The sequence below is a fragment of the Symphalangus syndactylus genome, chromosome 1 (genome assembly GCF_028878055.3).
Source record: "Symphalangus syndactylus isolate Jambi chromosome 1, NHGRI_mSymSyn1-v2.1_pri, whole genome shotgun sequence".
Taxonomy (NCBI): domain Eukaryota; kingdom Metazoa; phylum Chordata; class Mammalia; order Primates; family Hylobatidae; genus Symphalangus; species Symphalangus syndactylus.
The window spans coordinates 87760261-87832349 of NC_072423.2; the positions used below are offsets into that span (position 1 = coordinate 87760261).

The 72089-nt window shown below is 41.1% G+C and overlaps 1 protein-coding gene across 1 annotated transcript; it reads left to right on the top strand.

Moving 5' to 3' along the window:
- Positions 1-8426: 8426 nt before the first annotated feature.
- Positions 8427-21254, top strand: OR5AN1 (olfactory receptor family 5 subfamily AN member 1). The gene is made up of 2 exons (XM_055293929.2): positions 8427-8804; positions 13997-21254. The coding sequence occupies exon 2, from the start codon at positions 14010-14012 to the stop codon at positions 14943-14945; it is 936 nt and encodes a 311-aa protein (XP_055149904.2). The 5' UTR covers positions 8427-8804; positions 13997-14009; the 3' UTR covers positions 14946-21254.
- Positions 21255-72089: the final 50835 nt, after the last annotated feature.

Genomic DNA, 72089 nt, shown 5'->3' on the forward strand with positions numbered 1-72089 from the left:
ATTATAAAATCTTTGTAAGTCTTATGTGCAGAATAGTATTTTTTAGATTATCTTCCAAGGTTTTTATAATTTTAGGTTATAAGTTTAAGTCTTTAATCCATCATGAGTTGATTTTGGTACGTGGTGTAAGAAATGGGTCCAGTTTCAGTCTTCTGCTTATGGTTAGCCAGTTATTGCAGCACCATTTAGGGAGTCCCTTCCTCGTTGCTTGTTTTTGTCAACTTCGTGAAGATCAGATGGTTATAGGTTTGTAGCTTTATTTCTGGCTCTCTGTTCTGTTCCATTGGTCTACGTGTCTGTTTTTGTGTCAGTAACATGCTGTTTGGTTACTGTAGCCTTGTAGAGTAATCAAAGTCAGTTAACATGATGCCTCCAGCTTTGTTGTTTTTGCTTAGAATTTCCTTGGCTATTTGGGCTCTTTTTTTGTTCCATACAAATTTTAAAGTATTTTTTCTAATTCTGTTAAAAATGTTATTGGTAGTTTGATAGGAATAGCAATGAATCTGTGGATTTCTTTGGGAAGTATAACCATTTTAACAATACTGATTCTTCCTATCCATGAGCATGGAATGTTTTTCCATTTGTTTGTCTCAGATTTCTTTGAGCTGTGTTTTGTAATTCTTATCGTAGAGATCGTTCACCTCTCTGGTTAGCTGTATTTCTATGTTTTTATTCCTTTTGTGGCTATTGTGAATGGAACTGAATTTTTGATTTGGCTTTCAGCTTGGGTGTTGTTGGTGTATAGCAATGCTACTAATCTTCATACATTGATTTTGTATCCTAAAACTTTTCTGACATTGTTTATCAGATCTAAGAACTTTTGGGCAAAGACTAAGGAATTTTCTAGGTATAGAATCATATTGTCTGCAGACAGAGATAGTTTGACTTCCTCTCTTCCTATTTGGATAACTTTTGTTTTTCTTCTCTTGCCTGGTTGCTCTGGCCAGGACTTCCAATAATAGGAATGGTGTGAGTGAGCATTTTTTTCTACTTCCAGTTCTCAAGGGGAATGTTTCCAGATTTTGCTCATTCAGTATGATATTGGCTGTGGGTTTGTCACAGACGGCTCTTATAATTTGAGACATGTTCCTTCAATGCCTAGTTTGTTGAAGCCTTTTAAAAAGAACAAATGTTGAATTTTATCAAAAGCCTTTTCCAAATCTATTAAGATGATCAAGTGGTTTTGTCTTTAGTTCTGTTTATGTGAAGAGTCACATTTGTTGATTTGTCTGTGTTGAACCAATGTTGCATCTCAGTGATAAAGCCTACTTGACTATGGTAGATTAGCTTTTTGATGTGCTCAACTACATGGAAACTGAACAACCTGCTCCTGAATGACTACTGGGTACATAACAAAATGAAGGCAGAAATAAAGATGCTCTTTGAAACCAACAAGAACAAAGACACAACATACCAGAATCTCTGGGACACATTCAAAGCAGTGTGTAGAGGGAAATTTATAGCACTAAATGCCCACAAGAGAAAGCAGGAAAGATCTAAAATTGACACCCTAACATCACAATTTAAAGAACTAGAGAAACAAGAGCAAACACATTCAAAAGCTAGCAGAAGGCAAGAAATAACTAACATCAGAGCAGAACTGAAGGAAATAGAGACACAAAAAAAAAAATTTCAAAAAATCAATGAATCCAGGAGCTGGTTTTTTGAAAAGATCAACAAAATTGATAGACTGCTAGCAACACTAGAAGAAAAGAGAGAAGAATCAAATAGATGCAATAAAAAATGATAAAGGGGATATCACCACCGATCCCACAGAAATGTAAACTGACATCAGAGAATACTATAAACACCTCTATGAAAACAAACTACAAAATCTAGAAGAAATGGATAAATTCCTCGACACATACAACCTCCCAAGACTAAACAAGGAAGAAGTTGAATCTCTGAATAGACCAATAACAGGCTCTGAAATTGAGGCAATAATTAATAGCTTACCAACCAAAAAAAAGTCCAGGACCAGACGGATTCACAATCAAATTCTACCAGAGGTACAAGGAAGAGCTAGTACCATTCTTTCTGAAACTATTCCAATCAACAGAAAAAGAGGGAATCCTCCCTAACTCATTTTATGAGGCCAGCCTCATCCTGATACCAAAGCCTGGCACAGACACAACAAAAAAAGAGAATTTTGGACCAATATCCCTGATGAACATCGATGCAAAAATCCTCAATAAAATACTGGCAAACTGAATCCAGCAGCACATCAAAAAGCTTATCTACCATGATCAAGTGGGCTTCATCCCTGGGATGCAAGGCTGGTTCAACATATGAAAATCAATAAACGTAATCCAGCATATAAACAGAACCAAAGACAAAAACCATAAGATTATCTCAATAGATGCAGAAAAGGCCTCTGACAAAATTCAACAACACTTCATGCTGAAAACTCTCAATAAATTAGGTATTGATGGGACATATCTCAAAATAATAAGAGCTATCTATGACAAACCCACAGCCAATATCATACTGAATGTGCAAAAACTGGAAGCATTCCCTTTGAAAATTGGCACAAGACAGGGATGCCTTCTCTCACCACTCCTACTCAACATAGTGTTGGAAGTTCTGGCCTGGGCAATCAGGCAGGAGAAGGAAATGAAGGGTATTTAATCAGGAAAAGAGGAAGTCAAATTGTCCCTGTTTGCAGATGACATGACTGTATAACTAGAAAACCCCATCGTCTCAGCCCAAAATCTCCTTAAACTGATAGGCAACTTCAGCAAAGTCTCAGGATACAAAATCAATGTGCAAAAATCACAAGCATTCTTATACACCAATAACAGACAAACAAAGAGTCAAATCATGAGTGAACTTCCATTCACAATTGCTTCAAAGAGAATAAAATACCTAGGAATCCAACCTACAAGGAACATGACGGACCTCTTCAAGGAGAACTACAAACCACTGCTCAATGAAATAAAAGAGAATACAAACAAATGGAAGAACATTCCATGCCCATGGGTAGGAAGAATCAATATCGTGAAAATGGCCATACTGCCCAAGGTCATTTATAGATTCAATGCCATCCCCATCAAGCTACCAATGACTTTCTTCACAGAATTGGAAAAAACTAGTTTAAAGTTCATATCTAACCAAAAAAGAGCCCACATTCCCAAGTCAATCCTAAGCCAAAAGAACAAAGCTGGAGGCATCACGCTACCTGACTTCAAACTATACTACAAGGCTACAGTAATCAAAACAGCATGGTACTGGTACCACAACAGAGACATAGACCAATGGAATAGAACAGAGCCCTCAGAAATAATGCTGCATATCTACAACTATCTGATCTTTGACAAACCCGACAAGAACAAGAAATGGGGAAAGGATTCCCTATTTAATAAATAGTGCTGGGAAAACTGACTAGCCATATACGGAAAGCTAAAACTGGATCCCTTCCTTACACCTTATACAAAAATGAATTCAAGATGGATTAAAGACTTAAGTGAGACCTAAAACCATAAAAACCCTAGAAGAACACCTAGGCAATACCATTCAGGACATAAGCATGGGCAAGGTCTTCATGTCTAAAACACCAAAAACAATGGCAACAAAAGCCAAAATTGACAAATGGGACCTAATTCAACTAAAGAGCTTCTGCACAGCAAAAGAAACTACCGTCAGAGTGAACAGGCAACCTACAAAATGGGAGAAAATTTTTGCAACCTACTCATCTGACAAAGGGCTAATATCCAGAATCTACAATGAACTCAAACAAATTTACAAGAAAAAAACAACCCCATCAACAAGTGGGCGAAGGATATGAATAGACCCTTCTCAAAAGAAGACATTTATGCAGCCAAAGACATGTGAAAAAATGCTCATCATCACTGGCCATCAGAGAAATGCAAATCAAAACCACAATGAGATACCATCTCACACCAGTTAGAATGGCCATCATTAAAAAGTCAGGAAACAACAGGTGCTGGAGAGGATGTGGAGAAATAGGAACACTTTTACACTGTTGGTGGGACTGTAAACTAGTTCAACCATTGTGGAAGTCAGTGTGGCAATTCCTCAGGGATCTTGAACTAGAAATACCATTTGACCCAGCAATCCTATTACTGGGTATATACCCAAAGGATTATAAAACATGCTGCTATAAAGACACATGCACACATATGTTTATTGCAGCACCATTTACAATAGCAAAGACTTGGAACCAACCCAAATATCCAACAATGATAGACTGGATTAGAAAATGTGGCACATGTACACCATGGAATACTATGCAGCCATAAAAAATGATGAGTTCATGTCCTTTGTAGGGATGTGGCTGAAGCTGGAAACCATCATTCTCAGCAAACTATCACAAGGACAAAAAACCAAACACCGCATGTTCTCACTTGTAGGTGGGAACTGAACAATGAGAACACATGGACGCAGGAAGGGGAACATCACACACCGGGGCCTGTTGCGGGGTAGGGGGAGGGGGGAGGGATAGCATTAGGAGCTATACCTAATGTTAAATGACGAGTTAATGGGTGCATCACACCAACATGGCACATGTATACATATGTAACTAACCTGCACGTTGTACACATGTACCCTAAAACTTGAAGCATAGTTAAAAAAAAAAAAAATATCTTTTTCATTCTTTCATTTTCTGCCTATGTGTGTCCTTAAGCTAAAATGGCAAGTTTTCAACACTTATGATATTAATAAGACCTCTGTGACTTTTTCTCTTCTCTTTACAGACCTTCCATAATAAAAAAAAAAAAAGTTTACTTAATGATATTCCATAAGTCCTGTAGCCTGTCTTCACTTTTTTTGTTTGTTTGTTTGCTTTTTTCCCCCATGATTGGGTTATTTCAAAAGAACTGTCTTCAACTTCACATATTTGTTTTTCTTTGGCCATATATTCTGTTGAAGTCCTGAATTGTATTTTTAATTGTATTCATTCAATTTTTCAACCCCAAGATTTTCGTGTGTTTTTTTCTTAATGATATCTATCTCTTCATTGAATTTCTCATTTAGATCATAAATTGTGTTCCTGATTGTACTGAATTATATATCTATATTCCCCTGTACCTTGCTAACTTTCCTTAAGATCTCTATTTTAAATTTATTTTCCGCCAATTCATATGTTTTTATTTCTCTGGAGTCAGTTGCCAACACTTTACCATGTTACTTTGGTGGTGTTTTGTTTCTTGCTTTCTCATGTTTCCTAATTCCCTCCATTGTTGTCTAAGCATCTGGTGGAACAGTCACTTATTCCAAATTTATAGTTTATGTAGAGTTTCACGTGAAGACGGGTCCTAGGGTGTCACTTGGGAGGGTGTGTTGGCTCTGGTTCTGGATAGGCCCAGTAGTGTAGTCTGTGTACAGCTTCTTCAACTATAGTTAACATCAGTAATGACTGCAGGTGACTCAGTGGCCTAGGGCGCAGGTGTTTTGAGCAATGGTTTTGGCAGTGAAGATTATTAAAGTTCTTGGTGGCAAAGGTGTTAGGGGTCCTCCTGTTCTTACTTTCCCCATGGTGAAGAACCTTAGCTGAGAGAATCACTCATGGTGTTGGGTCTGACATGGATCACAAGCAGACTCAGTGAAACTGTGTTCCAGGGCTCAGAATGATTTTGAAACGGCTGAGGTCTTGGGATTCTGTGCTCAGTGTCTTGCTGAACTACTGTGGCACCTGTAATGTGGGCTCAGGTTCCCTCTCTGGAACATAAGTAAACACAGCTCTCCAACAAATCTGGGGACTGTGACTCGGAGGCATTCCCCAATAGCCTAGTCCCAAAAAGCAGGGATGTAGCTGTGACTCTGATCCTGGGAATCAGTGTACAGCACTGACACAGCTCTAAGGAAGAAGGGGTGTTCCAGAGACTCAAGCCATGGCTAGTGGGGCATAACTGTCAGTCCCCACACTAATGAGGCACAGTATCAACTTGGGCATCAGGGGAGTGGGTATCTTGTAATGATGACTCTGGAAGTAGGAAAAGGCAGTAGCCTAGGCTCCATAAGTCTCGGTGCAGCAGCAGCAAGAATGCAGGAATGATGGGGTAGAGCTCTGGTTTGTTCTCTGGGGCTTGGGGAGCAGGGCAACAATGGTCCTACTCCCTAGGGAGGCAGGGAGCCTCAGCATGGCAGATTCTACAAGGGAATCCAGATTCAGGGAGGTGGGGATCTGTGGCTGTTTGACCCAGAGAGCAGGAGTCACAGCTCAGCCAAGGCTCTGTTTCCCTGGAGATCGGGACAGCACATCAGCTCAGGTGCCTGGGAGGTGGCTGCTTCACTGGGCCCTAGGCCTGGGGCCCCATGGGGCTGGGTGTGTGACTAATCCACAGGGCCAGGATTGCTGGTCCCCAAAGGACAGGATTCTGTCTTGACTCAGGCAGGGTGGCTCTGCTATACTGGACTCTGAGTCCCCAAGGGACAGGCACCACATGGGCTTAGTTGCTGGGGTATAGCTGCTCTGCTATAGGGGCAGAAGGTCAGGTTCCTGAAGGAGCAGGAGCCACTAGGCAGAGGTGCAAATCTGTGACTGCTCCACTGGGCCTGAACTTTTGGTTTCTGGCAGGCAACATGCCACATCAGCTTAAGCACCTAGGGCATGTGGCTTCTCTGCTGGGCACAGGCTTTGAGTAGGCAAGGGATGAGATGCAGCAGCAAATGGGATGGGGGAGACTGTCAGCTTGTTCCCAGACAGTGTGAAGCTGCAGCAGCTTGTTCCTAAGGCACAGGAAGATTAAACAGCTTGTTCTTAGGTGACAGGTAGCTGCAGCAGCTCAGCTGGTAAATGGTGCACTGTCGCTGTGTGAGTGTGATGCAATAATGGCAGAGCCTGAGGGACGAAGGGGTGCAGTGGCTATGGGCCCTTGGAACAGTAGCTCCACTTTCAAGATTGCATAGTGGCAGCTTGGACCACAGAGAGAGCATATGAGATGGGCTCCATCTCTGGAGTCGTGCAGCCTTTGGAACCCCAGGCAGCCTCCTAAGCTGGGCACAGGGCCTATGAGGACCACAGGACTCATAAGTAGTGAAAACTGTAGGTGTCCATGACAGTGATGGGGGCTGCTGTGGCCTCCTGCTTACCTTTTCCTCACAGGGAGAAACCCATTCCTGGTTCCAAGCTGATCCCCACTGGAGGGAATGGGTGGCAGAAGCAAGGTGGTTTCTTCCTGCTCTAGGTGGCCATCCTGAGTTACTGTGCACCGCAAAATTTCCACCGCTCCCTTGCTGTACTCCAGCATTCTCCCTTAGCTACTCAGGTCAAGTTGTGGCTGCTTGTTGTTTTGGTACTTTTTTATGGGGGTAATGAACAGTAGCCACCTGTAATTGACCATTTTGCTAACATTACTCTGAATCTGTTCATTTATTTTATTTCTAATTGTTAAGCATTTATTTATATTCCAATAAAAATAAAATAACACAATGTATAAAATAAAATATTTACATCCAAGCACAGACAGAAAGAGAGTAAGTGAATGAAAGAGAGAAATAGAGAAGAGAAGAGCACATGAAAAGGGAGCAGAGAAGAGAGGAGAGGAGAGAGGAGGGGAGAGAGGAGAGAAGAGAGGAGCAGAAGGAAAGGGAGGGGAGGGGAGCATGGTGCAGGAGGGCAATATTTGTTTGGATTTATTCCCAAATAACCCTGTTCCTTCCACCTTACCCTTTGAGCCTAGAGAAGGAGGTAAATTTTTAAAAAAAGAAGTAGGGGAGAAAAATATATAGGTGGAAAGGACCACTGTTAAGGTGAAGAGTTGGGGAGATTCCTAGAGGTGCAAGGAAGTCAAAGCCAGCAATTTATTGGCATAGGTGCACCTAGAGCATGCTTCATGGTAGCCTCCCAGAGACTGTGCAAGACCTCAGAAATCATGGCTATCGTGGCATGTCTAGGGAGACTGGACCCAAGTACCTGAGGCCTGAGCCTCCCAGGGATTCCAGGGCATTAACTTTGACCAGGAAACAGCAGAGGCACCAGACCTAGAGATATCATGGAGGCTCGGAGACAGACCAAGGTGATTTTTTTAAATGTGTAAGAGATATTTCTCTAGTCTAGAGTTTATGTGCTAAATGTCATTTATATTACATTAGCATTTATACAACATTTTACACTTCGTGTAGTTACATCACGTAGATTTGATTTTTCCTATACCCATGTGAGATTGGCAGGTGAGTTTTGGACTAGATGATCCCTATCTTCTTTCCAGCTCCAATGACTTCAAGTTTTGTAAAAAGTTGCAATCCTGACATCATGATAGGACGATAGGGAAATAGGGAATTGACCCACATAGCAAAGCGGGGCATGAGATCAGCAGGGACAAAAACTCCATGACAACCATGGCACCAGAGAGCAAGTACCTGGCATGCTTTCTCTCTCTAATTGGGCTTTCTCTCTCTAATTGGTTTTTCTCCTTTCATCTCTGCTCTCAGAGGCACATTTAAAAGGATCCCCACTTGAGGCCATCTCCCTTGCTGTGAGTGGACAGCCAATTTTGTAGTCAAACATGCTCATCTTGGAGTGTGATATGCCCACCTGAAAAATTTTGTTGGAAAAGAAATAAGCAATTTCAACCTTTGGCAATAACTTTGTCTTCTTGGGGGACCTGGGTCAAGGTCACAGGACAAGACTTAGAACAGTGGATTCTGTACCGTCTCAATATCCATGTAATTCTTCCAGTAAGGACACACATGGAACAGAGTTTATGGTCCTCAGTCTCTCTCATTCCTCAACTCTTCCCTCTTCCTCACTTCCACATTCTGTACCTAAAGTTCTTTGCTGGATTGTCTTTCTCCTTACTCAACCTTCTGTAAAAACAAAAACCTCAAACATAAAATTTCAGGTATTATTCTGGAGTGAGGGATGGGTATTGAATTCTTATTTTCTTTTTTTCACCTGTAAAATGGGGATGTTGGAATAATCTATAGTCAAATATAAGTTGTCTATAAAGCCTGAAAGATGAATCAAAAATAATAATTTACTGAGTTTCAGAGGAATTTCCTAAGATCAAAAACTGCTTGGGTATGTTTCCCAGTTTTCTCCACCCCAAGGATCCTTTTAATTTAATATTTACCTTTCAGGATTCTGTTTTCAAAATGCTAATAATTAACTTGATTCTGTTTAAATACATAGCTTTGATTTATGATCTCTGAATAGCAAGAGACACACTGAGTCTTAATGATATGACGGAGTACCCCTATATAGGGCTATTAGAACTTCTGAAATCTTCAAATTGCTCTCTGTTGTAATTTTTGGAGACCCTGGAATCTGAAGACACCATCCTGGGCAACACAGAGATACCCACTCCAAGCACAAGAAGCGTTGGTTTAAATATTCCTTGTAACCTTCTTGTACGTATATCGTTTTTATTCAGCAACGTTTCTGGCTTTACCTGATTTTGTACCCTGCACAACTTCGCAAACTGACCATGTCCTTATTAGATTAGCACTGGATAGGATTTTGATCACCTACATTCATCTAGTAAAATCTTTAACCAATATTTACATCAATTATCTTTTCCTCTGCGAATTGTCTCGGGAGATGGTGAACATATGCAAGGAATTAATCAAAGAGAGTGAATATATCCAGAGTTTTTCTTTTTCTCTAGCTTATCAAATGTCAACAAGGTAAGTTTTCAGGATAAATTTTATCATGAATAAGAAAAGCAATCCACAACTCCTTGTTCTTTACTGGAAATGGTAGATTACATAGAGTACATTTAATTATGTCTGCCTGTGTCATCAGAATGTAATAAAAAAGTAAGGAGTTTCAGTGCAACCAATTGATCAACAATTTGACTTATTTTCACTGAATTGACCAGTTATATTCGTGTTTGGGGGAGGTTATCTGTGAGAGCTTATATTTTAAAAATATTTCCATTAAATCTAACTCACCTTGGATAACATACCTGAGATATGGTATTAGAGGGTTTTCTTATTTTTAAATCTTTTTTTCATTTTTATTTTTATTTTTATTTTAAGTTCCGGGGTACATGTGCACGATGTTCAGATTTGCTACATAGGTAAATGTACGTCATCGTGGTTTTCTGAGCCTATCAACCCATCACCTAAGTATTAAGCCCAGCATGCATTAGCTATTTCTCCTAATGCTCTCCCTCCCCGCACTCCGCCCGCTGACAGGCCCCATTGTGTGTTATTCCTCTGGCTGTATCCATGTGTTCTCATAGTTCAGCTCCCACTTATAAGTGTGAAGATATGGTGTTTGGTTTTCTGTTCCTGCACTAATTTGCTGAGGATAATGACTCTGTATTCGTTTGCTGAGGATAATGGCTTCCAGCTCCATCCATATCCCTGCAAAGGACATGATCTCATTCCTTTTTAGGACTATTCTAACAGTAAACAGAAAGATTTCCAAGTTAACAAAACCATAATGGAAATAAAACAAAAATAAGATTTTCTAGTTTGACATCCAAGCTTGAGTGAAAGAACCATTTATTAATGTGTTAAACACAAACTTGTTGAGTTCTGCAAATATTAGTATATACAATGCTTAGCATTAAGTGACCAAACGTCTCTACTTATCGGTGTGCTCTATACAGTCAGCGTTCTCAGCTTGACGGTACTTGGTGGTGCTGGAACAAAAAGCGGCATCGGGAATTGACAATTCAGCTATGTGGGAGATAACACAATGCTACAAGATAGAAAGAAATACAATCATTTGTCAACAATATTCTTCAGTCTGGTTTAGAAATCATAAATAATTGTATTAAGAGCTCCTTGATACTTCAGTACTAGTTCTTCCTTTATTCCCCTTTAAGAGAGAAGTGATGATGGGAATGATCATTGCTAACATTTTTTGAGGCATTATTGTTTTTGTTTTTTGTTTTGAGATGGAGTCTCACTCTGTTGCCCAGGCTGGAGTGCAGTGGCACAATCTAGGTTCACTGCAACCTCCGCCTCCCGGGTTCAAGCAATCACCCTTCTCAGCCTGGCGAGGAGCTGGGACTACAGGCATGCGCCACAACGCCTGGCTAATTTTTGTATTTTTCGTAGAGGCGGAGCTTTACCATGTTAGCCAGACTGGTCTCAAACTCCTGACCTCAGGCAATCCACCTGCCTCAGCCTCTCATAGTGCTGGGATTACAGGTCTGAGCCACCGCGTCTGGCCGAGGCCTTATTGTTTTAAGCCCTTTATGTCATTCCATCCTTGCAACAACCCTTTGAGGTTTAATGATTATCAGCTTCACTTATAGATGAAGCAACTGAGGTACAGAGAGGTTAATCATGTGCTAAACATCACACAGCCAGCAAGTAAGATTCAGGAAAGTCTACTCTCTCACATTCTATCTCTTTCTCCCCCTTTTTCTCTGTCCTTTCCCTCTTCCTTCCTCCTCCCCCTTTCTCCACCCTATTAATGATTTTTACATTTAATAATATTTTTATCATAAATGTAGAAGCTGTAGGAAAACAAGAGAATGCAGATAAGTATAAAGAAGAAAATCAAAATGATACCATTCATTACTTTTAATGTTTGACATTATAAATGGTTTGTAAGGGGTGTGTGTGTGTGTGTGTGTGAGAGAGAGAGAGAGACAGAGAGAGAGAAGAGAGTGGGGGAAGGAGAGAGAGCTCACGCATGCAAAAGAGTTTATAAAAAGCAAATGACTTTTCTCCAGAAAAGTAGAACTACCTTGTGCACTCATCAGTGGTCATATGAGTGCCCATTCCTTACTGATTTATACAATATCTTATATATTAAGATAATAATATTAAGATATATTATTAAGATATAATATTAAGATATATTATTAAGATAATAATTATATTGTCTTTTTCTGTTTTATCACTATTTTCCCCCATTCATCAATTGTCTTTCGAACATGCTTTATATAAGGGTTTTTTCTGCCGTAACCAAGTTTTAAATTGCTTTGCCATATTTTTTCTCTTGTAATTTCTGTTTTATTGTTATTTAATATCACTTCCATCCCAAGATTATATAAATGCACATCTATTTATTCCTCAAATACTCTTTTACTCATAGTGAGGCAGGCCTCACCGACCATTTATAGAAGAGTTTGCTCTTTCACTATCAATTGAAAATACTTTTTCATATATAAAATTCTTACCAACACGTATTTATTTATGAAATTTTTATTTGTTCTTTTGGCACATGTCTATTATTATAAGAATAATGAATTATCAATGTTAATAATACTTTTTCATATATGAAAGTTAAAATCCTTTCTAATTATCCATCTTTTTCAAAATCTTCTTGGCTATTATCATTGATTTCCCTTTGATCTCAAGAAAGGACAGCCTGAGTATGGAGCAGAGTGAATGTACATTATCCACACATACCTTTGGTTGGTGCAATTACTTTTACACCAACCTAATACTATAAGTCTGTTGGTAAGCTCTAACTTGCTGATTGTATCTACCAAAAGATGAAAAGATATACCTCTGTATTATTAGAGAATTGAAATATTTACTTTGACCTTTTCTCTAATTAAGATCCATCATAATTTGATGCTGGTTTTCCATCAACCTAGTGTACTCAAAGGCAAGCAAACTGAAGAAAAAATGGCTTATGTGGCTTATATCATCATGGCTTTAGGTGGTTTAACCGGCATGGACACTACGTCTGAATCTACACCTGCCTAGAGGCAATGATGCCTGGCTGTCTATAGGGCTGATGCTGTCTCATGAATTTCCTCAAATTAACCCATGAAAATATTACTTTTCACATTCCTACCCACAGGTATACCTGCCACTCATGGTTATTTGTAAGCAATCCATGATAACAATAGCCAGTCTCTATTGAACAATTGCTGTATACCTAATTGTGTGCTAAGTTTTTGCATGAATTTTCACTTATAACCTTCCCAGTAACCTGGGAAGTTAGAAGCTTTTCTTGTCCTTACATTATTAGTAGTAAATTAAGCTTAACGTTTTTATGTCACTGGTACAAGTTAATAGAAGGAGAAGGTATTGGAAATAAACTCCAAAGTCCCAACCCTTAGCCACATTGCTATGCTGTTTCCCAGATACCCTAAAATTGAGACAATATTTGGGGCCAAGATTGAGCTGCACTAGCCTCCTTCTGGAATGCTTTGTATGAAGGCTTCCCTGAGAAGACTTATTCCAAAACTTTATTGGGCACCCATGCTCTGTCTGCCTCAAAATGTTATCCAAATTTATGATATTATTGTTAAGGCCAGTTTGGATATGTTATATTAAATACATTTTTATTAAAATAGGAGAAGTTATTATAAAAAGGGAAAGCAATTTTTCTAAAAGGTAAAATAAAAAGTATTTTAAATCTACTTAGATAACAATCCAAGACAGGACAGTTGTCCATCAAATATACTTTGGAAGGATGCCATTTAAGCTTTCATAATTTTTGTTGTTGTTGTTGAGACAGAGTCTCGCTCTGTCGCGTAGGTTGGAGAGCAGTGGCGAGATCTCACCTCACTGCAACCTCTGCCTCCTGGGTTCAAGCAATTCTCCTGCCTCAGCCTCCCAAGTAGCTGGGATTACAGGCCTGCGCAACCACGCCTGGCTAATTTTTGTATTTTTAGTAGAGATGGTGTTTTGCCATTTTGGCCAGGCTGGTCTCAAACTCCTAACTAAAGGTGATCCACCCACCTCAGCCTCCCAAGGTGCTAGGATTACAGGCATGAGCCAACATGCCCGGCCTAAGCTTTCATAATTTTAAAGCAACAGTTATATAATGAATCACCAGAGGTCTTTTTGAAGGAAAACTATTAATTAGTGATCTTTACCTTGTATGTAATACTCTCAGCATTTCCATAGCGTATTTTTTAAAAATTGCCAGTCAACTTTTAAAATATATTTTTTAATTCTCAGGATACTCCATGAATTAATCAAGAACCTGAAATATTGTGCAGGTACATGCTGACAATTCAAGAAAAGTTGGGATCTTTCCATCAGAAGAGTGAAACATTTCTCATTTTCCAGTGCTTGTTGGAAGAAAAGATGTACGCATAGGAAGATGGTAATGTTATCACTTCACCTGAGTTAGCAATCCATTCTCTTGTCTCCTTTCTGATATTAGGAGCACCAAGCCAATGACTGGGGGAGGAAATATTACAGAAATCACCTATTTCATCCTGCTGGGATTCTCAGATTTTCCCGGGATCATAACGGTGCTCTTCACTATATTCCTGGTGATCTACATTATATCTCTGGCCTGGAACCTGTCCCTCATTGTTTTAATAAGGATGGATTCCCACCTCCATACACCCATGTATTTCTTCCTCAGTAACCTGTCCTTCATAGATGTATGCTATATCAGCTCCACCGTCCCCAAGATGCTCTCCAACTTCTTACAGGAACAGCAAACTATCACTTTTGTTGGTTGTGTTATTCAGTATTTTATCTTTTCAACGATGGGACTGAGTGAGTCTTGTCTCATGACAGCCATGGCTTATGATCGTTATGCTGCCATTTGTAACCCCCTGCTCTATTCATCCATCATGTCACCCACCCTCTGTGTTTGGATGGTACTGGGAGCCTACATGACTGGCCTCACTGCTTCTTTATTCCAAATTGGTGCTTTGCTTCAATTCCACTTCTGTGGGTCTAATGTCATCAGACATTTCTTCTGTGACATGCCCCAACTGTTAATCTTATCGTGTACTGACACTTTCTTTGTACAGGTCATGACTGCTATATTAACCATGTTCTTTGGGATAGCAAGTGCCCTAGTTATCATGATATCCTATGGCTATATTGGCATCTCCATCATGAAGATCACTTCAGCTAAAGGCAGGTCCAAGGCATTCAACACCTGTGCTTCTCATCTAACAGCTGTTTCCCTCTTCTATACATCAGGAATCTTTGTCTATTTGAGTTCCAGCTCTGGAGGCTCTTCCAGCTTTGACAGATTTGCATCAGTTTTCTACACTGTGGTCATTCCCATGTTAAATCCCTTGATTTACAGTTTGAGGAACAAAGAAATTAAAGATGCCTTAAAGAGGTTGCAAAAGAGAAGGTGCTGCTGAGTTTACAGATTCTGAGATTTCTGCCAGATATGGCCCATCAGAATCCCCTTAACCCACAAAATATGATCATGAATGGACTATAACAAAATTCATGCTGCCTACTGCCTTTTTGACAAAGAAGGCTTGATTTGATGCAGAAAATATGCCAATATGGACCAACAGATGACTCAATGCCACAGACATCAGGATCTTTAGGTCCTGGAGGTTCATTATTTTTATCCTACATCAGGTGTGGCCTCATCATTTATTAATTTGTCCAAAAGTATTTGTGAAACAACAAGATTTAGAAATCTTTTGTTTCCTGTGGCTTCTCAGGTCAAAGATGGCTCAATGTTAAGAATTTGCCACTAGAGAAATGAGGCCTGGCACAGTCGCCCAGGAGTTTAGAAACGTCATCTCCCATATATGCTGATACAGCATAATAAAGACATGGTGGTAACCATTGATTATTCTGTGTTTCTGGACAGGAGAGAATAAACAGACAGAGGGGTTCTGCCATTGGAAAGGGAAAAAAGCAATGTATTGGCCTGGTTGTGTCTTTAAGAAAGAGCAACATGAGATACCTGCAGTTTGCCTAAGACCTCTCTCAGCACTAATCATCTGATACATATTTGGCAATTTCCTTGCCTACACTAGCTGTAGCATTAGAAAGAAGGAGGTGATTTTAATCATGAAGTGGGGTAGAAACAAGGATATGGTCCCTGCAATGACATTTACTTATGAGTCTGATGATTTGATTTCTTGTATCTAGAGCCTACTGGGAAATTATAATGGAGATGATATTCAAAGTTCACAGCCAATAGCAACATCTGATACTGTTGAACTCAAACTTTCTTTTTCTCCCCCACTAAATTTAGAAAATTTACTCTTGTTTGACTGGGTAACTATTGAATCCAGGAAAGGATGAAAGAAACATGGGTCAAAGGTATCTCAGTCAAGTGCAACCTAGACAAGCTAACCTGCAGTCATGTTCAGAAAAGTCATGCATTTAAGCCTACTCTACATCAGCCAGTCCCAGCTGATCTCCAGGTGATCTGAGGATACATGAGTGGCAATAAATAAATATTGCAGTCAGCACTGGATTTTGCGGTTTGTTATACAGCAGTAGTTAACCAATATACTTCATAATTTAAAATTAAAAATTTTCCCCTTTACCGAACTGCCTGGCTTCAAATTCAGGCTCTGCCACCTCCAAGCTGTGTGATGCTGGGCAAGCCACACAATCTTTTGTGCCTCAGTTTTCTCATTTGTAAAATTGAGATATTATATATCTATTTTGGAGTTGTTTAGGATGATTGAGCTGATACTTATTCAAAACTCAAAGTAGGGACCCCAGCATATAATAAACTCTATACATGAGTCATGTATTATTATTTATTGAGTGCTTTCTATGTTCAAAGAATTTAAATGGTTTCAGTTGAGCTAAGTTTTATTGTTATACCAACTTCATAGATGAATAAACTTAGGCCAGAGGAATTCAGAAACACAGCTAGTAAGTGAAGGGGTGGGAATCCAAACTAACATTGCAGATATCAAAGCCTCCTCCCTTCTTCAATACCCCTTAATGTATAAGGTGCCAAATTGCTTATTAATATACAAGGTAAATATTAATAAAATAAAGCAATATTTATGAGATGCAGCCAATGCTAAAATCAGAAGAAACAATCTTTCGAAAAGAAATACAATAAAGTAACAAAGCTGTGAATTGGAAAAAAATTGAAAAAGGAATGCCAATTCAAACCTTAAGAAAACTAGGGGATGAGTGGAGGAGTGGGCAAGATGGTTGACCAGAAGCAGCTAGTGTGTGTGGCTGTCATGGAAAGGAAAAGAAGGGGTGAGCATTAGGTCTTTGCAACCCTCACGTCAGGAGATCTCCTTGTGAACCCACTCCACCAGGGCTTTCAGTCTTCAGTCTAACACACAGAGCTACCTGGAGTCTTGGCAGAGCAGCCACTCAGGCCCGCATGGAGACCTCGACCTCAAAGGCTTAGATACTTGGGTTTTCTGGTAAAAGTAGCTGCAGCTCCAGCAAAGTTGGAGGTTAGACTCCTGTATATACTCCTAGGAAAGAGGCTGAATCCAGGGGGATTAACAGCAACAACCCACAGGCCCCACTTCCATGGCACCTCACAAGATAAGATCCACTGGCTTGGAATTCCAGCCAGCTACCAGTGGCGGCATTGCACCTCCCTAAGAAGGAGCTCAATGGGAAGAGCTGGGCTGTCATCTTTGCTGTTCAGATGACTTAGCTGTTCCAGCCTTTGGGCTTTGAAGAATCTGAGCTGATCAAGGGTGGAAGAGAACCCCCAGCCTAGCATAGCACAGCTGCTCTACCCAAACATAGCCAGACTGTGCTTTAGGTGGGTGTCCAATCCCATTACTCCTCACTGGGCAGGACGTCCCAACTGGGGCCTGCAGCCACCCCCACCAAGCTCTCCAGCTGACAAAGATTTGAATTATCCCTGAGATGGCACTCCCATAGGGAGAAGTGGGTTACCATCTTTGCTGTTTTGGTGACTTAGCAACTCCAGCCTTTGGGCTTTGAAGTGTCTGAGACTACTGAGGACTGAAGTAGACCCCCAACACAGCACAGCTATTCTACCAAAACGTGGCCAGACTGCTTTTTTAAGTGCTTCCTGACCCTGTTCCTCCTCACTGGGTGGAACCTCTCAACTAGGCTCTCCAGCCACTTCCTACAGCTGCTTTGGGCCAGCAAAAGCTGTATACCTCCTGGGACAAAGCTCTCAGAGGAAGGGACAGGCCACTATCTTTGCTGTTTCACAGCCTTCACTGGTGACACCTCCAGGTTCTGGGAAATCTGAGGTGACTAGGTACTGGAGCAGGCCCCAAGCATATAACAGCAGCCCTATGGAAAAGTGGCCAGAGTGTTACGAGGGTTTCCATTCCCATATCTTCTCACCAGGAAAATCCTCAGGCCTGGGCTTCCAGCCACCACCAGCCAGAACTATCAAGCCAGTACCAAATCAGCAACTCCCTAGACAGAGCTTCCGAGGTCAGCTGAAAGTTTCTATCCACTGCCTCTGCAGTGGAACTGCCTTTGACACCCTCCGACTAATGAAGGAGCAAAGACACTAAGTGCTTTATCCACACCTCTAACAATCTGCAGTCAACCCAAGGAGAAGAGGCTTGTCTGTCTCTCACTGGTCCCACACACTCCCCACCACTCATCACCAGACAGAGAACCCCTGGCTTGGGCCCACAACACATACCCTCTATCTTGGGCTGGCTGCACTGAGTGATTGCTGACCTGCATCTCTCTGGGGTGGAGCCCCTAGGAGTCAAACAAATGACCCTTAGCCACAACCATTACGAAGATCTCTTTCACTGCTGTCTCTAAGCTGGGGAAGGAACACAAACACAAAGATCTCCCCAGAGCTGCAGTGGGCAGCCCAGGAGTGCTGAATCAGAAACTACAGCCAGCACTCAGGGGGAGAGGAACCCACACTTTCAGAGCACTGAGAGGGAACACTGCTGCAATTGTGAGGAAACACAGGGGAGCCACACAACAGAGCAAGAGTCTTCCAGATGGCCCGTAAGCCTACGTATCACCTGCTGAATCACACCTCAAAGCTTCAACACCAAATATATCTCACTAGCATATCCCCCTCTGAAACCAGAGATAAGAAGTGAGCTTCAAATAAAGACCCCACACAAAGCCTTGGCCCAGTGAAAACATCCAGAAAATAAGTCGATTGACTGTACTCAAACTACTCTGCAGTTAAAGAAACACCCACATGCAGAGATGAGAAAAAAAATGTAAGAACTCTGGTAACTCAAATGGCCAAAATATCATATGTTCTCCAAATGATCACACCAGTTCTCCAACAAAGGTTCTTAACCAGGCCAAACTGGCTAGAATGACAGAAATAGAATTCAGAATATGGATAGAAAAAAGATCATTGAAACTCAGGAGGATGGCAAAATCCAATCCAAGAAAAATATGAATCACAATAAAGTGACACAAAAGCTGAAAGAAAAATAGCCAATATAAAAAAGCACTTAGTGGGTCTAACAGAGCTGAATAACACAATACAAGGATTCCACAATACAATCAAAAGTATTAAGAGCAGAATAAACCAAGCTGAGGAAACAATCTCGGAACTTGATGCTGGTTCTCTGAAATAAGACAGTCAGACACAAATAAAGAAAAAAAAAAAGAAATGAACAAAGCCTCCAAGAAGTATGGGTTATGTAAAGAGGCCAAATCTACAAGTAACTGGCATCCTTGAAAGGGAGAGGTAGAAAGAAAACAACTTGGAAAATATATTTCAGAATATTGTCCATGAAAATATCCCCAACCTTGTTAGAGAGGACAACAGTCAAATTCAGTAAACACAGAGAAGTCCTGCAAGATTCTACACAAGAAGATAATCGCCAAGACACATAATCATTATATTTTCCAAGGTCAAAATAAAATAATGTTAAAACAGCTATAAGGAAACGGTGAGTCATCTACAAAGGGATCCCCATCAGGCTAACAGCAGACCTCCCCACTGGTACCCTAGAAGCCAGAAGAGTTTGGGGTTTTATTTTCCACATTCTTAAAGAAAATAATCTTCAACCAAGAATTTCATATCCAGCCAAACTAAGCTCCTAAGTGAAGGAATAATACAATCCTTCTCAGATAAGCAAATGTTAAGGGACTTCATTACCACCAGACCTGCCTTACAAGAGATCTTGAAAGGAGCAGTAAATATAGAAAGGAAAAACTGCTACCAGCTAATACAAAAACACAGTTAAACACAGAGATCAGTGTCACTATCAAGCAACCACACAATCAAGTAAACATAATAACCAGCTGACAGCACAATGACAGAATCAAATGCACACATATCAATAATAACCTTGAATGTAAATGGGCTAAATGCCCCACTAAAAAGGCACAGAGTGGCAAGCAGGATAAAAAAAGCAAGACCCAATGGTATACTGTTTTCAAGAGACCATCTCACATGTAAGACACACATAGGCTCAAAATAAAGGGAAGGAGAAACTTCCATGGCTGATTTGTTACTGTTGCTGCCAAATGTCACAGACTGAAGGAATCAAAATTGTAAAAATTTCTATTCTAACCAATTAATGTATGAATTATGTGAAATAAAAATCACAATCACAACATACTTGCTTGTGGAAACGAAAAGTTGATTATGAAATTAATACGGAAAAGAGCAAAGTATATCCAAGATATTCTTGCCTTTATAAATATCAATGTATTCAGAAGCTATATAAGTGACATAAGCAAGATGGGGAGTCGGGGATCTCAGCCCTCATCACCCACAGAAAACAACTGGACAGCTATCTGTGCATGAAAATTTCTGTAGCAAGGCTCTGGAGTCCAGTTAAGAAGCTGCAGCAACACAGTGAAGACAAGAGAATGAACATGTTAGTCAGAGTTCTCCAGAGAGACAAAACCAATAGGATATCTCAGAGGAGTTCCTGAACTCCTTAAAATTGTTGGAAAAATATTCTGTATATATACATCTTTTTTGATGAAAGCTTTACATCATTTGGATTCACAGGAAGGACCATGAGATAACCACTGTGATAGCTCTAGGCTGTTATCTTGTAGGCTTTTTCTTTTCACATGTGTTATCTCCACACAGTTTGGTTCTTTTGTTTTAGTATTGGTGTGTATGTGGAGTATTCCTTTTTCTTTTAAACAAAGGTAAGACTAGACTTTCTCTGAATATGCTATTTTGCAACTTGGCTTTTTTTTCCACTAAAGATAGCCTTCCAGTTCAGCACATAAAGATAAACATTTTTAATGTTTGCATAGTGTCCCTGCTTAATATTACATAGAGTAGCTGGGTCATAATTATTTAATCAGTACTCAAAAACATAGTATGAGTGCAAAAATGTTCACTGATTTGGAGAGAAAGATTGTGTTATGGCAAGTTAGAAGAAACAGGATATGTGAAGGTGAAGAATTCAGAGGAACCTCTATAGATCACCACCTTAGGGAAAAAAAGACAAAATAAGGATTGGAAAACTGCAGAATGTTTAAATTTGTTGCCACCAAAGCTAAAAGCACAATTTGTGCAGAAGGAGTTACCAATGCAGCTAAGGCTATCCTGCATCTATGCTCCAGCTTCCAGGACTCCTCTCTATGCCAGAGACATTATAATAACAGAGAAAACAACAACAACAACTACAACCTACAAATAAAGGATGTAAAATAAATTATAATACAAGGCAAGGCTGCATGTAGTCTAGCTAAGCCCATCTTGAGGGAAAGTCCAGGGACAAATTTGGAAAAAGTTATAGGATAGGCAACAGATAAAGGTATGAAGTCATAAAGGAAAGAATTTGAGCAATGTGTTAAAGAGCAATACTGGTAACTGCCCTGGGTGTGCCTGCCTACCAGACACCCAATCTTGCAAGACCGACATTAAAAGTCTTGCTTCCACTGTTGTTTGTGTCTCCAAGTCCATTCTTTGAGTTTTGACAGGTGAATGTGTTTCTTGCAATCAATTTCTAGAGAAGGCATAAAAGAATATTGCTGCCATTCTCCAGCCTCTGTCCCTATGATCAACCTCTAGCCTCCATGCCTTGTTCTGGCCAAAGAGAAAAGAAGGCTGAACTCCAGGGAATAAAAAAGCATGGTGGACTTCCATTCCAAGATGGCTGAATAGGAACAGCTCTGGTCTACAGCTGCCAGTGTGATCGACGCACAAGATGGTTGATTTCTGCATTTCCAACTGAGGTACCTTGTTCATCTCATTGGGAATGGTTAGACAGTGGGTGCAGTCCATGGAGGGTGAGCCAATGCAGGGCAGGGCATCGCCTAACCTGAGAAGTGCAAGGGGTTGGGGGATTTCCCTTTCCCAGCAAAGGGAAGCCATGACAGACTGTACCTGGAAAAAGGGGACACTCCCACCTAAATACTGCGCTTTTCCAATGGTCTTAGCAAACGGCACATCAGGAGATTATATCCTGCACCTGGCTCAGTGGGTCCATGCCCAAGGAGCCTTGCTCACTGCTAGTGCAGCAGTCTGAGATCGACCTGTGAGGCAGCAGCCTGGCAGGGGGAGGGGTGTCCACCATTGCTGAGGATTGAGTAGGTAAAGCAGCTGGGGAAGCTCAAACTGGACGGAGCCTACCACAGCTCACCAAGGCTGGCTGCCTCTGTTGACTCCACCTCTGGGGGCAGGGCATAGCTGAACAAAAGGCAGCAGAAACTTCTGCAGACTTAAATGTCCCTGTCTGACAGCTCTGAAGAGAGCAGTGGTTCTTCAAGCATGGTGCTTGAGCTCTGAGAACAGACAGACTGCCTCCTCAAGTGGGTCCCTGACCCCAATGTAGCCTAACTGGGAAACACCTCCCAGTAGGGCCTGACATGTCAAACAGGCGGATGCCCCTCTGGAACAAAGCTTCCAGAGGAAGGATGAGGCAGCGAGATTTACTGTTCTGCAATATTTGCTGTTCTGCAGCTTCCACCATTGGTACCCAGGAAAACAGGGTCTGGAGTGGGCCTTTAGCAAACTCCAACAGACCTGCCACTGAGGGACCTGACTGTTAGAAGGAAACTTAACAAACAGAAAGGAATAGCGTCAACATCAACAAAAGGGAAATCCACACCAAAACCCCATCTGTAGGCCACCAACATCAAAGATCAAAGGTAGATAAAACCACAAAGATGGGAAGAAAGAAAAGGAGAGATGAGGAGAGCAGAAAAGCTGAAAATGATAAAAACCAAAGTGCCTCTTCTCCTCCAACGAGTTGCAGCTCCTCAACAGCAATGGAACAAAGCTGAACGACGGATGACTTTGATGAGTTAACAGAAGTAGGCTTCAGAAGGTCGGTAATAACAAACTTCTCTGAGCTAAAGGAGGATGTCCAAACCCATCACAAGGAAGCTAAAAACCTTGAGAAATGATTAGATGAATGGCTAACTGGAATAAACAGTGTAGAGAAGACCTTAAATGACCTGATGGAGCTGAAAACCATGGCACAAGAACTACGTGACACATGAACAAGCTTCACTAGCCAACGCGATCACGTGGAAGAAAGGGTATCAGTGATTGAAGATCAAATTAATGAAATAAAGCAAGAAGAGAAGTTTAGAGAAAAAAGAATAAAAAGAAATGAGCAAAGCCTCCAAGAAATATGGGACTATATGAAAAGACCAAATCTATGTTTGATTGGTGCACGTGAAACTGATGGGAAGAATGGAACCAAGTTGAAAAATACTCATCAGGATATGATCCAAGAGAAATTCCCCAACCTAGAAGGCAGGCCAACATTCAAATTCAGAAAATACAGAGAAAACCACAAAGACACTCCTTGAGAAGAGCAATGCCAAGACACATAACTGTCAGATTCACCAAGGCTGAAATGAAGGAAAAAATGTTAAAGGCAGCCAGAGAGAAAGGTTGGGTTACCCACAAAGGGAAGCCCATCAGACTAACAGCTGATGTCTCAGCAGAAACTCTACAAGCCAGAAGAGAGTGGGGGCCAATATTCAGCATTCTTAAAGAAAAGAATTTTCAACCCAGAATTTCACATCTAGCCAAACTAAGCTTCATAAGTGAAGGAGAAAAAAAATCCTTTACAGACAAGCAATTGCTGAGAGATTTTGTCACCACCAGGCCTGCCTTACAAGAGCTCCTGAAGGAAGCACTAAACATGGAAAGGAACAACGGGTGTCAGACACTGCAAAAACATGCCAAATTGTAAAGACCATCAATGCCAGGAAGAAACTGCATCAGCTAACAGGCAAAATAACCAGCTAACATCATAATGACAGGATCAAATTCACACATAACAATATTAACCTTAAATGTAAATGGGCTAAATGTCCCAATTAAAAGACACACACTGGCAAATTGGATAAAGAGTCAAGACCCATCAGTGTGCTGTATTCAGGAAACCCATCTCACGTGCAGAGACACACATAGGCTGAAAATAAAGGGATGGAGGAAAATCTACCAAGTAAATCACAAGCAAAAAAAAAAAAAGCAGGGGTTGCAATCCTAGTCTCTGATAAAACAGACTTCAAACCAACAAAGATCAAAAGAGACAAAGAAGGCCATTACATAATGGTAAAAGTATCAATTCAACAAGAAGAGCTAACTATCCTAAATATATATGCACCCAATACAGGAACACATAAATTCATAAAGCAAGGCCTTGGAGACTTACAAGGAGACTTACACTCCCACACAATAATAATGGGAGACTTTAACACCTCAATGTCAATATTAGATCAATGAGACAGAAGGTTAGCAAGAATATACAGGACTTGAACTCAGCTCTGCACCAAGCAGACCTAATAGGCATCTACAGAACTCTCCACCCAAAATCAACAGAATATACATTCTTCTCAGCACCACATCGCACTTATTCCAAAATTGACCACATAGTTGGAAGTAAAGCTCTCCTCAGCAAAGGTAAAAGAACAGAAATCACAACGAACTGTCTCTCAGAACACAGTGCAATCAAACTAGAACTCAGGATTAAGAAACTCACTCAAAACCGCACAACTACATGGAAACTGAACAACCTACCCCTGAAGGACTACTGGGTAAATAACGAAATGAAGACAGAAATAAAGATGTTCTTTGAAACCAATAAGAACAAAGACACAAAGTACCAGAATCCCTGGGACACATTTAAAGCAGTGTGTAGAGGGAAATTTATAGCACTAAATGCCCACAAGAGAAAGCAGGAAAGATCTAAAATTGACACCCTAACACCATAATTAAAAGAACTAGAGAAGCAAGAGCAAACACATTCAAAAGCTAGCAGAAGGCAAGAAATAACTAAAATCAGAGCAGAACCGAAGGAGATAGAGACACAAAAAACCCTTCAAAAAATCAATGAATCCAGGAGCTGGTTTTTTGAAAAGATCAACAAAATTGATAGTCCTCTAGCAATATTAACAAAGAAGAAAAGAGAGAAGAAACAAATGGATGCAATATAAAATGATAAAGGGGATATCACCACTGATCCCACAGAAATACAAACTACCATCAGAGAATACTATAAACACCTCTATGCAAATAAACTAGAAAATCTAGAAGGAATGGATAAATTCCTCAACACATACACCCTCCCAAGACTAAACCAGGAAGAAGTTGAATCTCTGAATAGACCAATAACAGACTCTGAAATTGAGGCAATAATCAATAGTCTACCAATCAAAACCTACTAAATACAGCACATGGACTAGTGGAGATGTTTTACTACTTAATGCTAAGCATCATGGATACTGATATTAACAGATTAATAAATGGTTCTTTCACCCAGATTTAGATGTATAACTAAGAAGATCTTAGGTTTATTTTATTTTCATTGTGGTTTTATGAACTTGGAAATCTTTCTGTTTACTATTAGAATAAAGGGTTGTCAATAAAATTTCTCAGGTATTTTATCCAAGTTGAGTTATATTTAATAAAAATACTTTGAAAATATAAGCTGTCATTGACAACATCCCCCAAACACAAATGTAATTGGACAGTTCAATGAAAAAAGTCAAACTGTTGAACAATTATTTGTAATTTGTAATTTGTAATTCTTCAAATTTTTATTACATTCCAGTGATACAGGCCATAATTAAATATATTCTATTTAATCCACCATTTCCAGAAAAGAGCAAAACCTTATAGATTGTTTTTCTTATTTATTATAAAATTTGTCCTGAAAATTTATCTTTTTAAAGTTTGGTAAACTAAAGACAAAGGATGAATGCACTCATTCTCTTTCGTTACATTTCTTGCATGTGTTCACCATCTCCCTAGAAAATTTGCAGGAGAAAAAGTGACTCATATAAATATTGGTTGGGGATTTTGCTAGATGGTTGTAGGCAATCGAAATCTTTTCCAATTCTGATCTAATAAGAAGATGGTCAGTTTGTGGCATTGTGCAGAATGCAGAATCGGGTAAAACCAGGAATGTTGTTGAATGAAGAGCACTGTAAATAAAAGACGGTAAAAAGGAATACTTAGACCAACTAAGACCAACTACCTGTATTTAGAGTGGGTATTTCTGATTTCTACATTATGTAGGCTAGTGTCTCCAGACCTCCAAGGTCTCCAAAAACAATGGAGAGCCATTTGAAGTATTTCAAAAGGTCTAATGGAATTGTACATGAGTACTTTCTCATATCATCTTGCAGTGATGCAGTTGGGCTCTTACTACTCAGAAATTATTAATCAAAGCTGTGTATTTAAATAAAAATTAAATCAATATTATCTCAAAACAGAATTCATTTTTTTAACAGGTAAAAAAAAACAGAAAGTAACAGAGGTCAAATCATATCCTTAAGAAATTACAGAACTGGAATTCAACACCTATTTTTCATCCCAGAGTAATAACTTGAAATTTTATGTTGAGATTATTATTTTCATTAAGGTCAGAAAATTTCTGTAAGGAGAAAGAGAACTCAAGGAAAAGCCCTAGGTAGGGGAAATTGAAGCAAAGAAGAGAGAAGAGTTGAATAATGGGAGAGACTGAGGACCATAAATCTTGTTTACTGAAAGAATCAGAGATAATGAGATATCAGAGAAGCAACCATTCCCTCTAAGTCTTGCCCTGTGACCTTGACCCAGATCCCTCAAAAAGACAATTCTTGACAAGGTTAAAATTAATTATTTCTTGTACAAAGGAATTTTCCAGATGGGCCCCATTGCACTCTAAGATGGGTGCTTTTGGCCACAAAACTTGCTGTTCACTCACAGCAAAAGAGATGACCACAACTTCAGATCTGCTTAAACGTGCTGTTGAGAGCAGAGAATAAAGGAGAAAAGCCAATTCAAGGGAGAAAACATTCCAGGTGCTTGCTCTCTGGTGTCATGGTTGTCATGGAGCTTTTGTCCCTGCAGATTTCATGCCCCACTTTGCCATGTCCCCACTGGATTCATTCCCTACTTCCTGATGGTCTATATGATGGTCTCATGACTGTAGATTTTCTTTACTAACTTTGGAGTCATTTGAGCTGGAAAGGATATAGGAATCTAGGGATCTTATAGTCCAAACTATCAATTTCAGGTGGGGAACCTGAGGCCAGAGAAGCTAAGGGATTGTCCCAAGATAGCACAGCTTGCAGGTAATACAGCTTGATAACAATAAGTTAAATACATGTACATATTTGTATTTCTGTGGTATCACTTATAATATCTCCTTTTTCATTTGTGATTGTCTTTATTTGGGTCTCCTCTCTTCTTGGTTAGTCTCACTAATGCCTTATCAATTTTTGTTTATTATTTTAAAAACCAAATTTTTGCTTCATTTATCCTTTATATCATTTTTGGTCTCTATTTCATTTAGTTCTGCTATAATCATTGTTATTTCTTTATTTCTGCTAATTTTGAATTTGGTTTGATCTTGCTTTTCTACATCCCATCAATACCTAATTTATCGAGAGTTTTTAGCATGAAGTTGTTGAATTTTGTCAAAGGCCTCTCCTGCATCTATTGAGATAATCATATGGTTTTTGTCATTTGTTCTGTTTATATGCTGGATTACGTTTATTGATTTGCATATGTTGAACCAGACTTGCACCCCAGGGATGAAGCCCACTTGATCATGGTCGACAAGCTTTTTGATGTGCTGCTGGATTCGGTTTCCCAGTATTTTATTGAGGATTTTTATATCGATGTTCATCAGGGATATTGGTCCAAAATTCTCTTTTTTTTTGTTGTGTCTGTGCCAGGCTTTGGTATCAGGATGATGCTGGCCTCATAAAATGAGTTAGAGAGGATTCTCTCTTTTTCTATTGATTGGAATAGTTTCAGAAGGAAAGGTACCAGCTCCTCCTTGTACCTCTGGTAGAATTCGGCTGTGAATCCATCTGGTCCTGGACTTTTTCTGGTAGGTAAGCTATTAATTATTGCCTCAATTTCTGAGCCTGTTATTGGTCTATTCAGAGATTCAACTTCTTCCTTGTTTAGTCTTGGGAGGTTGTATGTGTCGAGGAATTTATCCATTTCTTCTAGATTTTGAAGTTTATTTTCATAGAGGTGTTTATAGTATTCTCTGATGTTAGTTTGTATTTCTGTGGGATCGGTGGTGATATCCCCTTTATCATTTTTTATTGCATCTATTTGATTCTTCTGTCTTTTCTTCTTTATTAGTCTTGCTAGTGGTCTATCAATTTTCTTGACCTTTTCAAAAAACAAGCTCCTGGATTCATTGATTTTTTGAAGGGTTTTTTGTGTCTCCATTTCCTTCAGTTCTGCTCTGATCTTAGTTATTTCTTGCCTTCTGCTAGCTTTTGAATGTGTTTGCTCTTGTTTCTCTAGTTCTTTTAATTGTGATGTTAGGGTGTCAATTTTGGATCTTTCTTGCTTTCTCTTGTGGGGATTTAGTGCTATAAATTTCCCTCTACACACTGCTTTGAATGTGTCCCAGAGATTTTGGTATGTTGTGTCTTTGTTCTCATTGGTTTCAAAGAACATCTTTATTTCTGCCTTCATTTTGTTATGTACCCAGTAGTCATTCAGGAGCAGGTTGTTCAGTTTCCATGTAGTTGAGTGGTTTTGAGTGAGTTTCTTAATCCTGAGTTCCAGTTTGATTGCACTGTGGTCTGAGAGACAGTTTGTTATAATTTCTGTTCTTTTACATTTGCTGAGGAGAGCTTTACTTCCAACTGTGTGGTCAATTTTGGCATAGGTGTGGTGTGCTGCTGAGAAGAATGTATATTCTGTTGATTTTGGGTGGAGGGTTCTGTAGATGTCTATTAGGTCTGCTTGGTGCAGAGCTGAGTTCAAGTCCTGGATATCCTTGTTAACTTTCTGTCTCGTTGGTCTGTCTAATGTTGACAGTGGGGTGTTAACGTCTCCCATTATTGTTGTGTGGGAGTCTAAGTCTCTTTGTACGTCACTCAGGACTTGCTTTATGAATCTGGGTCCTCCTTTATTGGGTGCATATATATTTAGGAAAGTTAGCTCTTCTTGTTGAATTGATCCCTTTACCATTATGTAATGGCTTTCTTTGTCTCTTTTGATCTTTGTTGGTTTGAAGTCTGTTTTATCAGAGACTAGGATTGCACCCGCTGCCTTTTTTTGTTTTCCATTTGCTTAGTAGATCTTCCTCCATCCCTTTATTTTGAGCCTATTCGTGTCTCTGCACGTGAGATGGGTTTCCTGAATACAGCACACTGATGGGTCTTGACTCTTTATCCAATTTGCCAGTCTGTGTCTTTTAATTGGGGCATTTACCCCATTTACATTTAAGGTTAATATTGTTATGTGTGAATTTGATCCTGTCATTATGATGTTAGCTGGTTATTTTGCTCGTTAGTTGATGCAGTTTCTTCCTGGCATCGATGGTCTTTACAATTTGGAATGTTTTTGCAGTGGCTGATAGTCATTCTTCCTTTCCATGTTTAGTGCTTCCCTCAGGAGCTCTTGTAAAGCAGGCCTGGTGGTGACAAAATCTCTCCGCATTTGCTTGTCTGTAAAGTATTTTATTTCTCCTTCACTTATGAGGCTTAGTTTGGCTGGATATGAAATTCTGGGTTGAAAATTCTTTTCTTTAAGAATGTTGAATATTGGCCCCCACTCTCTTCTGGCTTGTAGAGTTTCTGCAGAGAGATCAGCTGTTAGTCTGATGGCTTCCCTTTGTGGGTAACCCGACCTTTCTCTCTGGCTGCCCTTAATATTTTTTCCTTCATTTCAACTTTGGTGAATCTGTTAATTATGTCTCTTGGAGTTGCTCTTCTTGAGGAGTATCTTTGTGGTGTTCTCTGTGTTTCCTGAATTTGGATGTTGGCCTGCCTTGCTAGATTGGGGAAGTTCTCCTGGATAATATCCTGCAGAGTGTTTTCCAACTGGGTTCCATTCTCCCTGTCACTTTCAGGTACACCAATCAGATGTAGATTTGGTCTTTTCACATAGGCCTATATTTCTTGGAGGCCTTGTTCGTTTCTTTTTATCCTTTTTTCTCTAAACTTCTCTTCTCACTTCATTTCATTCATTTCATCTTCCATCACTGATACCCTTTCTTCCAGTTGATTGAATCAGCTACTGAGGCTTGTGCATTCATCACGTAGTTCTTGTGTCATGGTTTTCAGCTCCATCAGGCCCTTTAAGGACTTCTCTGCATTGGTCATTCTAGTTAGCCATTCATCTAATTTTTTTTAAGGTTTTTAACTTATTTGGGTGGGTTGGAACTTCCTCCTTTAGCTCAGAGTAGTTTGATCATCCGAAGCCTTCTCTCAACTCATCAAAGTCATTCTCCATCCAGCTTTGTTCCATTGCTGGTGAGGAGCTGCATTCTTCTGGAGGAGGAGAGGCACTCTGATTTTTAGAGTTTCCAGTTTTTCTGCTCTGTTTTTTCCCCATCCTTGTGGTTTTATCTACCTTTGGTCTTTGATGATGGTGATGTACAGATGGGGTTTTGGTGTGGATGTCCTTTCTTTTTGTTAGTTTTCCTTCTAACAGACAGGACCCTCAGCTGCAGGTCTGTTGGAGTTTGCTGGAGGTTCACTCCGGACCCTGTTTGCCTGGGTATCAGCAGCAGAGGCTGCAGAACAGTGGATATTGGTGAACAGCAAATGTTGCTGCCTGATCGTTCCTCTGGAAGTTTTGCCTCAGAGGAGTACCTGGCCATGTGAGGTGTCAGTCTGCCCCTACAGGGGGTTGCCTCCCAGTTAGGCTACTCAGGGTTCAGGGACCCACTTGAGGAGGCAGTCACTCAGTTCTCAGATCTCCAGCTGCGTGCTGGGAGAATCACTACTCTCTTCCAAGCTCTCAGACAGGGACATTTAAGTCTGCAGAGGATTCTGCTGCCTTTTGTTTGGCTGTGCCATGCCCCCTGAGGTGGAGTCTACAGAGGTAGGCAGGCCTTCTTGAGCTGCAGTGGGCTCCACACAGTTTGAGCTTCCTGGCCACTTTGTTTACCTACTCAAGCCTTGACAATGGTGAGCACCACTCCCCCAACCTCACTGCCACCTTGCAGTTTGATCTCAGACTGCTGTGCTAGCAATGAGCGAGGCTCTGTGGGTGTAGGACCTTCCGAGCCAGGCACAGGATATAATCTCCTGGTGTGCCATTTGTTAAGACCATTGGAAAAGCGCAGTATTAGGGTGGGAGTGACCCAATTTTCCAGGTGCCATCTGTCACCCCTTTCTTTGACTAGGAAAGGGAATTCCCTGACCCCTTGTGCTTCCCGGGTGGGGCGATGCCTCACCCTGCTTTGGCTCATGCTCATTGCACTGCACCCACTGTCCTGCACCCACTTCCAACATTCCCCAGTGAGATGAACCCAGTACCTCAGTTGAAAATGTAGAAATCACCCGTCTTCTGTGGCACTCACGGTGGGAGCTGTAGACTGGAGCTGTTCCTATTCAGCCATCTTGGCTCCATCCCTGAGGGTGTGGTTTTGAGGGTGTGAGGGTTACCTAGCTTTTTCATGTATCCCATGTTTTTAGGTTGGTTTCTGCACACCTGATGTAACAGTTCTTTTTATTTTTGAATTTACTTTACTTAGGGGAGAACTTTTTTCTTAAAGATGTGACAACTCTGTTGATTGGGTGTAGCCTTCTGGCTTTACTCCTGGGTGTATGCAATAGTGAAGATGCTGTATGTTATTTGGCTAGCCTCAGTGTGTTAGGGTACAGTTATTTATGGGGGCAGTGATGAATTTGTGCTCCAGTTTGAATGCCAGATTCATCCATCTTCAGATTAAGTGATGGTGAATTAAGCGTGTCTATCATTGTGACCTGGGGAAGTATATCCTAACACCTGTGTTGGTGGATCCAGGAAGATCAATTCTGTGGCCTCTGAATGATGTTTCTGGATGCTGGTTGTAATAGCAGTGTACTGGGTAAGTGAGTGGGTTATTTTGCTCCTGGGTATAATGGGTGATGGTGGTGGCAGTGGTAGTAAGATGTCCTTCTAGTTTCCACACACTGTACTTTTTTATTGGAAGTGGTTGAAATGGACTGCTCAAGCCAACCTCCAGGCCAATAGATGACACTTGCAGGTTGGAGCTAGCCAAGCTGGTAGCAGTATTCCAAGCTTTGTGCCCTGGGAGAAGTACTCAGGTGTCTCAAGTGGTGGACTGAGCTGTGAAACATCCAGAAACCTAGATCCTACAATCTCAGGGGGTATTAAAACTGCATGGACCCAGACCAGGCAATCTTGCTCTCAGGTTCCCTAACAGGGTGTGCATGCACCAGCTGTGGCTAGGGAGTGGGATGGTCCTCAGTCCTCTGGTGAAATTCTTGGGTGAAAGGTAATCACTGCTGTGTTGATGTTCTGCCACTGTGGGATGGTGCTGGTCCCCGTAATTACTGCTTTGACCAGTGAGTTGGGGGCTTGTGCCCTCTCATGCCCCAATCCCAAAAGGGCCTCCTCCCCTGTCCTGGCTGTGGTAGCTGACCCAGCTGTTTAGTCAGTCCCAGCAGTTCTCACCCACCCTGTAATTCAGCCCCAAGCCATAGGAGCTGCTGTTGAGCTCAGTACCAAGTCTCTACATCAATTCTTATCCTGCTCATGTCTGAGATGTTGGCCCAGTTCCAGAACCAGCAGCCGGAGTTCTTGCCATGCTTGGTTCTCAGTTCTGGTTGTGAGAGCACTTTCCCACTCAAGCCGTGGTTCCCCAAGCCACAGTCCAAGTCTCCCTAGTACTGAAGACTGCTGTTTTTGGTTCCCAGGATCATGCACAGTTTTTTTTAGAGATAGGATCAAAAATGGTGCCTTACTGTGGCTGCATAAGTCTGAGGAAGAGAGAGACACTCCCTGGAGTAGTTCCTTCTCACAATATCCCAGCTGCTCCCTAAGTTAGATTCAAGGATTGGGTGCACCAAGGTGCTTGCCCGTGTCCTGGATTGTATAGTTTCATCAGTGGGAAAATAGACCCACAGAAAAACATTCACTCACCCTCTCCCATACTGGAGATTCACTCCCAGTTTTTGACCAGTCTTGTCCATGTAGGCTGCCTGTTTTACTTCTGTTGAACTCCCATGTTCCTTCTTGGATAATATATTTATGTCGTCATTGTTGTTTTGGTTCTCCAAGATAGGTGAGGCATGCTGAAAATGCTTCTAATAAGCCATCATTTGACCCAACAATTTCTCTTCTGAGACTCTATATGAAGACAATTATACATGTACATAAGGATGTGTGCATAGGTATTTTCATTGTGTTAATGTCTTTTAGAGGTCTCTCAAATAATCTTATTACTTCACTTAAATTCAAAAATCAAGTTTAGATTCTGTGGAGCTGAAATGCTTACTAGTTGCCTCTTCATTGGCTCTATGGTCATCTAATTTTTTACAAGGGCACCAAAAGACACAATTAAGAAAGGATAGTCCTCTTTAATAAATAGTGCTGAGAAAACTAGATTTTCTCATGCAAAAAATGAATTTGGACCTTTATGTTACATCATATACAAAAATCAACTGAAAATGGATTAAAGATCTAGATGTAAGACCTGAAACTCATATAAGAAAATGTAGGGGAAAAGCTCTTTGACATTGGCCTTTGCAATTATTTTTCTGAATAGCAAACCAAAAGCTTAAAATACAAAAGCAAAAAGAAATAAATGGAACTACATCAAACTAAAAAGCTTCTGCACAGCAAAAGAAGCAGTCAACAAAATTAAAAAGCAACCCATAAATTGGGGGAAAATGTTGCAAACTATATAGCAGATAAGAGTTAATACCTAATATTTATAAGTCATAATATTTAATAGCAAGAAAAATACAACCTGATTTTTAAAATGGACATAAGACCTGAGTATACATTTATCCAAAAAGGAAATAAAAATGGCCAACAGGTATATGAAAAGGTGTTCATCATCACTGATCATCAGAGAAATGCACATCAAAACCACAATGAGATACCATCTCACACCAGTCAGAATGGCTACTAGTAAAAAGTAAAAAAAATAACAGATGCTGGTAAGGTTGCAGAGAAAATGGAGCACTTATACACTGTTGGTGGGAGCATAAATTAGTTTAACCATTATAGAAAGCAGTATGGTGATTCCCTAAAGAGCCGAAAACAGAGCTACCATTTGACCCAGCAATCCCATTACTGAGTATATCCTTAGAGGAACATAAGTCATTCTACCACAAAGACACATGCACACGAATGTTCATTGCAGCACTGCTCACAATAGCAAAGACATGAAATCTAAATGTCCATCAAAGACAGACTGGATTAAAAAAATGTGGTACATATACACCATGGAATACTATGTAACCATGAAAAAAGAATGAGATTATGGTTTTTATGGGAACATGGATGAAGCTGGAGGCCATTATACTTAGCAAAGTAACACAGAAACAGAAAACCAAATGCTACATGTTCTCACCTGTAAGTGGGAGCTAAATGATGAGAATTCATGAACACTAACAAGGGAACAACAGACACTGGGGCCTAATGAGGGTGTAGGGTGAGAGGAAGGAGAGGAACAGAAAAAAATAACTATTGGGTACCAGGCTTAGTGTCTGGGTACAAAATAATCTGTATAACAAACCCCTGTGACGTGAGTTTACCTATATAACAAACCTGCACATGTTCTCTGAACCTAAAATAAAAGTTAAAAAAGAAAAGAAAATAAATGAAGAAAACACAGTATGGCATCCTAAGTTCCTGTCATTTCTCTACATATAATATTTACCAGCCGTTTGTTCTCAAAAACATAATCACCTTTTAAGGTTTAATCTACCTGGGTTCTCATCATGGAAACTGACTTTTTAAACTGTATTCAATGTCAGTGACACTGTTTCAAACAGATCACTTGGTGGTGGCTGACTACAATGGCACCAGAAATCCAGGAAGTAAAGTTTGTACTTCTTCTCTCTACCTAGCTATTCTTGTGACATACAAAGGGTCACTTACATATTCCTGTTTCTATCTTCATTATAGAAATAGCAATATCTACCCAAATGTTTTTCTTACTAATGTAAATGTGTTGCTCCATTTGTCACCCTCTTGAGGGCCTCTTTGATTTCCTTGTTCCTCAAACTATGGATCAGAGGGTTTAACATGGGGATAAGGATAACATAGAACACTGAGAGCACCTTGTCCTGCTTCATGGAGTGGCTAGAGCTAGGATGCATGTACACAGAAAGGTCTGTGCCATAGAAAAGAGCCACAGCTGCCAGGTGAGAGGCACAGGTATTAAAGGCCTTGGCACGACCTTTGGTTGATGATATTTTCAGTATGGAAGCTACAATGAAACCATAACACAAAAGGATAACAAGCAAAGAGCCCAACCCAACAAAATAGCTACCAGAAAAAGAATCATTTGGCTGATAAAGGGGTTGGAGCAAGACAAGGAAATAGTCTGTAGAATGTTACAGAAGAAATGTTGAATGATATTTGGCCCACAGTAGTGGAGATTAAAGCAAGGGACTATATGAACTAAGCTACCAAGGAATCCACCCCCATAGACTCCAGCTACCATCTTCCAATAGATACTAGGGACTAAGATTGCTGAGTACTGCAAAGGGCTGCCAGTGGCCACATATCTGTCACAGGCCATGATGACCAAGAGGCAGCACTCAGCCAGACTCGTCCAGGCCCCAACAAAATGCTGAGTGGCACAAGCAAGGAAAGAAATTGTCTTATCTTTTAAGAAGTCTGAAAGCATGCTTGGGCTGATGGTAGAAGAATAGCAGATGTCTATAAATGACAGGAAACTGAGAAAAAAGTACATGGGTGTGTGCAGGTGAGAGTCTATTCTGAGGAGGATGATAAGACCTATGTTCCAAATCAGGGTCACAAGGTAGATCGCCAGGAAGACTGGAAAGAGGATGAGCTGCAGCTCTTTTTCATCTGAGAGTCCTAGGAGAACAAACATGGCCAGAGAGGTATGGTTCCCACTCACTTCCATGGATCCGCTTAGTGCCATCTGCTGAGAAAAAGGAATGAGAAGGAAATGGGTTTATTCCTAGAAAAGAAAAAGAAACACTATTTTTTTCAGTCATGAAGCTGGCTAAATATAAAACCTTGAATCATCAATGTTGAGTTAGTTTGTGTCTTTCATATATACAATCATGAAACTGTACTGAAAATTTTTTAGATAACTATCGTGCTGTCTTTGGGGACAAAGACAGTAAATAAGCATAATTAGTATGATACCACCTAAAATGTCTTAATTTCTTGTGTTCCTGTTTTACAAATACATGAGACTTTGAAGATATGCTAAATTAAGAAAATTCTGTCATTTCTCTGTACAGTTGACCCTTGAACAACATGGATTTGAACTATGCAGCTCCACTTATACATGAATTTCTTTTCAATAAGTACAGTGGAAAATATTTTAGAGATCTTTAACAATTTGAAAACAATTCACAAATAATCTACATAACCTAGAAATATCAAAAATATTAAGACAAAGTTAGGTATGTCACAACCACATAAAATATATACAGATATTAGTCTATTTTATCATTTGTTATCACAAAATATACAAAGATCTATTATAAAAAGTTAATTTTAAAAAATTTATAATGAACACAAATGTATTGGCTTACAGTTCTGGAGGCTGGGAATTCTAAGATCAAGGGGCTAACATCTGGCAAGGGCCCTCTTGCTGTGTCATACCATGACAGAAGACCAAAGAGAGGGCAAGAGAGAGAGTAAAAGAGGGCCAACTTCCCCTTTTTATAATGAACTCTCTCCCTTGATAATGGCATTAATCCATTCTGTCCACCTTCATGGCCTAATCACATTTCATTGGGCCTCATCTCCTAACACTGTTGTAAAAAGTTAAAATTTATCAAAACGTACATACACAGACACTTAACCATTCATGGTGCCATTCACAAATGAGAGAAATCTAAACAAACATAAAGATTCAGTATTAAATCATAACTGCATATAATTAACTGTGGTACATACTATACTGCTGTAATAATGTTGAAACTACCTCCTGTTGCTATTGCAGTGAGCTCAAGTGTTAAAAGTATCTGCTTAAAGTGCTTTGCAAGGCTAGTTATCCTCACGTGGGAAATTCATCTCTCCAAAAAAATGTGTATAGCAGTAAAAAGTTATCTCTCATGGTTCTCAGATATTTCTCATTGTGCTTAGTACACTATCATAAACCTTGAATAACACCATGGAACCAATACAAAGTGCAACTAGTGATGCTGGAAGTGCTCCCAAGAAGCAGAAAAATAGTCACGACATCACAAGAAAAAGTTGAATTGTTTGATATATATCACAGACTGAGGTCTGCAGCTACAGTTGCCTGCCATTATAAGATAAATGAATCCAGCACAAGGACCACCGTGGACAAAAGAAAAGGAAATTCATGAAGCTGTCACTGCAGCTACTCCAGCAGGTACAAAACCCTTATACTTTTTGTGAAATACCTTTTTATCTCACACTAAAAATGCAACTTTTATGTGGGTGCAGGATTGCTATACGAAAGGCATACCTGTAGACTCTGATTCCAGAAAAAGTGAAGTCATTATATCACAGCTTAAAGCCAAAGAAAGGTAAAGAATCTAAAGCTGGAGAATTTGATGCTAGTAAAGAATGACTGGATAATTTTCAAAAGAGGTTTGGCTTTTAAAATGTCAAGATAACAGGAAAAGTGACTTCTGCTGACCAAGAGAAGCAGATGAATTCCCAGACACCATTAAGAAAAAAATCATTAAACAGAAAAGATATCTGCCTGAAGAGATTTTTGATGAAGACAAAAGCATCCTATTCTGGGGCACTGGAGAATGCCACAAAGGACATTTATTAATAAAGAAGAGAAGCAAGTATCAGGATAGGCTAACTTGACTGTTTTGTGCAAATGCAGCTGAGTTTATGATCAGGTCTGCCCTTATCTGTAAAGCTGCTAACTCCCAAGCCTCAAAGGGAAAAGATACACACCAGCTGCCAGTCTTTCAGTTGCACAACAAGAAGGTGTGAATAATGAGAATGCTTTTTCTGGATTAGTTCCAGAATGGATGCTTTGTGAAGTCAGGAAGTACCTTGCCAGTAAGGGACTTCCTTTAAAAAAAATATTTTGATATTGGACAATGCCCCTGACAACCCAGAACCCCATGAGTTCAACACCAAAGTCATCAAAGTGGTCTACTTGCACTCAAAAACAATGTCTCTAATTTAGCCTCTAGATCAGGGGGTCAGAGTGACCTTTAAGTCTCATTACACACGATACTCTATGAAAAGATTGTCAACACTATGGAAAAGGGCCCTAACAGAGAGGACGTTATGAAAGTCTGGAAGAATTATATCATTGAAGATGCTGTTGTTGTTACAGAAAAAAACTGTGGAAGCCATCAGGCCCCAAACAATACATTCCTGCTGGAGAAAACGGTGTCCAGCCATTGTGCTTTACTTCACAGGATTTATGACAGAGCCAACCAAGAAAATCATGAAAGAGATTGTGGGCATCTAATAATACTGAGGGGGGTTTCAAGATATGGATCTCAGAGAAATTCAAAAGCTAGTGAACACAACATCAGAGGAATTAACAGAAAACAGCTTGATGGAGATGAGTGCTTCCAGACAAGTGCCAGATAATGAAGAAGAAGACATAGAAGAAGCATTGCCAGAAGACATATTGGCATTAGACAATTGGGCAGAAGGATTCCAATTACTCAAGACTGCTTTTGACTTCTTTTATGACATGGACCTTTCTATGATACAAGCACTGAATCTAAAGCAAATGGTATAGGGTTTGACACCATATAGAAACATTTTTAGAGAAATGAAAAGGGGAAAAAGTCAGACAGAAATTATGATTTATTTTCATAAAGTTACACTGAGTAAGTGTGTCAATCCTGTCTCCGCCTCCATTTCCTCCACCTCTTCTACTTCTGCTACTCCTGAGACAGCAAGACCAATCCCTTCTCTTACTCTTCCTCCTCAGCCTACACAAGCCAGTATTTCTAAAAACCCCTATGCAACATGAAGACAATGGGAATGAAGGTCATTATGATGACCTATTTCCACTTAATGAATAGTAAATCCTTTATTTTCCTTATGACTTTCTTAATAACATTTTCCTCTAGCTTACTTTGTTGTAAAAATACAGTACAAAATACATGTAACATTTACAATGTGTTAATTGATTATTTACGTTATTGATAAGGCTTCCAGTTAACAGTAGGCTATTATAGTACAAGTTTTGTGGGAATCTAAAGTCATATGCAAATTTTTGACTGCACAGGGAGTCAGTGCCCCTAGCCCTTGCATTTTTCAAAGGTGAACTGTATAGTGAAATAGGATGACTCTGCTCAAGCATGACTCCACTATTCACTCAATACCTCAAGAAGACCTTGGATCATCCTGGGCCTCATATGTAAAATGAAGTACTCTTTAAAATCTCCTTGAGAACTAACATTAAATGAATCTATAATAAGTGAGTATTGACAATTCTGTAACTGCTTTTAGGCTCTCATAAAGCCTGGAAAGATATAACAAAAACGTAGCAAGATGGTATGAAGTCACATGCTAAGAAGCAGCTTGGAAATGGGTATTACTTATCCAACTTAATAACTCTGGGAAGGCTCCTGAGAAGATAACAAAGGTTGAAATATTTGTTATATTCATTATATTTCCTTCCTTGCAGTTGCATTTTTTCTCAAATCAGAAATATTTATAAGTTAAATTTTCTCTGACAGTAATTCTTTAACTTATTTGGGCCAGTGATGCTTTTAAAAATCTTTTGGAAACTCTGGATCCACTACCCAGTAAACTGCAACCACTTACAACCTTTGTATACAGTTTAAGTGAATTCTCAATCACCTTCAAGCCTATCCATGGTACCCAGGTTAAAGGCTACTCCTACAAGGGATAGTGACTCAAACTCATACAAGGCTTAGGATATCTAGGCAATTACATGAGTATTAGGAATTGAGGTAGAATTTTGAGAAGTCCTTTTCTCGTTTTCACTTTGGAGCCAGTTCAGGGAAAGCAAAGCATTAAGTCTTCAGCCAAATGGTAAATAACCAATAGAATTTTTTGCCTCAGGCACTGTATGCTCTCTTCAATATTCTATAGCTGTCATTCTTTCTAGATCATTAGAACATTCCCCAACCAAAACATATGTTTATTCAAATGTATTCACATTAGGAAGAAAGTCATGGGGAACCTTGAAGGCAGAAAATAGCTGTCAAATATAACCTGGGAGTTGTGTCTAAGGGTAGAAGTCGAAATCTCAAACATTTCCATTGCTGTGATATTAATGGTATAAACTATGTATGAACTACAAGTATTTGTCAACATTAGCCATCCAAAATATCTTCCTTCTTCCTAACCATTTCCCAGTCTCCTAGTTCCAAAAAGAAAAAGAAAATCTCCACAGAAGCATCACAGTATTCTTAGAGAAGCACACTCTAAGTGGTTCTTTTCCCAAAATGAGATCGGTCATGGCTTCCTGTTGCACTACATTGAAAAAAATTTTCAAGAAATGAGATGTTTAATTGGAAAAGAACATTTAGATGTTTGTCATTAATATGAAAGGGGAGGATGGTAGCAGACAGACAATGCATTTGGCATCCCAGACTTAGGGGTTGCTCTGTCCACAGTAAGACTGAATAGAGAAAGAATTTTGTGGGAAGAGAACAGAAAGTTGTATTCATTACCTTTTTCATCATCATCATCACCAACAGAAGAACAAAGATTTATTGAGTAGCTACAATACATACTGATCTTCTCCTTGTAACTATAAAGATATGTCCTTGTAACTATAAAGATATGTACAATTTTCTCTAATTTATGCTCATTCAATATAGGAAACTTAAATCTGCTATACTATTTACTAAACATAATATTTGTATTCTGAAAATGGCCTCTATATTTCTATCATATGTCTCTGGAATCCCAGGTAGATGTTTGCTGGATCTTCTTGCTCTATCCTCCACATCAATAAAACATTCATTATTTGTATTTCTCTACTGCGTTCTGTTTTCTTTTTACAGATTTTTTCAATAAATTAATTTTATGATATATTAATTGGTTGTTTGATGCATTCACTGTGTTTCAAATTTCTATCATAATATGTTGTTTTCTTTTCTACAAGCTCTATTTTTTCTTTTCCAAATAGTCAATTTATTGTTCTTTAATCATACTTTCAATAGCACTCTTTAATTAAACATATTAAACATAATTATTAAATTATTACATAATAACTTAAATACCTAGTTTGATGTTATTGCTGACTCTCATTCAAGATGTGAGCTATTTACTTGTGTGTTTAGTGAATTTTAATCAGAAGTTCATGTTACTTTATATTTATCTGCAGGAATCATTGAGGCTTGAGTATAACGTGTGTTCCTCCAGAAATGATTTCTATTATTTCTGTCAGGTACCTTGGGGATGATACCAACCCAGAATCCATATAAGCAATAATTTTGACTTGGGGGTTTCTCGGGGCCACAAAAGTCATAAGATTTAGGCTACATAGCTAAGTAAGTAGGAGTTTGAGGCTAAAAATCATCAGGGGAAAACTTTTCTCTTCCTCCAAAACTAAGGCTGAGAGAATTATGCATATAACGGTTTCATTTTGTGGGATCAGGTTTTTCTATTTTGCCCTGACAGAATGGTACCCTCTGGGAGGCCCTGTTTCAGTGTCACGAGGGTTGTCTCTTATCCAACCTCCTTCACTGTCTTCTTCACCTACCCTTTATACAGGCCCATTAAACTCAGCCTTAGGCCACTAGGGTTTAGTAGATCCCTCCTGGGCAAATGCTGGCCCCAGCCTACTATCTTCTTAGGTTTTTGCTTTCTTATTATCTCTGTACCTTTAGGAATTTATGTTCTTTCCCACTGGCTGAGCTATGAAAAAAATGTGTTCTAGATTTTATCTAGTGTTCTTAGTAGTTTCTGTGAATGTATAACCCACCATATCCCCAGAAACATGTCTACAAACAATATTTTTATGAAAAGCTTGGTAACTTCAACTTATCATTGGCCAGTTTTTCTAAAAACCCCAAGCTCTTTGATTTTCTTAGGTTTTTGTTCATAATATGGCTAAATTTTCCTTAAAAGCAAGGCACAGTAGATAGCTAATGTTATTGAGGACATACTCTATCCCAGTTGCTATTATAAATACTTTTATGATTTGTCTCATTTTAATTTGTCCAACAGCCCCATGAGATCTGTGCTGTTATAATTCTCATTTTGTGGAGAAGGAGACTGTGACAGGTCCAAAATGGTAAATATAGCCCCAAATCAGAACTAGGATTCAAATCCAGGCAATCCAGCTCCAGAGCATCTTAACGGACTGCAATCCACTGCCTCACTAAAACATCAGTGCATTGATTGATTAAATGCATTAATTGATGCATTAATCTTATTTCTAACCACTATGGAGTGTAAAGCACTATACTTTGGATAAGGCAAAAGATCTCACAGGTGGCCTAGAGCCCAGTGAGTTGAGAATTGTGTCCATGGAGGCATACTGCCAACAAGAGATGATTTGTGGCATGAAAAAGACAAAGATCCTGCGGGTAAACACCTGCTGGATGTAGGCAGGAAGTTAAGAAGACAGAGAAAGCTCCTGCATATACTTTACGAGAATTTCTCATGGTCTCTACAATGGCAGAGCCTGTTTTGAAGAAGTTATTGTACAAATGGACAGGGCAATGACAATGTAATTGGACATGCTATCAATAACACAATCACTATATAACTTTGCATAGATATTATTTCAGGAAATGAACAGAGAAGTGGTAATGCTGATTGCTTGCCAAGGAAGTGAGAGAAACTGGAAAAGAATGTATCTTCTTTCTGGAAGAAAAAATAATAAAGTATTAAAATGTGTTGCAAATTTTGCTGGTGTGAATGAGTAACACGAAAACCTTGGGTTTTAGATGGTGACCACTGCAAAGCTTGTGTCTACAGATACCTAAGAGATAAAATTACCACCGCTACAAAGATTTGCCACATTGTCTTTCTCAACCACCTTAGGTTTTACCACTTCTAATTAAACGTTATTTCTAGTTGCCTCTTATTTATCAAGGATCCCTAAGCTTTCTTTTTTTGTTTTGGAAAAAGTCTATTTGGGGATAAAATTTATCTCTGCTCTCTTTCTTTAGTTTTCTCTCATACCATTCCTCACATAATGTATTCCTCCTCCCCATGCTTACCTCCATTTAGCCTTGCTTAGCAAATTAAAAGAAAAAATGAAAAGAAACTTTAAAGAGTCGCTTCTTTGACATGCTTCTTTTCTTTGAGCCATTTCATCAGCAGCTCTTTCTAACATTCACTTAGTTGACTTTGAAAAAGTTCAACATGTCTGTTGGCTAGAAAACAAAATCTGAAGATTTTTGTCTCTATCAGGAATAATGTGGACAGGATTTGCCTCAGAAGACTGAGTATTACACTTATTCTTGACAACTGGTTCTCCAGTCTCCAAACTAATGACTGAGGTTTCTCCAGAACCTGCCATCCTCATAAGAACCACGTTGGATCCACTCAATTCAGTAATAATACCTTCCTTAGTCTTCTATAGACTGCTCAAATTTAACTTTTGAAATGGACTGAATCAGATACTATAGGCCCTTCAAAAATAGCCCATAACTCTTCTGGATCTATATTCTCTCATTTTAGTACCAATCAAAGATTGGTACCAGTCAAAGATTTTCTAGCCTCTCCCTCATCCCCCTACTTTGTACTAAACTGTATTAACACAGCCTATGTATTTAAATAATCCTTCTATAGATTTCTCAGGCTAAAAGAGATGCCATGAAAGAGGACTTCTGGTGAAACTTCAAGGACTTAATGAGACTTCAAGGACATTGATACAAGCTCTTTGTAAATCAGAAATTCTACCTGGATCTTAGGCCCTTGACAGTCCTTAGAGAAGAGTCGGTAAGTGACTCACCTAAGAGCTCTAAGAAAGGTTTCCTCTCTTGTGCTCCATCTCCTTTTACTTTGCGGTGTAGCCAGATATTCAGAAGTGGCAAATAGATATTTTGATTTCCAGCCTCTGAGAGTATCCTATTCCATCAGTGCTCATCTCAGTACTCTGAGATGAGCACATAGTCTATTGCTAGCAATGTTTCATTCACTCAGCCTCCTTCAAAAATGATCCAGCTCTGGAAGAAGGCCTTAAATGCTTATGAGCTTTCTTCCATATATCTAAGAAAGGATCTGAGAGCACAACTCATTAACAAAGAAGGAGCAATTTAAAAAGTGCAAACTGTAAATAACCTCCCTCCTGGGTGATAGAAGAGACCCCAACTCTATTAATTGGTCCCTTGCTTGGACTCTAAGCTCTCCCTTGAGGCTGTTAATTTTTTTAGACATTTTGACACCAAGGGTCCCTCTTTGCATCTTGAAAGAATCATGAGGCTGATTTAGAAGTCACTTTTACCCTTGTCTTCCATAAACTAACTGTGTCACCATAGCATAGGAACAATCATCAGAGACCTCTGTCTGGGAAAAACACCAGGAAGTAGCAAGCAAACTCTCAGCTATTCTGAGTCAGACTCTCTGCAGTAGATGGATTCTCAATTCTTTACTTTCTTATTCTGGACCAATTTTTTAATTTTTATATTGGACTCCATGGATGGATCATATTCAAAAAGACCTTACAGAGATTTGGAGTAGGGAAGAAGAAACATAAACAGGTTCATTTTTCTCCTTCATAGCTCCAACATCTTGGTTTAACTTCCCACACAGAGGTGTCCAATCTTTTGGCTTCCCTGAGCCACACTGAAAGAAGAATTGTCTTGGGCCACATATAAACTACACTAACAATAGATGATGAGCTAAAAAAAAAACTCTCAAAAAAACTCATAATGTTTTAAGAAGTTTATGAATTTGAATTGGGCCACATTCAAAGCCATCCTGGGCTGCATGCTGACCACGGGCCATGGGTTGGACAAGCTTAGAAGGAATAAAAGAGTAGGAGATGAAGAATGGAGGAGGAGAATGGTTATACCAATAAGGGCAGAGATGAGGAGTGTTAAATCATGTTTAGTCTAAAGCTGCCTCCTTGCATATTTTAAGTTTAGTCTAAAGATTTTTCTGTGCATCATGAACTATAACAAGTGGAGGTGTAAATAGACCATAGCCTACACTTGTGCCAATCACCGAGTATTGGCCAATCAAATATAGTCAACTTTTCTAACCATGTTCAAATAAAGCAAATGCCAAGTTGTAACTAATCCAGCTGTTTCTGTTCCTCATTTCTGTTTTCTGCATGTCACTTTCCTTTTTCTGTCCATAATTCTTTTTCCACCATGAGGCTGTGCTGAAGTCTCTGAGCCTACCCTGGCTCAAGAGGCTGCCGGATTTGTGCTCAATTAAGCTCCTTAAAAGTTAATGCAGCTCAAATTTTCTTTTATTAGATGGTTTCAGTAGTGGGATCTGAAGTAGAGCTTCTAATGATTCCCAGAAGCACTGAATGACCCAATTGTGTCCTTTGATCTCTCAGAGCAGCTGGAGATTGTGGTAAGTTCTCTCTGGGATTCCAAAGCTCCACAAATTTGTGTTTTGAGCTCTTCGAGTTTCTTTGAGAAAATTTCTGATTCAAACTGGGTTTGGAAGTAGTGACAGAAACTGGGCCAGGTCCGGGGTAGGATTAGATCTGGTAATCAACTGGCTTGGATCCAGTCAGAGGCCTCTTACGTCTGACTGGATCAGAAAGAAACTGGTAGCAAATGACAGTGTTACAGGAGGTGTAAAATTTGGCTTTTGGAAATTTGAAGGCAAATAAAAAACTTAAGCAACTAACAAAAAAAAAAAAAAAATTAAATCCGCCTTGGACTCTTTGCTGACATCTATGGGTGACAGGATTAGGCATGTGCAGGATCACGGGACATGGGGAAACTTTTTCTTCCTAAAGAGGGAAAGTTAAGAGCTGATGGGGCTGCTGGAAAAGATCCCTTCGTGACCAACAAGCGGCTGCCTGAACTTCTGATTCAGTATTGCTGCAATAAGTGGGTCTTTCTCTGGCCTCTCTGAGCGCCTCACCTTCCCCACCCTGCTGTGGGCAATGCTTTTCTCCCTCTCTCTCTCTCTTGCTCTCACTCTATGAAAACCGATTGTGGGAATAGTAAAAATCACTATCTATTGCAAAGTTTTAATTAATGAGAAAAAATTTTGTCAGGCTAGTCTTTAGCTGTAGCAAATCTCGTGTACTTTGTGCTATTATTTTGTTTTGTGTGAATTTGTCTTTCTGCATCATTCTATCATAAAAAGGGATACCATAGGATGAAAGATGGGCTTAGGACTCCATAATCTCCCTGTTCAAATCAGCCCAGCAAACTGATCAGTAACAAACTTTGCAGCAGGTCCCTGAAAGAAACAAAAAGTGGATGAGGTCTCTATCTTGTTTTATGTCCTTGAGAGCTTGACCTTATAACTACATGGTGGTACTTTCTCTTGATCTCTGCCATCTAGGGAACAGGAATTTTGGGGCTCATGTCATAGTTAGCTCTAGAAATTATCTTGAGCAGTTAAAAGCCTTTGCAAGCTCAAAATTGGCTAGCCTCCTTCTGGGAAGAGCAATGGAAAGTACCCAGTGCTGTAGCTTAGCAGCTAAGGCTTTGCCATTTTACAATGCAGCCCAGGTTTAATCCTGTCTTAGGAAATGAGTCCTTTCTGATTTGATATCTATGTGACCTTTACCATTTGTTGATTCTCTTTGTCTCCATGAAAAATTTCTGGCATCCCCTCCTAAATTTTCCTTTCTCTGAGCACCTTTGGAGATTCTAGATCTTGTAGAAACTGCTAACCACTCCTTTGAAAATACCTCATACATTCATGGTTAAGTCATAATCTTTGTTGAGGCTTGTGGTTTTCACCTGTGAAGTCACTTTTGGTAAGGTTTAAAAGCCAGAAATATTGGCCATTTGGCTTGGCTAAAGTAAGGTAATAAAAAATGTAAAAGGACTTTTATTTTTAAGAACACTATGGTTAAAATCAGCTTAATTAAAGGCAGATATCCAAGCTATACATATACTTAAAAGGTCTTTATGTTTTTTCTCTTTTTGAATCTTGTTTTCTTGGAAAAATGGCTTTTTTCTTCTCAGTTGTCTGAATTATTTCTACATTTTGCCTTCTTGCTATTCTTGATGCTCACATAAGAGAGCTTCAGATAATTGCTAACAGTTTCCATTCTGGGAAAAAAACCTCTGTTTTCCTCATGGAACCCTGGGGACTGAAAGCAGACAGATGTCTCTCAAAATCTAAGGCTCTGTTTGATTTTACATTATGTTACCTGACTTTTTTTTACTTTGAGGGGTATCAGGTATTATTTTGCATTGTGAGAGAACATTGATGTGTAATAACTAGGTAGGAAATATACTTTTAGGGATGTCTAATGGCAGTTGTGGGGGAGATACTCAACTCTGCATGTTTGGATTAGAGAAGCATGCTCTTGGTCACCTAGAAGGTGTAGAAATATCCCTACCCCTACTGAGAAGTAAGACCCCCATGGGAGATGGGCTGATTCCCTCTTTTTTGGGATCCAGGATCTGGTATAAAAATGAGACCTTTAATTTTGGGTATCTGTTTTTGCCTTCCAGCTGTGCCTGCTTATTAGGCCCTGGAAATTGCATGTTTTCCTAGCCATGTTCCTCCATGGACTCCACACTGAAGCTGGTAATCCAACTAAGAAACTTAAATACTGCCAAATGAAAAATCTTACAACTACTAGATTATCTTTCTCTGTATTTATATGTGTTGTGTGTGTGATGTTTACACAAAAGAGCTCAAATTAATTGGCTTAAAGAAAAATAAGCACTTAAATATTTTGTCAGAAAAATTAAAACTAATGCCTTTTAGTTCATTTGACTTTAGTAATCTTTGAGAAATAAATACAGTTTTTTTTTGTTTTTTTTTTTTGTTTTTTTTTATTATACTTTAGGGTTTTAGGGTACATGTGCACAATGTGCAGGTTTGTTACATATGTATCCATGTGCCATGTTGATTTCCTGCACCCATTAACTCGTCATTTAGCATTAGGTGTATCTCCTAATGCTGTCCCTCCCCCCTCCCCCCACCCCACAACAGTCCCCGGAGTGTGATGTTCCCCTTCCTGTGTCCATGAGTTCTCATTGTTCAATTCCCACCTATGAGTGAGAACATACGGTGTTTGGTTTTTACAGTTTTAAAGATTATTGGTAAAATAAAAATGTCTGCAAAATTTAGACACGATCTAAAGTAGATCAGGTATTAGGTTTTCTAAATGCTTTAAGGTCACAAACTGCTTCTCTGACATTTGGAAATTGTTTAATTTACCTACCTTGGAGCTATTAGATTCTAGATAAGGCCTGGCGATGTGTGGAATTAGCCATGCCACCTAGCTATGCAAAGAAGGTTTTATAAACAAAAGAGATTTTAGGTAAGAAAGGATCTTGTATGGTAAATTATTGTCCTAAAGTAAAATGACTGTTTGTTTAAAAGGAGGGATGTTTAGGACAAGTGAGACAGTCCAAGCATGTCATAGATGGTCTGTATAAGTCATGAAAAGGAATTTATTCCAGAAATGTTGTACAATTTAAAGTTTATTAGGCCTCCTAAATGCTTCATAAAATACCACTATGACTCTTAACTATACAAATTTCCTGCTTTACAGCTAAGTAAGGCCTGGGGACATGGGGTGTTAGCCATGCCCCCTAGCTATGTTGGAAAGAGTCAGCCTTTATCTGCACTTCTGACTGTTGTCCCAGGCTTCATACCCACTGCATAATTAAAATTGATTACTAACAAGGTTTTTCACCACAAGTAAAAGTTGCTAAGAGTTAACAATATAACATATATTTGAGACTACTGAACAAACAATTCTATACACAACAGGTGTAAGGAAAGTAGAGTATACTTTTGGTAAAAGATTATAAGAAGGCATGGGAATATGGCTTTATTGCCTACGTTTAGAGGGTAAAAGATTGTTTTAAGTGAGATAGGGAAAACCTAAAACTTTGAACAAGTTGTGAAAGGTTTATAAAAAATTAATTGTAAAAGAAATTCTGTGTGTGAACATATTGGCTAAAGTTAAAGGGGTATTATTCAGTTTTTTTGTAAATTGAACATTGGAATAAAAGCACAACCAGCTTTTCTTAGAGAACTGAGCTGCTTTTTAACCAATTTGTAAACAGTCATAGAGTATTTATCAGAATCTCACCTTATGGTCAAACTAATTAAGATTAAATAAATTTGTTTATAAACTTTTATTAAAAATTGACATTAAAGGGTGAAATTTGGCTTTCTCTTAAACAAAATTTCATGTAATATTAATAAAAGAATAATGAAAGATTTTTGTTTGCCTTTTGAGTAAACTACAGGAAAAAGATGGAAAAAAACAAGAAACAGATTCTTTTGAAAGCTAAGTCTTCCTTCTATCAATGAGTAATGGTTTTTGCCTTTTTAAAATTTTTGAGTTATCATTTTGGTAACTCAAAAATGAATGACTTATGGTGATCTGGATTTCTATTTCATAATATCAAACATTGTAAACCCTTAACATATTTGATGTGTCCCAAAATCAAATTTCTGCATCAAAATTAAGCTTTTTTAATCTCTAACTTTGTGATGTTACAGAGGGCCCCTGAAGAATCCAAAAGAAAGGTAAACAGAATTACTTGACATGTTAATTACATGGGAAGCATTGTCAAAATAAAAAATAATGTTTAACTTCCTTTGGGTTATATTTTAGTGAATTATATTAATATATGTTCCAAAATTGTATGGTATTTCTAAAATTCTAGTGCGTCTGAATATATGCTATTAATCATAATTATGGTTATTATGTGTAGTTATTGAAGACCAAGAAATAACCTAATTTCTTTGTCAATTGTGTCTTTCACTATGACTATTTAAAGTCATTTCCATAGTTATGCTGTTGATGCTTGATGCTGATGCAGTTTTTGAAAACTTCACAGGCATGCAAAATCCTAGAATATGGTGTCTTTTAGGAGGTTCATGAAAGGATGGAAAGGATCCTGAAAAGCACTATTGAATACAGGTTTCTGGCTGCTAACCCAAGTAGAACAAAAACTAATTGAGTACCAAGAAAATACTTTGCCAAATTTTCATGCTAAATCAGCCAGTACTGAAATTGTTTAGACATGCAATTTGAACAAACTCCATGATCTATGTCAAATTACCTACAATAACCCATCAGTTATCAGTGCTATGCACCTAAATTTGAGAAACAACTGGTATTCAAGAGGCCATAAATTCACTGATAAACTTGGAATTATGGAGAACAAGGATATCACCTTGTCCTTCCTGAGTCCTTAAAGCTTTTGTTATTAAGAGTTCTGCACTCCATTACTCATCCTGAAAAAGATAAAATAATCCAAATTAAATATATATTGATGTGGTGACTTTTAAATTGCTAAAATAGTTTATGACCACTGTTTGGCTTGTCAAACCCGTATTCCTGGGAAGATAACCAAAGCTTCAGGTACATTTGGCTACCTGATGGGCCATTGAAACATGTATAGAGAGACTTCATTCGATTATCATTTTCAGTGCATGTTTTCCAGTTGTATAAAAGCTTTCCCATGCAAGAGGTCTGATGTTATAACAGTATATTATTATGTCACAGTATATTCTCACCAGGTAAAGAAAGATTTTTATGGTTCACTGACTGGGGACAATCAACCCCTTCACAATCTAGAACCTGAAGATTGGATCTTCTGAAAACATCAGAAAAAGCCTGCCCTTGCCATCCACACTGCAGCAAACTTTGAAACCTTGAATCTTGGGTTAATAATCTCACAACTGAGAAAGGCCCTCCACACACTTGGAACCTTACATGCATTGGAACCCTTAAGGTAAAGCTAACTGAGAAGCTTCTCCTCAGAAGAAGATGGCACCCTTGATGTGAAGAGCTTCTCCTGAGATCATGGATCAAGACATCTGTACTATAATGATGCTTATTTTTTAATATTTTCCCTTGCTTATGCCTCCATGAACAATAGAAGTGAAAAGGGGGTCTGTTGTGTGCACTCATGGGGTATATTTTTATTTGTGAAGGATTTTGCAGCCAGTCTTTTACATGGATAACCTTATACCTTGACAGATAAAAGATAAAGGCCCCAATGTAGGTGAGAAATTTCAATGGTACATACATTGCCCCATAATCAGTCAGAAATGGAACAGTCATTCACTCCTCCTAACCTACATCATGGCTTAAAGAGAATATTGCCAGGAGACCTTCACTCTTCTAGAAGGGCATCAATTGTTAAGTCCTTTTTCCCATGGTTTGGAGTAAAAAAAAGAAATGATTAGAAATGTATCTCTCATGATAGGCTCTATAGAAGATTCTACTATAAAGGATATCATTACACAACAGACTTTACATTCTCTTGTGAAAGTTATGCTAAATAATAGAATTGCTGTAGATTACCTACTGGCTAAACAGAAGTATCTGTGCAGCCACTGCCATTTGTGGCCTATGGAGAAATACATCAAATGTAGATTATAGAGATTCAGCTGTAGCGGGTTAATGAAGAGACTGCTTACTTAAGTGAGTGAACTCCAGCTAATTCTTTGATCTATTTGATTTCAGGTAGTTTGGTTTATGGGGACTCTGAGTAAGAAGCATACTCAAAAATCTTGGTATTATCCTCCTGATAGTCATAATAGCAGTCTCCCTGGTGGGCTATGTTCTCTCAAAAGTTTTAAATGTTTGCATGCAGCCATCTCCGGAATGTCTCTTCAACTGGAATGATAAGAGCTGACAGAAATTTGTGACCATGAGGACACTGTAACCTATAAATGACATGCTGAGACCAGAAACCAAAAACGATGGTAACTGAGAGTGGAGCTAAGGCCCTAAGTTTTGTCACACTCTCACCTATGTGAGAACCTGACCAAAAAAGGGGAATTTTAAAACAAAATTATGGGAGGCCATTGTTTTGGACTGAGCTCGTGCAGTAGGCCCCAAGAAACCAGACCAAACCACAATGGAGTCACTCATGCTAAATGTGACATAATCAAACTAAGACTTTAAGGAAACACATAGATCCTACAACAGACAAGATTTTGGTTTTTTTCATGTAAACAGGACATTCCAGCATAAGGAGGAACCTTCTACTGAATCCTTGTTCCTACTTTGTAAAACCCACTCTTTTACTGTTTCCCAGTGGGTTTCAATACCAAATAAGTACACTTACAATGGTGGTAGTGACATCAACGACTAAAGTTTCAGTCAATCTCTCAAAATTGAGAAGATAACCAAAAAGGGGGAATTGTTAAATCAATTTTAGCATAAAGCTGCCTCCTTACAGATTTTAAGTTCATCCTAAATGTTTTTCTGTAAATTGTGAACTATAAAGAGTGGAGGTGTAAATAGAACGTAGCCTACACTTGTGCCAATCACCGAATTTTGGCCAATCAAGTATAGCCAACTGTTTGAACCATGTTCAAATAAGGCAAATGCTGATATGTAACCATTCCAGTTGTTTCTGTATTTCACTTTTGTTTTCTGTAGGTCACTTTCCTTTCTCTGTTCATAAATCTTCTTCCACCATGTAACTGTGCTGAAGTCTCTGAGCCTACTCTGGCTCAAGAAGCAGCTCAATTCATGAATTCTTCATTGCTCAATTAAACTGCTTTAAATTTAATTTGGCTGAAGTTTTTGTTTTATCAGGAGTCAAAGAGGAAGAAGTGAGTTAAGTGTGCAGGAAAGTTTGAAAAGATGAATAATATTCAGCCACCCCCACTTGCCAAGCATGAACACTTTCACCTCCTTCCTCCCTGCCTTACTAGCTCTTTATCTTCTCTCTCCAGATTGAATAGGAAGAGAAGAAATCCTTGTTTTTCAGCCCAAGACACTAAAAGAGTTTAAGCCTATGTCATTTTCTCTTCAAAGTCTGGCTTTTCTTTCAGAAACACACTGGATATTATATGGGAAGAACACTTAGAGACTGGGCTGTGGAGAAGACCAAAGAGTTTGCTGCAATATATTAGCAAATAAATTCTCCTTATACTTCTAACATGAATTTAGTCTTTGTTTTATTCCCATCCAACCTTCCTGTTAGAAATTTTACTTAGCTGTATATAATGAGATAATATGTTTGAAATATCATTAGTTTTTTACCTAGTATTCTTTTCCCCATATCTCTAATCATTTCTTTCTCCCAGGCAGGTAGGTTGTTAGGTTCTCAAGCCTCAGAGAAAAAATGTGACAGCAAAAGGGAGTTGAACTAGAAGTGATAAGACCAAAATCATGAGCGAGTCTTCAGAATGGCTTACAGACAAAGCCCGAGATACATCACAGCCTTCACCCAGGTTAGGAGACACCAAAAGCAGAGAGCCTCTAATCATGTTTTCTTCAAGGTCTTGGTTGGCAAGCAGAAACTTAAGAAAATAGGGTTGTGGGGGATTCCAAGTACAATTTGAGTGCTGCAGTTTCCTGTGCAATATTCAGGATGGGGAAAATGGAACAATCTCCATCTAACCAAGAGTAGCTTATCAGAGTCATCGGACCGAATCAATCTTGAGGATAGGACTAAACAGAAGTCAGCAACAACTCGTTTGTGATTTAACAGCTGGGATCTGATGAAACAATAGATATTTTCAGAGTCGCTAGTGCGGTAAGATCAAGGATCAGATGCCCCCAATACTCTGACACCATTCAAGTTCTATAGAACTTAGACATAAACCTGGGGGGTGGGGAAGAAAAGGAACTTGAATTGATTTTTTTTCCCTCAGTGGAGAAAAAAGGAGAGCATAAAGTAAAAATAGTTATGGGATGATGATGAAAATTGCATTTCTTGAATACCAGAATTTGTAGGTTGTCGAAATCCCTTGAGTGCTTATATAAGTATTATCATCTTCCAGGTGCATTATAATAGACCAACTGACTATACCTCAATTTATTTAACCATTTTCTTCTATTTTTGTTTTAAGCCAAAATGTTTTGTAGTAATTCCTTGTACAGTAATAGGCAATTAACATCCCAAGAATTTAGACAACTTATTCAAAATAAGTCCTATTTTTGTGATTCTTGGTATATATTACAAAATTAATTTTAGACTCAGGAATCTTTTATTTTAATGGCAGAAAAAAAGAACTTAAACTGGATGAAGCATTAAAGTGAATCTTTTAGTTCATAAAACAGAGGTATTCAGAGAAAATTTGATCACTGGCTCAACAGTATTACCAAATATCCAATTTCCTTTATTCAGTTTAGTATGCCTTATGCAGGAATTGTGCCATCCTGTGGCAAATTTTCCTAGTAGTAGCATAATTCTTGTACAAGTTCCAGATCTCATGGTGTCACCTCACATCAACCTAAAGAAGAGAGCATCTCTTCTGGTAGATACCACAGATTAAAGGTTTCTTCCCAGATGCCTAGCAAGCATTTCCTTGCATTTTCTGTCTTTGATTGGGCTATATTGCCCACTTCTACTCCAAGCTAGTTGTTACAGCTTTTGGAAGATATTTGCTGATTGCTGATTGGCTTAAACCAATCAGGATTTGTCTCTGAACCCAGAGTTGGAATCAAACTTACTCAATGACTGCTGAGAACAGAAAAGGACATCTTTCCCCACTGTAAAAAAAAAAATTCAAGATACTCCTCTGAGAAAGAATGATTATTGATGCTAGGTGGCACATAAATAAATAAATAAATAATCACTGACTTTTGAAACTTAACTATCAATGTAATAAATGTAAATTACACGTAGTTTTAAAAGTCAAGTTAATTTTAATACTTAAAATGGAAAACAGTTTTGGTTCTATCCTCATTCTTGCTCCTGATACAGCACTCTGTTCTTATTTGAAGGACATAATATCTTCTTTAATCTGAGTGTATTAATTTTTGAATTTTTTTCCTATTCTTATAGCTCTTGAATTGTCTTTTTGTCATTGGGTTCCTTTTTTCTGTTTGTTTTAGGGCTCCGTCTGGTGGTCCTTGAGTATGCTTTCAAATTGCATAATGAGCATTAAAAAAACAAGATCTGAAACTTGGTGTTCATGGTCAGAGATAGTCTTCTGGCAGACTTTCTGCTAGGTGATCTGGCAGCAACTTCACAATTGCTGAGATTGACCCCTTCTGTAAGCATCAGTAGTTATGTTCCCTTGGGCAGGATTTTCTCTACAGAGAAATTCAGTCTTTTGCCTAGAAGATATCAACCCAGTTAGGAGTGTTCCAAGCATTGAATGAGTGAATGGAGTAAGTGCATGGTGGACAGTGGAGCTCAAACTGGGGAAATCTCCCTTTTTGCAATGTAGATATTATTGTAATGCCTCTTTTTTTTAGCATTCCTCCTTGGCTATGTCTGATAGCTCTGAGCCCACAGTCTCTGATTCAGTTCTCCAGAGAATAAACTTCTGGTCTTCTGACAGAGTGGGAGAGGGATGGTTGGGGGAAGGTTGCTGGATGCAAGAAGAAGGGAAGGGATGGTCCAGGAATCCAGTTGTTTCTTAATAGATTTTCAACCAAACTGCCAGCTCTAAGCCTCATGCACCCTGTGCAGGTCCCTAGTGGTTTCCATTTCTGATCCTTTCTAAGATTGTGCAATCAAATGGCTTCTTCCCTACTCTTCCACCATAGCCTGTCCAAAACCCATAGCTTTCTGATTTATTTATTCTGATAGGTTGCCTCTCATACATCTGCTTTCTACCTTCCAACTTTTGTCACCACTTCTCTTATTCTCTACATCCTGGTGGCTTCATAATTTAAAAAAAAAAATCTTTTATTGTCGTCTGACGTGGGCTCCAGGAAAGAGTAAAGACAAAAGTATGGATTTAGCCTAAATGTTTAACCAAATATCACTACAACTATATTTTCAAAATGTTTAAATCACTTTATATTTTCCCTAGAAATAAGTGGCTATATACTATCACTCACTGTATTTTCCCCCACATTCAGCTAATGAAATTTTTAAATTATTTTAATATGAAGATGGCTGAATAGGAACAGCTCCAGTCTACAGATCCCAGCGTGAGCAACACAGAAGATGAAGGATTTCTGCATTTCCAACTGAGGTACTGGGTTCATCTCACTGGGGATTGTCAGACTGTGGGTGCAGGACAGTGGGTGCAGTACACCAAGCATGAGCCAAAACATGGCAAGGCATCACCTCACCAAGGAAGCACAAGGGGTCAGGGAATTTCCTTTCATAGCCAGGGAAAGGGGTGACAGACAGCACCTGGAAAATCGGGTCACTCCCACCCTAATACTGCGCTTTTCCAAAGGTCTTAGCAAATGGCACACCAGGAGATTATATCCCACGCCTGGCTCAGAGGGTCCTATGCCCACGGAGCCTCGCTGATTGCTAGCACAGAGGTCTGAGATCAAACTGCAAGGTGGCAGTGAGGCTGGGGAAGGGGCGCCCACCATTGCTGAGGCTTGAGTAGGTGAACAAAGAGGCCAGGAAGCTCGAACTGGGTTGAGCCCACTGCAGCTCAAGGAGGCCTGCCTGCCTCTATAGACTCCACCTCTGGGGGCAGATCATAGCCAAACAAAAGCAGCAGAAACCTCTGAAGACTTAAATGTCCCTGTCTGACAGCTTTGAAGACAGTAGTGGTTCTCCCAGCATGCAACTTGAGATCTGAGAATGGACAGGCTGCCTCCTCAAGTGGGTCCCTGACCCCTGAGTAGCCTAACTGGGAGGCACCCCCCAGTAGGGGCAGACTGACACCTCACATGGCCGGGTACTCCTCTGAGACAAAACTTCCAGAGGAATGATCAGGCAGCAGCATTTGCAATTCACCAATATTCACTGTTCTGCAGCCTCCGCTGCTGACACCCAGGCAAACAGGGTCTAGAGTGGACTTCCGGCAAACTCCTACAGACCTGCAGCTGAGGGTCCTGACTGTTAGAAGGAAAACTAACAAACAGAAAGAACATCCACACCAAAACCCCACCTGTACGTCACCATCACCAAAGACCAAAGATAGATAAAACCACAAAGATAGGGGAAAAACAGAGCAGAAGAACTGAAAATTCTAAAAATCACAGCGCCCCTCCTCTTCCAAAGGAATGCAGCTCCTCACCAGCAACAGAACAAAGCTGGACAGAGAATGACTTTGACGAGTTGAGAGAAGAAGCCTTTAGATGATCAAACTTCTCCAAGCTAAAGGAGGAAATTCGAACCCATGGCAAAGAAGTTAAAAACCTTGAAAAAAGATTAGATGAATGGCTAACTAGAATAACCTATGCACAGAAGTCCTTAAAGGACCTGAGGGAGCTGAAAACCACAGCAATAGAACTATGTGATGAATGCGCAAGTTTCAGTAGCCAATTTGATCAACTGGAAGAAAGGTTATCAGTGATGGAAGATCAAATGAATGAAATGAAGCGAGAAGAGAAATTTAGAGAAAAAAAGAATAAAACGAAATGAACAAAGCCTCCAAGAAATATGGGACTCTGTGAAAAAACCAAATCTACGTCTGATTGGTGTACCTGAAAGTGATGAGGAGAATGTAACCAAGTTGGAAAACACTCTGCAGGATATTACCCAGGAGAGCTTCCCCAACATAGCAAGGCAGGCCGACATTCAAATTCAGGAAATACAGAGAATGCCACAAGATACTCCTCGAGAAGAGCAACTCCAAGACACATAGTTGTCAGATTCACCAAAGTTGAAATGAAGGAAAAAATGCTAAGGGCAGCCAGAGAGAAAGGTCGGGTTACCCACAAAGGGAAGCCCATCAGACTAACAGCTGATCTCTTCGCAGAAACTCTACAAGCCAGAAGAGAGTGGGGGCCGATATTCAACATTCTTAAAGAAAAGAATTTTCAACCCAGAATTTCATATCCAGCCAAACTAAGCTTCATAAGTGAAGGAGAAATAAAATACTTTACAGACAAGCAAATGCTGAAAGATTTTGTCACCACCAGGCCTGCCCTAAAAGAGCTCCTGAAGGAAGCACTAAACATGGAAAGGAACAACTGGTACCAGCCACTGCAAAAACATGCCAAATTGTAAAGACCATCAGTGCTAGGAAGAAACTGCATCAGCTAATGAGCAAAATAACCAGCTAACATCATAATGACAGGATCAAATTCACACATAACAATTTTAACCTTAAATGTAAATGGGCTAAATGCTCCAATTAAAAGACAAGGACTGGCAAATTGGACAAAGAGTCAAGATCCATCAGTGTGCTGACAGCTTTGAAGGAACTCTTCAAGGAGATCTATAAACCACTGCTCAAAGAAATAAAAAAGGATACAAACAAATGGAAGAACATTCCATGCTCATGGATAGGAAGAATCAATATCATGAAAATGGCCATACTGCCCAAGGTCATTTATAGATTCAATGCCATCCCCATCAAGCTACCAATGACTTTCTTCACACAATTGGAAAAAACTACTTTAAAGTTCATATGGAACCAAAAAAGAGCTTGCATTGCCAAGTCAATCCTAAGCCAAAAGAACAAAGCTGGAGGCATCATGCTACTTGACTTCAAACTATACTACAAGGCTACAGTAACCAAAACAGTATGGTACTGGTACCAAAACAGAGATATAGACCAATGGAACAGAACAGAGCCCTCAGAAATAATGCCACATATCTACAACTATCTGATCTTTGACAAACCTGACAAAAACAAGAAATGGGGAAAGGATTCCCTATTTAATAAATGGTGCTGGGAAAACTGGCTAGCCATATGTAGAAAGCTGAAACTGGATCCCTTCCTTACACCTTATACAAAAATTAATTCCAGATGGATTAAAGACTTACATGTTAGACCTAAAACCATAAAAACACTAGAAGAAAATCTAGCCAATACCATTCAGGACATAGACATGGGCAAGGACTTCATGTCTAAAACACCAAAAGCAATGGCAACAAAAGCCAAAATTGACAAATGGGATCTAATTCAACTAAAGAGCTTCTGCACAGCAAAAGAAACTACCATCAGAGTGAACAGGCAACCTACAAAATGGGAGAAAATTTTTGCAATCTACTCATGAGACAAAGGGCTAATATCCAGAATCTACACAGAACTCAAAGCAATTTACAAGAAAAAAACAAACAACCCCATCAACAAGTGGGCGAAGGATATGAACAGACTCTTCTCAAAAGAAGACATTTATGCAGCCAAAAGACACATGAAAAAATGCTCATCATCACTGGCCATCAGAGAAATGCAAATCAAAACCACAATGAGATACCATCTCACACCAGTTAGAATGGCCATCATTAAAAAGTCAGGAAACAACAGGTGCTGGAGAGGATGTGGAGAAATAGGAACACTTTTACGCTGTTGGTGGGACTGTAAACTAGTTCAACCATTGTGGAAGTCAGTGTGGCAATTCCTCAGGGATCTAGAACTAGAAATACCATTTGACCCAGCCATCCCATTACTGGGGATATACCCAAAAGACTAGAAATCATGCTACTATAAAGACACATGCACACGTATATTTATTGCAGCACTATTCACAATAGCAAAGACTTGGAACCAACCCAAATGTCCAAAAACGATAGACTGGATTAAGAAAATGTGGCACATATACACCATGGAATACTATGCAGCCATAAAAAAGGATGAGTGCATGTCCTTTGTAGGGACATGAATGAAGCTGGAAACCATCATTCTCAACAAAGTATCACAAGGACAAAAAACCAAACACTGCATGTTCTCACTCATAGGTGGGAATTGAACAATGAGAAAACATGGACACAGGAAGGGGAACATCACACAACAGGGCCTGTTGTGGGGTGGGGTTGGGGGGGAGGGATAGCATTAGGAGATATACCTAACGTAAATGACGAGTTAATGGGTGCAGCACACCAACATGGCACATGTATACACATGTAACAAACCTGCACATTGTGCATGTGTACGCTAAAACTTAAAGTATAATAATAATTTTTAAAAAAATTATTTTAATATTGTTTTGGGCTGATATTTTATTAGGTAGAAGAATTGCTTTAATTTTCCTTTGTTACCTTTGAAACAGAAATTTTTGTTCATGTGTTTATATTTTTTAAGCAGATTAATTTAATTCTAATTTCAATTGCCTCTGCTTATTAAAGTGGAATTAACTTACACTGTTATATACCAATTTCTGTAGCCTCCTGATTGCTCATAAAAACATGTTTTAATATTCCTAAAGCCTTATTCCTGAGTAATAAACATATATACATATATGTGTGTAGATTAAAGATATGAGGAAACCACATTTTGCTTTCATTCTAAAAGTATAATTAAATCATTGTTTTAAAAATTAAATTGTGGTCTGTCAAATTTGACTGAAAAACTGGGAAATTCTGTATCCTCAACATAGAATCCAAAATAAGTAACTTTATTAACATACATTAATTGATCTAAAAAACAAGACCGATCAATACACAATTTTGATGTGCACTATAAAAAGCTAATTCTAAAACAAAAAAGAATATATGTTGTTACAATATAATATAGCATAAAAATTAGATAGTCTTTTTTCTTTTTTTGATTTTCATTTATTTATTTATTTTTTTTATTAATTTTTTTTGCACACATAAACAATAAACGTTTTCTAAAAATACATACAAACAAAAAGATGCGTATCAAACATATTAGGAAGCTTGCACATGGGAAGTCGGGGAATAAAAATGGGGGGTGGGAGTTAAAATAAATGAGAGAGGGACTTTATATGGATCAGTGATAATAACTCAATCCTCTATTTGACAAAGAAGAGGGAGAAGGAAGAGGAAGAAAAAGAAAGTGGGATAAAGGATCAGAAAGGGAGGAAAATAGAAAAAATTAGAGTATGACTCCAGGGTAGACCGGTTTTGTTGTCACTGAGTTGGTTGGTTGGTTTGTCTGCTGTATTTTTCATGCTTTGCCAAGTTGGCCAGACTGGTCTCGAACTCCTAGCCCGAAGTGATCAACCCGCCTCGCCCCCCAGAGTGCCGGGACCACAGGCGTGAGCCACCACGTCCAGCCCCCACATTGCCCCTGGCCTCCGTGGTAGACCTCCCAGACGGGGCGGCCAGGCAGAGACGCTCCTCACTTCTTCCCAGACGATAGGTGGCCGGGCAGAGGCGTTCCTCACTTCCCAGACGATGGGTAGCTGGGCAGAGGCGCTCCTCACTTCCCAGACGATGGGTGGCCGGGCAGAGGCGCTCCTCACTTCTTCCCGGACGGGGTGGCCGGGCAGAGGCGCTCCTCACTTCCCAGATGATGGGTGTCCGGGCAGAGGCGCTCCTCACTTCCCAGACGGTGGGTGGTCAGGCAGAGGCGCTCCTCACTTCCCAGACGGGGCGGCCGGGCAGAGGCGCTCCTCACTTCCCAGACGGGGTGGCCTGGCAGAGGCGCTCCTCACTTCTTCCCGGACGGGGCGCCCAGGCAGAGGCGCTCCTCACTTCTTCCCGGACGGGCCGGCCAGGCAGAGGCGCTCCTCACTTCCCAGATGGGGCAGCCGGGCAGAGGTGCTCCTCACTTCTTCCCGGACGGGGCAGCCGGGCAGAGGCGCTCCTCACTTCCCAGACGGGGCGGCCGGGCAGAGGCGCTCCTCACTTCTTCCCGGACGGGGTGGCTGGGCAGAGGCACTCCTCACTTCTTCCCAGACGAGGCGGCTGGGCAGAGGCGCTCCTCACTTCCCAGATGGGGCGGCCGGGCAGAGGCACTCCTCACCTCCCAGACGATAGGTGGCCGGGCAGAGGCGATCCTCACTTCCCAGACGATGGGTGGCCGGGCAGAGGCGCTCCTCACTTCCCAGACGATGGGTGGCCGGGCAGAGGCACTCCTCACTTCCCAGACGGGGCGGCCGGGCAGAGGCACTCCTCACTTCCCAGACGATGGGTGGCCAGGCAGAGGCGCTCCTCACTTCCCAGACGGTGGGTGGCCGGGCAGAGGCGCTCCTCACTTCCCAGATGGGGTGGCTGGGCAGAGGCACTCCTCACTTCCCAGACGGGGTGGCCGGGCAGAGGCGCTCCTCACTTCCCAGACGATGGGTGGCCGGGCAGAGGTGCTCCTCACTTCCCAGACGGGGCGGCCAGGCAGAGGCGCTCCTCACTTCCCAGACGGTGGGTGGTCGGGCAGAGGCTCTCCTCACTTCCCAGACGATGGGTGGTCAGGCAGAGGCGCTCCTCACTTCCCAGACGGGGTGGCCGGGCAGAGGCGGTCCCCACTTCTTCCCGGACGGGGCGGCCGGGCAGAGGTGCTCCTCACTTCTTCCCAGACGAGGCGGCCGGGCAGAGGCGCTCCTCACTTCCCAGACGATGGGCGGCCGGGCAGAGGCGCTCCTCACCTCCCAGACGATGGGTGGCCAGGCAGAGGCGCTCCTCACCTCCCAGACGATGGGTGGCCGGGCAGAGGCGCTCCTCACCTCCCAGACGATGGGTGGCCGGGCAGAGGCGCTCCTCACCTCCCAGACGATGGGTGGCCGGGCAGAGGCGCTCTTCACCTCCCAGACGGGGCGGCCGGGCAGAGGCGCTCCTCACTTCTTCCCGGAGGGGGCGGCCGGGCAGAGGCACTCCTCACTTCTTCCCGGACGGGGCGGCCGGGCAGAGGCGCTCCTCACTTCTTCCCGGACGGGGCGGCCGGGCAGAGGCACTCCTCACTTCCCAGATGGGGCGGCTGGGCAGAGGCGCTCCTCACTTCCTCCCGGACGGGGCGGCCGGGCAGAGGCGCTCCTCACTTCCTCCCGGACGGGGTGGCCGGGCAGAGGCGCTCCTCACTTCCCAGATGATGGGTGGCCGGGCAGAGGCGCTCCTCACTTCCCAGACGGTGGGTGGTCAGGCAGAGGCGCTCCTCACTTCCCAGACGGGGCGGCCGGGCAGAGGCGCTCCTCACTTCTTCCCGGACGGGGCGCCCAGGCAGAGGCGCTCCTCACTTCTTCCCGGACGGGCCGGCCAGGCAGAGGCGCTCCTCACTTCCCAGATGGGGCAGCCGGGCAGAGGCGCTCCTCACTTCTTCCCGGACGGGGCAGCCGGGCAGAGGCGCTCCTCACTTCCCAGACGGGGCGGCCGGGCAGAGACGCTCCTCACTTCTTCCCGGACGGGGTGGCTGGGCAGAGGCACTCCTCACTTCTTCCCAGACGAGGCGGCTGGGCAGAGGCGCTCCTCACTTCCCAGATGGGGCGGCCGGGCAGAGGCACTCCTCACCTCCCAGACGATAGGTGGCCGGGCAGAGGCGATCCTCACTTCCCAGACGATGAGTGGCCGGGCAGAGGCACTCCTCACCTCCCAGACGATAGGTGGCCGGGCAGAGGCGATCCTCACTTCCCAGACGATGAGTGGCCGGGCAGAGGCGCTCCTCACTTCCCAGACGATGGGTGGCCGGGCAGAGGCGCTCCTCACTTCCCAGACGATGGGTGGCCGGGCAGAGGCGCTCCTCACTTCCCAGATGGGGTGGCTGGGCAGAGGCACTCCTCACTTCCCAGACGGGGTGGCCGGGCAGAGGCGCTCCTCACTTCCCAGACGATGGGTGGCCGGGCAGAGGTGCTCCTCACTTCCCAGACGGGGCGGCCAGGCAGAGGCGCTCCTCACTTCCCAGACGGTGGGTGGTCGGGCAGAGGCGCTCCTCACTTCCCAGACGGGGTGGCCGGGCAGAGGCGGTCCCCACTTCTTCCCGGACGGGGCGGCCGGGCAGAGGCGCTCCTCACTTCCCAGACGATGGGCGGCCGGGCAGAGGCGCTCCTCACCTCCCAGACGATGGGTGGCCAGGCAGAGGCGCTCCTCACCTCCCAGACGATGGGTGGCCGGGCAGAGGCGCTCCTCACCTCCCAGACGATGGGTGGCCGGGCAGAGGCGCTCCTCACCTCCCAGACGATGGGTGGCCGGGCAGAGGCGCTCTTCATCTCCCAGACGGGGCGGCCGGGCAGAGGCGCTCCTCACTTCTTCCCGGACGGGGCGGCCGGGCAGAGGCACTCCTCACTTCCCAGATGGGGCGGCTGGGCAGAGGCGCTCCTCACTTCCTCCCAGACGGGGCGGCCCGGCAGAGGCGTTCCTCACTTCTTCCCGGACGGGGCGGCCCAGCAGAGGCGCTCCTCACTTCCTCCCGGACGGGGCGGCCAGGCAGGGGCGCTCCTCACTTCTTCCCAGACGGGGCGGCCCGGCAGAGGCGCTCCTCACTTCTTCCCGGACGGGGCGGCCCAGCAGAGGCGCTCCTCACTTCCTCCCGGACGGGGCGGCCAGGCAGGGGCGCTCCTCACTTCCCAGACGATGGGTGGCCGGCCAGAGGCGCTCCTCACCTCCCAGACGATGGGTGGCCGGGCAGAGGCGCTCCTCACCTCCCAGACGATGGGTGGCCGGGCAGAGGCGCTCCTCACCTCCCAGACGATGGGTGGCCGGGCAGAGGCGCTCTTCACCTCCCAGACGGGGCGGCCGGGCAGAGGCGCTCCTCACTTCCCAGACAATGGGTGGCCGGGCAGAGGCGCTCCTCACTTCCCAGACGATGGGTGGCCGGGCAGAGGCGCTCCTCACTTCCCAGACGGGGCGGCCGGGCAGAGGCACTCCTCAGTTCCCAGACGATGGGTAGCCGGGCAGAGGCGCTCCTCACTTCCCAGACGATGGGTGGCCGGGCAGAGGTGCTCCTCACTTCCCAGACGATGGGTAGCCGGGCAGAGGCGCTCCTCACTTCCCAGACGATGGGTGGCCGGGCAGAGGCGCTCCTCACTTCCCAGATGGTGGGTGGCCGGGCAGAGGCGCTCCTCACTTCCCAGACCGTGGGTGGCCGGGCAGAGGCGCTCCTCGCCTCCCAGACGGTGGGTGGCCGGGCAGAGGCGCTCCTCACTTTCCAGATGGTGGGTGGTCGGGCAGAGGCTCTCCTCACTTCCCAGACGGTGGGTGGCCACGCAGAGGCGCTCCTCACCTCCGAGACGGGGTGGCCGGGCAGAGGCGCTCCTCACTTCCCAGACAATGGGTGGCCGGGCAGAGGCGCTCCCCACCTCCCAGACGGGGCGGCGGCTGGGCAGGGGCCGCAATCCCAGCACCCTGGTAGGCCAAAGCAGGCGGCTGGGAGGCGGAGGCTGCTGTGAGGCCAGACCACGCCACCGCACTCCAGCCCGGGTAACACCGAGCACCGGGTGAGCGAGACTCCGTCTGCAGTCCCAGCACCTCGGGAGGCTGAGGCGGGCAGAGCACTCGGTGTCAGGAGCTGGCGAGCAGCGTGGCCAAGATGGCGAAGGCGTGCCTGCAGGCAAAGGAGAAAAAGCAGGCAGCGGTGGAGCGCGCCGGTCTGCGGCGCAGGCAGCAGGGAGCCAAGTAGATTCCAGCCTGGGCCACAGAGGGAAAGAAAGGAAGGAAGGAAGGAAGGAAGGAAGGAAGGAAGGAAGGAAGGAAGGAAGGGAAGGAAGCTAGATAGTCTTGATAACCATATTTCCCCCAGAAGAAGTCTACTGAGAATTTACCTGCCACATAAATTATTTATTTTTTATCAAGTACTTTTAGGAAGTTTGGTGAATGTAAGTGATAGGATAATTTTGACTCAGTAGGAGCCCAAATGCTAAGATTTGCTCTAAAATACTAATGTTTATTCATTCATTCAACATATATTGATCAAATGCATACCTAATGTGCAGGCACTGTTCAGATGCTGGGACCTCAACAGTCCTATTATCAATGACAGAAGCCTAGGTGATCGAGAGCGTACAGCATACAGTACATCTTCCCTTCCTCTTTACAACCAGACAAAGACAGGTAGGTAATAATGTCACAGAAAAATTTGCTGAAGTGAATGATATGGTTTGGCTGTGTACCCATCCAAATCTCATCTTAAATTGTAGCTCCTATAGTTATCTCATTCTGTGACAGGGACCTGGTGGGAGATAATTGAATCATGGGAGCAGTTTCCCCCATACTGTTCTCATGGTAGTGAATAAGTGTCACAAGATCTGATGGCTTTATAAGGGGTTTCCCCTTTTGCTTGGCTCTCATTCTTCTCTTGTCTGCTGCAATGTATGACATGATTTTCACCTTCCACCAGGGTCGTGAGGCTTCCCCCAGCCATGTGGAACTGAGTCCATTAAACCTTTTTCTTTTGTAAATTGCCTAGTCTTGGGTATGTCTTTATCAGCAGCTTGAAAACAGACTAATACAGTGGGACTCCTCCCCATCCCACTCTGATTCCACTAAGAACTCCTACAAGATGAAAGCTACCCTTCCAGGATAGAGAAAAGGTACCATCAAACCCAGCTTTAGGGACGCATGCCGAATACAAAAAAGAAGGGGGAAAAAAGGACAAAAATGATTATTTTAATTAGCTTGACTTTATCTTTCCACATTGTAAATACATATCAAAACATCACATTGTACCCCATAAATACATATAATTATGATCTGTCGATTAAAATAATATAATTTTTTAAGTGTAATGGTGAGTTACAGCTCATTGTAATTGTAAAATAAAAGTAAATCAAACATCAGCCATAAAAAGGAACAAAATCATGTCTTTTGCAAGGACATGGATGGAGTTGGAAGCCATTATCCTCAGCAAACTAATGCAGGAACAGAAAACCAAACACTGCATGTTCTCACTTACAAATGGGAGCTGAATGATGAGAAGACATGAACACATGGAGGGAAACAACACACACTGGGGCCTGTCAGGGTGGGGAGAGGGAGAGCATCAGGAAGAATAACTAATGGATGCTGGGCTTCATACCTAGGGGATGGGATGATCTGTGCAGCAAGCCACCATGGCACATGTTTACCTATGTAACAAACCTGCACATGTATCCTGGAACTCAAAATAAAAACTGAAACAAAAAAGTGATGAGGAGGACTCTCCAAGTAGGTAACTAGTTTCCAGGTAGGATTGAATGGGAGAGGGTTCTTGGGAGCCTTCAGGTTATTCCTGATGCTTGGGGGCGGGAGGTGGAGGAGGAGCTGAAGGCGGAGGTATGAAATCAACCACAAAAATAAAATGTATGTAAAGTTTTAAAAAAGAAACATAAAACCACATGATAAAGTCATTTGTTTTTGAAATGTTATTACAAATAGTTTGTAATGTTAAAACACAGGAAGAGGTTAAAAAAAAAAGTAAATCAAATGAATAAAGAAGGCCAAAGTCCTAATAAAACGATGCTTAAGTTGCTAAAGCAAGAAAATTTCATCTATCACCTTCTGTTGGAAAACTACCAGGGATGGCATGTATGATGAAAAACAATTCCAGAACCTTTCAAGATCTGAAAGCCACAGACATTGAAGGTGTTAAACAGGGAAGGAATACCTACTTTGCCTTCTGGTAAAAAAGAGGGTCTACAAGAAAAAAAAGTGGCATTTATACACGTAGTACAGACAATATAAGCAATTGTCAGTAGTATCTCTCACAGGGCACATGAAATGTGGAGAGGGAAGACTGGATTGGTGCAGGACTTCTCAGAACCCACCTCTTCTTGATGACTCTCCCAGGACACCTCCGCCTGCAGCTCAGCCCCAGATGGAGTCTCACTGCCAATCCTGCCAGGCTACATACATAGCTTTCAGTTGTTAGGAAATGAACTATGAGTTTCAGTGTTGTGTCTGACCTATAGGCTTTTCTCCTTCTAAACAATGCGGAGCAATTTTCCTTCTTAAGAATTTCTTAAGATCAAAGCAACCCAGCCTCTTTTTGCATAAGAAAGATGTTTTATTAGAACAAACAAGAATATACCATACAATATCAAAGTGATACTTTATGCATGCCAATTTTTCTATGCATGCTGACATTTAAGCCTAGTTTGACATCATAGTTCTATCTCAAAAGAACTTGGCTTTGAGCACAAGATGAATTCTCTGTTTTTCTATGAGGTCTCCCTGGGTCCCAGCTGCCGGTTTATTTATAGAATGTGGTCCCACCCAAAGTGTGCGGTTAGTCTCTTCAACTACATACTGCCAGCCATTTGGTCTGGCAACTCTGAAGAGAGATGCTGCTATATCTAGTTTGTAAAAGTTCCAAGCCACGAATGCAAGAGACTGATGTGGCTATTTATTTGCTTGTACAAAAGAGTGAACTCTTATCCCTGGCCAGGCCCACAGGCAGTATTGCATATAGGAAGTCTTAACCAGCATAAGGGGAGAGAGAAGCACAAGAAGAGAGAGGGTGGAATAAAGGCAGCAAAGGTCAATATAAACACCTGGCTTATCATCCCCGGGGGGTTTGAAAATGTTATAGACATGAGGACAAGTCACCAGGAAGTCAGGGAGGTAGTCACAGATCAAGCTGATGGAAGAATGTGCTGGTATACATGGCATATCTCCTTATATGCAAGATAGTCAGGTTGCCCCTGCTTGCTTTTATGTCAGGGAGATCCAGATTATCTGGATACAAGCAAGTGAAATACAAATGATTCCTCATTTCTGTGGATGATCACAGAATAGGCAAGCTCTAGGTTTGTGAAGGTTTAAGACTAGAAACATAAGACTATTCATCTTTAGAAAAATGTTAAGCATCTCATCAGAGCTCCTTTAATGCACCACTCATTAATTCATGAGTGTGCATAATTATATGCACCTACGAAGAAAAAAAGTAGGTGAATGTTGATGGTGCATAGGACAACAACAAGGTGTCTACAAAACTCTAAAACTTAAACCATAAAATCAGCCCGTGGTTTCACTACGCACTCTCTGCGTGTAAATTGTGTCACAGAAGCATTTTAGAGAAAAATATATATATATATTTCTTAGACAAAAAGTAGGAAAAGTTGTACGTTCATCAATCTATAAATATTGATTAGAAGGGAGGACAGTCATCTTGGAAGAGAGGAAAAGGAATGCTTGGGGAGAAAAATTGGTAGTGCCTTTGCCCAGGGCCTCAGCCAATCTGGACCCTCTAGCTGGGTGTATCAGGAACTGATCCACTTTATCAGCTTTGCTGAGATCTCTTTCTATCCAAATAGACTTTTCATTGTAATTTGTCTTTCTATATGGCTTTCTGACAGATGGGTAATTGTGCCACTGGCATAAGTTCAAGCTTGGCAGCTTTGTTCTTCACTGAAAATTAAATCTGTCATTCTGGCTTATGCAGCTAGCTATTCTGAGTTTGGTTAACTTCAGTCCATCTGGAAAAGATTTTTGGAAGTTGCAAACATGAGTGCCACACCCTGGATGATGGTAATTTTACTAAAGTGAATTCTATCTCCAGCTAGCTAGCCCTCCCAGGAAAGAGTTTCGCCTCCTCTTCCTTCAAATGGCTACAAAATGCCTGATTCCTTAAGGGCCCAAAATATTCTGTTTCATGTGTGTCTGATTATATGCCCCATAATAAATACATTTGTTTAGGAAATATTTAACATGTGGCTTACTGTATACCCCAAAACATTCAAGTCTTACAACCAATCTCCATCTTATGCATTAGAATTAATGCATATTAATTCTATTAATAAGACTTACATTCTTCTTGGTAGTTGGGCAAACTGCAAAAGTACCTTATATCTTCTCAGTGCAATGAGAAAATTACCATTACTCATAGATATATATGTGATTGAACAAGAAAAATTTTTATGAAGACTTTTTATTCAGAATCTCTGTTCATCAAAAAAGTTTAGGGATGGTAAAGATTGATAATAGCTGCATGTAAACCCAAAGCAAGAGACATTTTCATTAGTTAATTGTGTCATTTCAATGACTTTTGACATTAGGAGAACTTAAGATTAACTACCATTTTGAAAATTGATAAACTGAAGGATAGGAGCTTGGTGAGTTGGAGTACAGGTCAAGAAAGGTGGAGGAAAAAATATAGCTATAAGGAAAAGGGGGAGAGGCATCCAGGTAGCTGATAGAATTGGCAAAATGGCCACAGCTGTGAACCTGAGCTCGCTCTAATTCCCTAAGAACTGCTTCTGATATGCAAGAGAAATCATAGAGATAGTAATATGGGTGCACCTGTTGGCTGAGACTGATATTTCTCAATTGGAGTGGATACCCTAAACCTATTTCCTTGGTCTCTTTTTAACACATTACCCTGGATTTTTCTTGATTTATATAAAACTGAGTAAAAATATCGACTAATAATATAAGCTAACCTGTACTATATATTACCATATGCCAGGCACTGGGCTAAGCCCTCTTTGTGCATATTCTCGCTTAATTGTTGTATCAATTTTATGGGGTATGTTGATGAAAAGAGTCAAACTCTGTAAAATATTTGAAGAGATTTATTCTGAGCCAAATATGAATAACCATGGCCCGTGACACAGCCGTCAGGAGGTCCTGAGAATATTCGCCCAAGGTGGTCGGGGTACAGCTTGGTTTTACATATTTTAGGGAGGCATGATACATCAATCAAATACATTTAAGAAATACATTGATTTCGGCCCTGTGCGGTGGCTCACGCTTGTAATCCCAGCACTTTGGGAGGCCGAGGAGGGCGGATCACGAGGTCAGGAGATTGAGACCACGGTGAAACCCCGTCTCTACTAAAAATACAAAAAAAATTAGCCAGGCGTGGTGGCGGGCGCCTGTAGTCTCAGCTACTCAGAGAGACTGAGGCAGGAGAATGGCGTGAACCTGGGAGGTGGAGCTTGCAGTGAGCCGAGATTGCGCCACTGCCCTCCAGCCTGGGCGACAGAGCGAGACTTCGTCTCAAAAAAGAAATACATTGATTTCGTTCAGAAAGGCAGAACAACTCAAAGTGGAGACTTCTAGGCTATAGGTAAATTTAAGCATTTTCTGGCAGACAATTGGTTGAGTTCATCTGAAGACCTGGGATTAATGGAAAGAAATGTTCAGGTTAAGGTAAAGGATTGTGGAGACCAAGTTTTATTGTGCAGAAGAAGCTCTCAGCAGACTTCAGAGAGAGCAGGTTGTAAATTGTTTCTTATCGGACTTAAAAGGGTGCCTGGCTCTTAGTTGATTATCTCCTAGATCAGGGAAGGAAGGAAGGAAAACAAAGAGGAGAGGGGATTCTCTATAGAATGTGGATTTTTCCCACAAGAGACTGCAGGGCAATTTCAAGGTATGGCAAGGACATATATTTTGGTGTAAAACATTTTGATTTTCTTCCTTATTATGCTACAGTCAGATTGTAAAGTAAGTCACTGTATAAGGGGTTAAATAAAACCCACCTAATGAGAATTTATGGTTTGCAGGGCATGACTGCCCACACTCCTTAGAAAGGAATTTGGGCGAGATAAAAAAAATCAGAGGTTAGTCTTCAGGTGGCTATAGATGAGGAAAATAGAGTTTCTAAATAACTTGGATCAGGCTATGTACCTACAAAATGGCAGAGATGAAATTAATAATCTCAGGTCCGATGACTTAAAAGTGAATATTCTTAACCATCTTTGCAAAAGTCCCTCCAGATCCTCTTTCTAATGCAATAAAGCCATTGCAAAAATTACATTTCCTACCAAACTAAGGAAAGCTCTTCTATTTCTTCTATTTGGATAATGATTAAGCATTATATAATAGTAATAATAGTAGTAATAGCACCTCTGGGACATTTTCCATTCACAATGCGGTATTCTAAGTATTTACGTGTACTCATTTAATTCTTCACAATAATCCTAGGATAAAATTACTATTATAATTTCTGTTTTATGATGAGGATCTGAGGCACCTAGAGTCCAAGCAACTTGCCTAAAGACACACAGGCAGATATTATTTACTCACTTATTTATAGCCTACCCAAGAAAGGCCACAGCTGAATGAATTTATTCCAGTTCTTTACTGCCAGTTCAAGGATACATAACAAGTTCTGAGAAAATGCAGAGGAGAAAATCATTTTCTTCAATTCTTTGGCTAAGTTCTCTTCTAGAATTAATCACAACCCTGGTAAAAATAGAGAACTTTTCATCCCAAATGAGCGTATGCTTCTCTTTAGATTCCTAAGAAACTTTAATTGTTGGTTAGAAAGCTGTCACTTTGGGCTTAAGCAATAATTCCTCGGTTTTATTCAAATTGTTTTAGTGGCCTCTTTTTGTAGTTGATTGAATTGGCCGAGAGGTTGTTTGTTCAGTCATTAAGGCCTACTGTTCTTGCACTGCTATAAAAATATTCCTTAGGCTAGGTAATTCATAAAGAGATTTAATTGCCTCACGGTTCTTCAGGCTTTACAGGAAGCATGGTGCTGGCATGAGTTTAGCTTCTAGGGAGGCCTCAGGAAGCTTACAATCATGGCAGAAGGCAAAGGGCGAGCAGGTACATCACATGACAAAAACAGGAGCAAGAGAGAGAGGCAGAGTGAGAGGAAAGAGAGAGTGGCAGGGGGTTGGGGGGAGTGCTACACACTTTTAAATGACCAGATCTCACAAGAACTCACTATCAATGAATTCAGCACCAACCCATGAGGGATCCACCCTCAGGATTCAAATACCTCCCACCAGGCCCCACCTCCAGCACTGGAGATTGCAATTAGACATGAGATGTGAGTGGGGACAAATATCCAAATTATATCAAGGCCCAAATCAGAATTCTTGCCTTAATGC

Bases quoted from the DNA above. Each gene is read 5' to 3' on its own strand.
- OR5AN1 (XM_055293929.2), top strand. From the start codon at position 14,010: ATGACTGGGGGAGGAAATATTACAGAAATCACCTATTTCATCCTGCTG.